The sequence below is a fragment of the Atractosteus spatula genome, chromosome 28 (genome assembly GCF_055471065.1).
Source record: "Atractosteus spatula isolate fAtrSpa1 chromosome 28, fAtrSpa1.hap1, whole genome shotgun sequence".
In the NCBI taxonomy this organism is placed as follows: Eukaryota; Metazoa; Chordata; class Actinopteri; order Semionotiformes; family Lepisosteidae; genus Atractosteus; species Atractosteus spatula.
The window spans coordinates 639,698-711,786 of record NC_142733.1 but is presented as its reverse complement, the minus strand read 5'-3'; the positions used below and the strand labels follow the sequence as shown (position 1 = coordinate 711,786).

Genomic DNA, 72,089 nt, shown 5'->3' with positions numbered 1-72,089 from the left:
ATTATACATTCGCTGTTATAGCGCTCAAGCTTTTTTTAATACATTACAGCCAAGCCATTTTCTTACAAACATTTTTAACTATATTGCGTATGCTTTTTAATATACATTTCAAGTCATTTATCACAAACACACATACCCAGAGAAAAAATGTTACAAAGACAACCATGTGGGTCTAGGTATTAATGATCGTCTCCTTTCAGCGGTTATCTTAGAGACCAGGTCGACCGTCGACAACTCTACCGGTTGTTTTAAAGTTTTGACCGACGCTGCACACCCCAACGAGGCAGCCTTGAGTTTTCAAGTAGCTCTCGGTTACCAGCGTTGGCTAGCAAGGTGCCCGGCACGTTGATTTCTGCCATAGCCTCCATGAACACATCCCAACCTTTTGGCTTCTTACCGACCGCAACTGCTTGCTGCTGCGTGAGAGCCCTGACTGGATCAATCATGTGAGAGCCCTCAACGGGTGCCCCCTTGTAAACAAATTCCCCTTTTTCATTCCAGGCTATTAATGGTTCATTGCGGGCCATGGTCTTTAACAATATCTTGGCATTTCTCCGGAACCGTTGAGACACGCTGTCCAAAATATACCCAAAGTCAGCGTCGCTCGATGACGGAGGTTGTGCTAACGTGCGTGATAGTTCGGTGGGTGCATTTTCCGGTAGTACAACAGTTAAAGTCCCCTTTTCGGAAGTCTCCTGGCGTACTAATGTCAAATACCGAAGTAACACCTGGCTGTACAATTTCACTTTTTCATATTCGGCCAGATGCGAGTTCTGAAGAATGTCACGCATTTCATCATCCAACCGACGGGCTGTTATTTTTCTTACATCGCTTTCGAACCCAGACCGCTCTCGGAGTCGATCGAGCTGTTTCTGAGGTACCAGGTACATTTTTTCAGCGTGCTCCATTATTGACGTTGTAGAAGCCCCGTAATCAGTGGTACTGCAATACTCAACAGGGTCCCGATAAAACCACCGGACTGGTTCACCAAGAGTCTCTTTTTTTTAAGAGAAAGACCCATTCGACTTAAAGTCTTTATAAGCTTACGCTTTCTCTTTAGGGTCCCAAACTGCTTAGCAGATAACGGTATGTTCCCTTTCAAGGTATTCAAGGCGATTTCAGCTATGGCCTGTACAAGATCATTTGTAGCCCCACAGAGAATAGCTTTCCGCTGCTTGGGGGCGGCTTTTACCAGAAAATGTAAGAGAGTCAGGTTTCTCCGAACGCGTGAAGACATGACCCACGCAGACTCCATCAAATCATCAACTATAATCAAATTTACTCTACCCGGCGGCAGTAGCTGGTCGTCGGAAAACGACGTCGGTAGTCCTTCTATAAACTGAACGTATGGAAATTTCACAAGCAACTCAGCGTATAGAGGTTGCCCGCAGCTGTAACACCAGACTATGTTTTCGGGTTTACGAGTCATAACGGTATCACCGTTCTCCAAGAGCTGTTTTATAAAATAACTTTTACCGCAATTCGAGGGTCCAGACAAAATGCATGAAAACGGGTGTTTTAACCTGACATCCATCGTGTTAATATCCGTAGGGCAACGATGTCAAATTTTCTTGCAGCACCCGCTTGTCATACACCACCTTCTGGGTTTTCTTTAAGGTCCGGGTCTCAATGTGCCAATCCTTTTTAACACGCACAATCATCGGCTGTTGAATAGAAATGTGTTTATATTCCCGGCACTCTGCATAAGGGTTAACGCCATAGTCAAAAACCAAGTCCCGCAGACTCTCAAAGTTAACTTTTTCACAATTGTTCACATTGAGCGTAATGCCTTTTACCTTTAAACAGGCTTTCCCACCAGACAGCTTGTACCTGTACGACTTGGGTCCTGTTGATACAAACTCGGTGATGTGTTGTCCAGCAGCGATTTCGCTGGTCAGCTCACCCAAGTAGTCACCCAGTTCCGGATTCCACTCACCCTCCCGGCTCACAAAGATAACGGAATCTGTGTCGTGGTACAGACAGCGGCCTTGCAAAGCATTTAGCAGATTGTATAACTCCAAGCGGGCATAGATGATTGTAAAGCTAGCGATGAAAATGTTAGTGTTTGAATGGCCTGTATAGTGGTGTTTAGTGTGTTTCCACGTAACACAGGCTGTGTTTTCATTGATAAACTCGCAGGCTGACACCTCATGATATGGTGTAAATAAGTACCTGAACAATTCATCGGAGTTTCTCACAATGGTAGTCTGTGGTAAATTGTCTCTTTGTCCATACTTCCCCCACAAACTGTTCAAGGCAATTTTTGAAAGCTGTCTTTTGGCTGGATTCTTTTTAATGTTGCCGGGGTCCAGCCAGACACCCTCTTTTTCATAATATTCGCTGATATATCTTTGTTGTTTCGTGACATCTGTACACCACTCTGGAAACCCCGAAGCTTCCTGTTTCCCTTTCAGATGCAGTTTGATGTAGTCGGTAAAAAGATCATGTGAGGCCTTTTCGAAATGCCAAATTTCGTAAATTTTACACACTCTATACTCCAGATCTAAGGCCATCTGTAATTCAGGGGTGCACCAGACACCAGTCAAGGCGTGATCTTCATCACTGTGCTCACAGGGGGTGGTCTGTTTTGTTTCAGCACACGTATGACACAGTGTGAAAAACAGTTTTTTGTCAATTTTGGTTGGAAGAACTGGAAAGTACAAACGTCTGGGTGGGTAAACTTTCACCTTCGCTAAACCGAAATACCGTTTTAAATCTCCAAAGTTGTTATATATTATTCGGGGGTGCCCCAGGTGGGTATTTTTTAGTTTTGTTCACAAACAGATACAGACTGGTGAAATCATAGTAATGAATTTTTTCACCGGGCTCCGCTGTGTAATGCAAACAAATCGCATTTGTTGTCCCCCCAAAAAGCGACTCGTGCGGTTGCAGAGGCTCTGGTAACTGCGCAGCTGTTATAAATTTACCCAAGTCCCCATTTTCAACAAGCATGTCTCTGAACTCGTGCTCCCACAAAACACGCACGTTAAAACCTCTCATTTTGAGAAAATTAATTTTAACCATTGTCTTTCTGTACAACCAGCCAAAAGTAGTGTTTGTCAGCGGATTAAAATTGTTTTTACAATAACAAACGCTACAACCGTGAAAAAAGCAACCGTTGAACTCAAAGGCTGTCGGCACTCCGTCAATTACAGCATAACCATCCAGAAAATATAGGCCAACCTTGAACTCACCGGCCGTGGTTAACGCGTGTTGGATTTTAACGGGCTCTGTGTGTTCGATGTACATAAGCCATTGAATGCTGGGTGTAGAAAATCGTTTTTGCTGGCGGTGGTAATTGTCATGGGGTAGCAAAGCAATCGTCTCTTCCTGTAAAAACATAAGTCTGAACATGGCCATGCAGACACTAGCGATGGTCACAAACTGAAAGGGATCGATGCACACAACGCAGGCGGCCCCTGACTCAGTCACGCGTGTCTGTCTGGTCATATTCATGACCTCGTCCCGAAACCTGATACAGCCTTTTCTTAGAATTGCCACATCCAACTGGCAGTAACGTTTCAACTCTCTCTGGAAGTTAAACACACTTCCCCTGCATTCATCATACCAAACCAAAAACACGGCTTCTCGCTCGGCAGCATGTAGTTAACGCCGTAAAGTTCTGGTGGCGGCATCGGTCCGACATAATTTTGGTTTTCTGAAGTGTTCATCAAGTGTGGAAAATGACCCTTACCCCCGGGGAACTGCATGGCGGCCGGCAGTTTCCTTAATTTCATAGGTAGAAAGTTTAAAGAATCGATAAATCTGATGTTCAGAGCTTTTACGGTCATACACATTATCTTACCACCCTGATTAATTAGTTCAACGTCCATCTTTTCAGCTAACAATTGTCTGATCACTAGGTAATTGTCATATCCCTTGCCATTGTGCGATATGAACGCATGGTTTTTGAAACGTCTATCGATAAATTTACACACAAAATCCTTTAGACAAGTTTCACCATAAAATTCCCAGCTTCGTTTATTGTCAATGGCGTGGACGTAATTTGGTATGTGTGTCCCCGTTTCTTGCATGCATTCAAAGTCGAAAAAAATGTACTTGTTTGAAATTTTGGGGTTGTCCAAAGGCGGTATGTAGCACAAATGCGTGTCAGGGGTGTCGATCACGTTGTTACAACGCGAGCACAGTTTCTCTTTACATTTGTGACTTGCGAGGCTATAAACCCCACATTTCTCACAAAAGACCCTGCACTCACACTTACTAACACCCGTGGCCGCATTCCGAAAGTGTCTCGCCAAACACTGAGAGCTACGACAAAAGATCTTACAGGCTGGGCAATTTTGAATTTCTGCATCAATTTCGCAACACTGGGGATCTAAACAGGTTTTACAAGCTTTAACACAGGCGTGTGCGTTCTTGTGGCTATACGCCGCATGGCAGTTAGTGCAAAAATACGCCGCCCCCACAAAAGCTTTAATATTTAAAACCCCATAAAAATGCTCTTCATACAGTAGAACAGAAAGTATTTTAGAATTTGGTGGTGTGGGCCCCGTTGTAAAATATTTCCAATCACCCTGGTCGTGGTACAAAATTTTAATGACCACCTTTAAATGTTTTTCAAAAGCGGTAATATCTGACAAACTAATTTTCCAATTCTCTGGAAAACCCAACTCTTTGTGCATTCGGTGAGCGGTACAGACACGTACCGGAGGTAATTGGAGGTAATTGGCAACGGTGTCGCGCATTGTGATGCACGATGACGCGCGGTACGTGATTGGTTGACCGACAGGGGCACTCGTGGTCCATTGGTCTGTCGTAGAAAGATTTACAGTAAACGTCTTTACTGTGCCCGTTGTAGTATTGAATATTTATATGGAATTTTACCACTGAAGGGAAATCTTAGTAACTGAGCATAAAAAGAATAGGAACATACTGTAACGCATGTGAAGGCCATAAACGATATTAATTTTGGAACATAAACATACAGTATTTGGCTGGTCTCGATACTTTAAAGAAAACATACACGAAACATGGTTTCATTATGACCAGAATCGGTCTTTTAGATATTTTTAACTTGATTTACAGTATTTGAGAGGTATGTCTTGACTCCGATACTACGTAAATACTGCTCACGTATATGTTTCTAGGTTTATATTATGCATTTCATACGGTCAAATTACTTTTGAGCAACTGATAAGAAGCGTGAAACGGTATGCTCAGGGCGTTTTAGTTTTCGTTTTGTTTTAATGCAGTGCGGGGACTCTGCTTTAACTATATCGCCGTGGATTGATTAGAGATATCAATACATACTGTCCAAGTCATTTTTTAAATGTTGTAGTTCGTCTTGTAAAAATGTTACGAGTACATCATCTGTCAACAATTACACAGGTTCTGTTTCCATATTGCGGATTTTGGTTACGTAATATTATTTTCTAATTTCACGTTGTGAATATATGATTTGGGCAAACAGAGCCGCAAAGAAGTACATTATGGGTTGTTGTTTTTTTTTTGCAGTTTTATCTAGAACAAGCGATGCTTAAACCTTTGTCTGATTCTTGTGAAACTATCCACACGACAGTTACCTAGGAGTTGACTTCAGTGATGTCGCTGATGGGATGTTTCTAAAAATCCATCCACTGTAAAACGTCTTCTCCAGCTGTCCTGCATATGTATTCGCTAATGAAGCTGTTTGTTCTGAGCTTGGTTCTCTACATTTCTGTATGAACCAGCTTAGAGTGCTAAAGACAGCTTGTGTTTAAATTGAGTGTAAGGTAATTTATGCTTCTGTGTATAATGTTTCTGTAGTGCTTTTTCAGCACTTTGCATCTGACTGTGCCAGTGGCGCTGTGGGTAAGGTTCCTGACTCCCATGTCACATGGTCTGTGATCAAATCCCACTGGAACTATGACTTCTTTTTTTAAAAAAAATTTCTTTGAAAAAATGAAACGTTTCCCTTGGTTGGAGATTAAATAAAACCTCACTCGCACCAAACAAATTTATATTTCTAAATATCACAACATGATCAAATTTAAGTCTTTTTAATAACAATGAATAGTCACCTATGCGTTACAAAATAAACATTTATATTGATTTGAATAGCGTTTTGATTTAAATCGTAAACGCGTGTTTAAATATGTGTTTAAAGGCGATATATAAAAGGGCTGATTCTTATGGAATGTGTTCCGCCGGGGATTCAAAATTTTTTTTTTAATCGCGTATCTAAGGAAATCTCACTATAACTTTGTTCATGCACAAACAGTGGCATGTTACATTATTAATTTGGGTGTCTCCTCTTGCCAGAAAGCTATAAATTGGATTTTGAGTGCGGTTTTTGACTTTGAAACTGCGACACTTTAAACTGCGACACTTATCATTCAACCAGAGCTCGAAATATCACAAGGACCCTCAAGAGCACAGCAAAGACTGTATTAAAAGAATCGCGGATCTAAAGAAATTAATAAGATATAATTATATTGTATGTTACACCTACAGTAGTTCACTGCTTTAAATACATCGAATTAAGAAAGTTAGGTGTAGCACTTTAGATCTTTTTTTCTGAACCAGGGAAAATCTGATCATGTTTCTCTATAACAATAATAAAAAACTTTATTTTACATATCACCTTTAAAAGTGGCATCTCAAAGCAATACAGTAGATGGAAAACAGTTAAAAGGGACCAAAGTAAATACCAGACAAACGCAAATGCGTTTTTAATAAAATGCTTTTATTCATTCAACAGAGAGTGAGAGGGACATCCAGCAGAGAGAGACACACACACCAGTTTCCATTGACAAAAGTAATTGTTTTTATTCAATTCCTCTTGTCTAACAGGAATGTTTTGTTTGTGGACAGACTGTTAGACTAGAGGAAAAGAGCGCCTCCTTCTATGAAGCATTTCGTTGATACGATCACGAATTCTTTTCCAGTCGCACGAAGTAAGGGTTGAGAATCTCCGATTCACAATGCTACTAATGGTTTCCCGGAGATTGCAAGGCAAGGCACTTTTGCCTCTGGACCCATCAAAATTTACAGACGTGGTCCACCCCCAGTAAATTTCAAAAGTCACAAGATTTCGAAACACGAGGGCGGCGTAGCGGTCGGTTCTTGCTTTCCCGTCTATGCCGATGCACTGCAAGTACAACCCCCCCTCCATCTCCTGAGTGATGGGTAACAGTTGGATATCTGGGAGAATTATTCGTCCCACTGGTGTCTGTGAATTCCGCTCTGTAAACGGTGCTTCCTGGGGGGAGATAGACGGCGGGGACAGCATCAACAAATTCCTGCGCTGTGGTGAGCGGAGAGGCCAGGATGGAGTGTCCTGAGGCGGTGTGTGCTCTGCGGGGGGCAGAGCTTCCGCCAGGCATTGCAACCTGCGCTGCGGGGAGAGGCACTTATCGGGAGACAGCTGCTCAACTGTTTGACTGCTGGAACATACTGTCTCCTTCCTTATTTCTGCTGAAAAACACGTTTTGACAACTTCTGCACACTGGGGTTAAGGGCTGACTCAGTGGGCTCTTCTGAGCCAGGCAGTTACACTGGGATTCCAAAGGCTGAGAAAACGCGTTTATTTCGGGCTGAAAAACACGTTATGAAACGTGTGCTGTTCCTGCCCCATAAGTTACATGGGGGTGACCAAAGTTGCCAAAACGTGTTTATTTCTGCTGAAAAACACGTTTTGACAACTTCTGCACACTGGGGTTAAGGGATTTCTAATTCATTGCACTCTGTACCACGCAATGATCCCCCCAGAGTCTCTGCCCCGGGTTATTTGGGTTTTTTGACAGAGGGTAAAAAACTCTCTCTCTCACTTGACCTCCCCCTCCCTGTGTATTGTCTGTTTTTTTGTGCTGTCCATTGACAAAACAAGGCTCGCCAGCTAATGTGAATCGAAACCTGTCTTTCTAGCTTTTAAAGTCGTGCGATGTGTAAGCCACAATTCAAATATAAATGTTTATATTGTAACGCATACTGTCCAGCCTCCATTTCTCTATAAAAAATTACTCTATTACAAATTTACAATTTGTTGATAATAGAAATGTAAGGTTCTCTAAAGCTTTGTGATAGCTGACCCACCCAGGCAGCAAAAGATCAGCTACACTGGTAAGATGCGACACCGAAGATATGATTAATAACCTTTTAAATCTGAAGGGATATCTGAAGGGATCCCCCCCGCCCCACACACACACACAATAGAAGCAGGGACCGTTGTCAGAAGGGAAGAAGGTGACTATTCATTGTTATCAAAAATGACTTAGAATCGATCATGTTGTGATATTTTGAAATATAAAAGTCAATTGATTGTCCATAATATTGCTATTCTATTTTTTCAAAGAAATGTTAGTTAAAAGAAAAGTCCAGCATCAGCTGGATTTGAACACACAACCCGTAAGTTGGTAATTGGGCACGTAGACCAGTGGGCTACAAGGGAAGTCGCATGAAGAGAGAGGCGAAACAGCCCTACACAGCCCTGTCGCAGTACACGAATATAATCATATCGTTATTAAATTCTTTAGATACGCGATTCCATATTATATTAGCAGAAAAGCTTAAAACTACCACTTTTTCACACGCTATTTCACATGTTAGTTAAATACTTCGATGCTTAAAATGTTTAGGGAGAAATGGAATACCGGTGTGTATTTTTCCTTTAAAGTACCGATTCCTGGAATCTGACTGGCTGACACCCTTCTGAAGTGGTTCCATAATATCTGGTATACGGAAAAGAAAGTGTTGATAAAAAAGCCTGGATTCTCATGTATCTCATACAAGTATCTTTTAATACAGTCTTTGCTGTGCTCTTGAGGATCCTTGTGATATTTTGAGCTCTAGTTGAATGATAAGTGTCGCATTTTAAATCATTTTCGTAGTTAGAAATCATGAAACGCCCTGTTAAAAGCAAGGGAGTTTTTATGCCCGTTGAAGTAAAACAAAATGCCTGACAAAGTAGGGCTTGGACAGATTCCAAGTGCTTGTACAAATGTGCTAAAGAAATTATACTTTGAGTATACAGCTTGTCCAAAGTCATTCATTATTAATACTAATAGTAATATCTTCGGTAAAGGCTTTGATGCATAAATATTTCTGATAAAGGTAGGTTTTGTACTTTTGTCCAACTGAGCAATCTTGCTTTCATAAAATATACCAACATTTTAATGACTGATGATTAACATGCTGTAATACACAGTTCAAATTTAAAAGCTCAAATGCTCTACATGAGAGGTTAAGCTCCCCCTCGCGGTTTTACAAGGTGATGCCGGATACTTTCCGGCATGACGTCAAATGACGCGATTAACCGCGTGATACTGCATGATACCGCGACACGCCCACCGGGGTATGCCGCGAAATACCCCACGCATTTTGAATGGCTGCGTCTGTAAGTCGATAAGGTGCGCTTTTTTCTGAGCAATTACCCGGCTGTACAGAACGGATTTAAATCTTCGGCGGGCACCCCCCTGCATATTTCTAACTATCGTCACCACTAATCGGAGGCTGTCATCGTTGAGAACCTCTGTGTGGCTCTGTAAGAGGTCTGAGATGTGGCTTAAAAAATCGGCGCATTTAATTCTCCGGGGTGTCTCCTGCGTGAGAACAAGGGTTTGTTAAAACCACCCGCAGTCAAACGCAGCTGTACAAAATCATTCGCCCCGATGTTTGGAGAAAGTTCATCCAATATTCTCTGGACTGCACCATATGCAGTGTCTATAGCCTGTACATACGAGGCTATTCTGTCGAGATTAACAAAACGAAATTCTTCATGGTGCTCTGTTGCTCTAAAATTATTATAAGACCTGTTATAACTACGTATACGCTCCAGGTAAACTAAGGGGTCTCTATTCACCCCTGCACCGCCACCAACCTGATTCAGATCGTTCAGTACAACCAGTTCTCGGTTACCGCCATCCTGTTCTGCTACAGCACCCTCGGGCATTAAGTTATTTTCTACCACTGCATTTTCATTGCGTGGTTCGGGCGACCCTTGGGAAATCTGATGCCTCTCTCTGAATCTTATACGACGCAACAAACATGCTTTTGCCAGTTTAATTCTTTTATGTATGTACAAACGTTTGATGTTGGCAAGCGGTCGGTCTTTTAAACACTTTTTAGACCACATGTTTAGTCATTTATCCCAGTGCGTCTTCACCAATGCTCCCTGAAATAGCATTACGAGGTAGTGAAATCCAGAGGTTAGGTCGACATCCTCTTTAGAAAAAACGTCTAAGAGGTTAGCGGCGTAAACCTGGATCGGTTTTGGAAACACTGCATGTGCACTTGCTAAAGCGGCTCTTAGATTCTCTAAATACCGGTTTTTATCCACCTCATTAGTGCCTACCTTTGATACTAAGTCTGCAATATACCGCACTGAGTATCCCAAATCACCAAGCACCAAGTCTTTAGGCGCGTTATTATTTCACTCCGAAGGCTTGACACATTTGGTTTTGGTCCGCGTCTTAACAGCCATCTCCGATGCAGTCACCACCTTTGGGTCCGACGTTTCCGCCACATTTGTTTCGCCGCTCATCGATACAGCTGCTGTGTGAATAAATAAAAGACTTTTTAATACCACGCCAATGCTTCACATCTCAAAATCAGAAAACTACACTGTGATAAAAATCGAAGACTTTTCAACACAACAATCAATGAAATCTAAACTGTCAAAATCAGAAAACTACGATAACTATGATAAAAACGCCACACATGTGGCGCATCCTTACACAAAGGGCTGCGGGTGAATGGAACAAGTTACCCGGACATGTTGTTACACCGGTTTCCTTTACGACTGTGGTGGCGCTACTGGGTCAAGCGGCGTGGTTAACGGCCTATAGACCCCTCGCACAGACCAGTCGCTTTTAACTTTAAAAGCTGAGCAGTTTTAAAATAAGGCTTTTTAACACTCCCAAACAGAAAACTACGCGAACTAGGATCTTTCAGCTAATTAACATCCTAACAAAAGAAGTAACGTTTGCCGTAAGTGGATCATAACACATCCTGACCCCCCTTAAATTATATTAACCTTTGATTGTTGATTTCAGACGTTTTGAGCTCGTTCACCCAGTTAACGTGTTGGCGCGTCGCAGTTTATTTTTTGAAGGTCCGGGGTCTGCACGGATAGGGAAAATACCATTAGTGAAAGAACTCAACACTGCAAATTACCAAAAAAATAGAAAAACGGTGGGGATTTTTATTACAGACACGTTTAAATGGCCATGCTAAAAGAATGTTTTATATAATACCGACCCCTTCTCCCAGGCGCTCTGATAATATGCCCCGCACCCTCTGGTATGACGTGAACATCTGCATGTGTCTCCACAAGGTTTTGCGGTGGTATTGTAAACCCCAAACGAGGTTTTTTAAATGTGTAGCTACTTGTCCCTTCGCCCGCGTCTGCGGAATAGACACATACGAGTATCGGTGTGGAGTATGTACCCCTGTGTCTTTAAGACTCACATGGTCGTAAAGTGTTATTCAAAACATTGTCGTAATTACTCACCAGTGTTGGGCTGCGCTGTAACTGGTCTTTTTACAGCTGTGGTTTTCGGGGCTAATGGAAATGAATGGATACACACAGTCACGGCCACATTACGGAACAACTCCCTGATAATTCCATTATAATAATTCAAAATTGCCTAGTATACAAATATTATACAACGTTTTGTAACTATAGCTAACATGAGACATGCACCATGACGTTGTAATTGTCTCACAATAAGCAAGATATACATTCCGCTGAAATTCGTGGAGTCCTCGTCTTCGTCTATCAAGTCGAACAGTGTTAAGTCTGTAAATAGACTATCTTCAGACTGTTGTAATTGATCGGCGTGATCCATTCTGACGAGTTAGGTGATAACGTGAGACTGTAAGAATTGGAATCCAGCCAAATATTCGCCTGTTAAACCGCTGGTACTTATACCCAAACCGATAAACATTCTCTTCTAAGAAACACACATGGCCCCCCATAAAACCATTTATCTTAGGTATCGTTGGGGGTGCACGTACTGGTGTGTAGAAATTATTTTAAGAAACATTTTAGAAAACGTTTTAGACCGTTATAATGTTAAAATCTATATTATTTTAAGACATACAACGGTGTCTAAATTTCATAGCTGTTAAAACGTGGTGAAAATCTGCCGTGGTGTCTGTGTTTGATTCACCAACAGACCGCTAAGAATATTATCAAGCAAAATGTTTTTTATTAACGCTATAAGAAAATGTATCTGTTCTTTATAGGGACGTGTTCACAAACCAAGCTTGACGTTTTGAGGTTTTATTTTTTCGCGATGCGATGTTAAGAACATTTTTGCGTGAAATACATGTGGTGCTTGTAAATTAGAAAACTTTACATGAATTTAAAATGTTTGTAAACTTTCCCTGGGGTCAATTTTAGCCCCCCTCCCCCACTCTGCATTCCAGAGCCTTTAACTAAACGCCACACCGCAAAACATCTCAAATTATCTCTACTACGTGATTTTAAAACTTTAAGACCAATCCGTTAAAGTATGAAGAACAACACCCCATCATTTGTTGCCTGTTAATACCTTAAAGACTTTTACGCTTGCGCTGTGTGGAAATTTATCTCAAACTTTCGAAAAAGCTGTCGCGAATGTGTTATTAAAAATAAACTGTGTCTTATTACATTATTTTAAAAACTTTAAGACCAACCCCACGTGTTTAAAATTTATTTTCTGGGCAAACACATCATTTGTGTTTGCATTGTGTGTTAATACTTTTAAAGTTTAAAACTTATAAACTGATAAGTGAATATAGACCATTATAATGTTAAAATCTATATTATTTTAAGACATACAACGGTATCTAAATTTCATAGCTGTTAAAACGTGGTGAAAATCTGCTTCGGTGTCTGTGTTTGATTCACCAACAGACCACTAAGAATATTATCAAGCAAAATGTTTTTTATTAACGCTATAAGAAAATGTATCTGTTCTTTATAGGGACGTGTTCACAAACCAAGCTTGACGTTTTGAGGTTTTATTTTTTCGCGATGCGATGTTAAGAACATTTTTGCGTGAAATACATGTGGTGCTTGTAAATTAGAAAACTTTACATGAATTTAAAATGTTTGTAAACTTTCCCTGGGGTCAATTTTAGCCCCCCTCCCCCACTCTGCATTCCAGAGCCTTTAACTAAACGCCACACCGCAAAATATCTCAAATTATCTCTACTATGTGATTTTAAAACTTTAAGACAAATCCGTTAAAGTATGAAGAACAACACCCCATCATTTGTTACCTGTTAATACCTTAAAGACTTTTATGCTTGCGTTGTGTGGAAATTGTTCTCAAACTTTCAAAAAAGCTGTCGCGAATGTGTTATTAAAAATAAACTGTGTCTTATTACATTATTTTAAAAACTTTAAGACCAACCCCACGTGTTTTAAATTTATTTTCTGGGGAAACACATCATTTGTGTTTGCGTTGTGTGTTAATACTTTTAAAGTTTAAAACTTATAAACTGTTAAGTGAATACTTTTCGCTCTCGATAAAACAATGGGGGGGGTCATTTTAAAGCATCACAACCAATTGAAAAATGTCTTGTTATGTAGGCGTGGTTACACCATTGGCGCATATTCTTAAACGCTCCGGCCTGACAGGGTCGCAGCGCGTCCCTAGAGCTGTCAGATACCGCCCCTTGTTGGGAGCTGCGAAGATGGCTTCTTTGTGTGGAGAAACAACGGGGTCCGCTACTCTATAAAGTGAAGAGGTAGGCGGCTAAAATATTTTTTCTGATCGTGGAATTGTTGTATCGGTGCTTAGCGTATGTCATTTTAATACATGGTCTTCTTTTTAGCAAAACCCGACCCCACCCTCTGCACCCTGTAACAGCGGCGGGGGTGTGAGTTCAGCTGGGGTACCAGATGTTGAAGAACTGCCGGGTGCTAGCGATGATACCACGCTACAAATGGTAAATATTAACGAAAAACCTTAGCTCAAAAGTGCGTTAAATGCTCGATATTTTAGGTACAAAGCATGTCTATTTTGTTAAGCCTTCCTTTTCTTTTTCTTTAATAGAATAAAGAGGATGTGGATGGGTCAATCTTCAGCCTACCGGCACAACTGAATGTTTCGTGTCTATGCTTGTGTGTTCGGCCAAATGTTAATAAAGCTGATGCCCAACCAGGTTTAGCTAACGATGTCCCTAATGAGCCCGATGTTATGCCCCAGATTGTGAAAGCAGTAGTTTATTGCATCTTCAAACACTGTTTAAAGGGGGTCCTGGTTGATGACTGCCCGGCCTGTTTGATTGACCATCCAGGGCAGCGGGGTCACACATGCCTGTCTGTCGGCTACACAGATGGGTTTGAAGATTTGACGTTTGCAGCTTTAGAAATTTATAAGTCTCTCAGTTTAGCCCGAATTTTATCGGCTGATCTGTACACCGCCAGGTGTCTGAGTTCGTACACCATTACAAATGACACTGAGCAGGGCATAAAACAGTTGCTGAAAAATATAATTGAGGACCGCTCCCCATACGAGCATGTATACACCACTCTTGAACAGCTGGATGAAAAATTAGTAGACGTGACTTTTGATGCGTTGCAAAAGAAACACTATTCTTATTTTTACAGACGCAAAAAAAAAGATCTATGTAAAATGTGAATACAGATTTCACTCTGTTTTACAGACCCAGGTGTGCCATCGTCCGTAGAATGAAGAATTTCGAATGTATACGTCTGAATTCTGTATGTGTATGTCAAGAACTTGAGTGAAATTATTGCAGATCTGATGTTTACAGATCAGAAACGGAAGCCTGGGGGGTTCTACAGTGTGTATTCCAAAATACAGCGTGTTTTGCACAGACCCTGTGGTAACACCATCCCGCTGATTACGCAGGCAAATTTTTTTGCTCTGCTAGATCGGATCGCCCAGTGTGGTTCGCATGGCTTTAGGCATGGGGAGCGGAAGGGGGTTATGAATGCTTTTTCAGATGCCTCAAAGTTTCTCAGCAATGTTGGGGTGGTGGTTACGCGTACCGAACTAATTTTCCGCACCAACATTTAATTACTGAATGCAAACAGGAGCCGGTAACGCGTGTGTGCTGCGCTGTTTCTGTGTTTGAAAACCCCCTGTTGAAATAAAGCGGTTCACATTTCACATACTTGCAAACTGGAGTCTGTAACTTGTGTAAAAAGTGATGCTGTGCTGTTTCTGTGTTTGAAAACCCACTGTTGAAATAAAGAGGTTCACATTTCAAGTGGTGTTTGTCCTGCGAGTTCTTTCAGTGAGACTTTACGCAGTCAGTGTGTGTGTGTGTGTGTGCTTACAACCCTGCTGCTTTTGAGACACGGCTTGTGCAGTGTATAAGCAGCCTGGCCGGACAACCACTCGGCCACCCGGCCGCGGCTGGCGCCGCTCAAACCCCGGGATCTCGCGGCCCGCACCAGACTCCCAGCACCGCCGTAACTATCCGATTTCCTAGGGTTATAATAGAGCGCACTCAACCCCGCTACAGACATGGTCCCCTTCCAAACCAATACACACTTTCACACACCTAAAGCGCCACCTCGCCACCTCGGGACTTTGGGACCCTGAGGCGGGACAGCCAACCACCGCTGACTCCCATTGGCTGGAAAAGGGGGCGTGGTACCTGTCAAAAGTTTGACGAAAGGTGTCGCTTTATACTACTCGTGTTTTTCTTCTGTGATAAATGCGTTTTTGCAGACTTGGACATACCAATTTAACTGCTGGGGCTAGAAGAACACACTGAGACAGATCTTAGCCCCACTGTGCTGAAGTTCTCAAAACGTGTTTTTCAGCTGAGATAAACGCGTTTTTGCAGACTTGGGCACCACAATGTAACAACTGCGGCCAGAAGAGCACACTGAGTTAGCTCTTAGCCCCACTGTGCAGAAGTTGTCAAAATGTGTTTTCAGCCGAGATAAATGCGTTTTTGCAGACTTGGACATACCAATTTAACTGCTGGGGCCAGAAGAGCACACTGAGTCGGCTTTTAGCCCCACTGTGCAGAAGTTGTCAAAACGTGTTTTTCAGCCGAGATAAACGCTGTTTTGCAGACTTTAGCATCCCAATGCATCTGCGGGTGCCAGAAAAGCACACTGAGTCAGCTCCTGGCCCCACTGTGCAGAAGTTGTCAAAATGTGTTTTTCAGCTGGGATAAACAAGTTTTTGCAGATTTGGCATCCCAATCTAACTGCTGGGGCCAGAATAGCACACTGAGTCAGATCTTAGCCCCAGTGTTCAGAGTTTCTCAAAACGTCGTTTTCAGCTAAAACAAATGCGTTTGTGCAAACTTTTGCATCCCACAGTGACTGCTTTGGCCAGAAGTGCATACCGAATCTGATATTAGCAATATTGTACAGAATTTGACAAAGCTTCATTTTCAGCTCAAACAAACGCGTTTGTGAAACCTACTAGTGTAACTATGGTGTCCATAACAGCGCATATTATCAACAATGTTCAGAATCGCATAAAATGTCTTTTTCACCTCAAATAGATGAGACTGTGCACCGTTTGACATCCCACTGTAACTAGGGTGTCAAGAACAGCACACAGAGTCAGATATTATCAACAATGTTTAGAAAGGCACAAAATGTAATTTTCAGCTCAAATAAATGCCATTACAAATGACACTGAGCAGGGCATAAAACAGTTGCTGAAAAATATAATTGAGGACCGCTCCCCATACGAGCATGTATACACCACACTTGAACAGCTGGATGAAAAATTAGTAGACGTGACTTTTGATGCGTTGCAAAAGAAACACTATTCTTATTTTTACAGACGCAAAAAAAAAGATCTATGTAAAATGTGAATACAGATTTCACTCTGTTTTACAGACCCAGGTGTGCCATCGTCCGAAGAATGAAGAATTTCGAATGTATATGTCTGAATTCTGTATGTGTATGTCAAGAACTTGAGTGAAATTATTGCAGATCTGATGTTTACAGATCAGAAACGGAAGCCTGGGGGGTTCTACAGTGTGTATTCCAAAATACAGCGTGTTTTGCACAGAACCTGTGGTAACACCATCCCGCTGATTACGCAGGCAAAGTTTTTTGCTCTGCTAGATCGGATCGCCCAGTGTGGTTCGCATGGCTTTAGGCATGGGGAGCGGAAGGGGGTTATGAATGCTTTTTCAGATGCCTCAAAGTTTCTCAGCAATGTTGGGGTGGTGGTTACGCGTACCGAACTAATTTTCCGCACCAACATTTAATTATTGAATGCAAACAGGAGCCGGTAACGCGTGTGTGCTGCGTTGTTTCTTTGTTTGAAACACCCACTGTTAAAATAAAGCGGTTCACGTTTCACATACTTGCAAACTGGAGTCTGTAACTTGTGTAAAAAGTGATGCTGCGCTGTTTCTGTGTTTAAAAACCCCCTGTTGAAATAACGCGGTTCACATTTCACATACTTGCAAACTGGAGTCTGTAACTTGTGTAAAAAGTGATGCTGTGCTGTTTCTGTTTGAAAACCCACTGTTGAAATAAAGAGGTTTACATTTCACGTGGTGTTTGTCCTGCGAGTTCTTTCAGTGAGACTTTACGCAGTCAGTGTGTTTGTGTGCTTACAACCCTGCTGCTTTTGAGACACGGCTTGTGCAGCCTATAAGCAGCCTGGCCGGACAACCACTCGGCCACCCGGCCGCGGCTGGCGCCGCTCACACCCGGGATCTCGCAGCCCGCACCAGACTCCCCGCGCCGCCGTAACTACCCGATTTCCTAGGGTTATAATAGAGCGCACTCAACCCCGCTGCAGACATGGTCCCCTTCCAAACCAATACACACTTTCACACACCTAAAGCGAGGGATGCGCCACCTTGGGGCTTTGGGACCCTGAGGCGGGACAGCCAACCACCGCTGACTCCCATTGGCTGGAAAAGGGGGCGTGGTACCTGTCAAAAGTTTGACGAAAGGTGTCGCTTTATACTACTCGTGTTTTTCTTCTGTGATAAATGCGTTTTTGCAGACTTGGACATACCAATTTAACTGCTGAGGCCAGAAGAGCACACTGAGTCAGCTCTTAGCCCCACTGTGCAGAAGTTGTCAAAACGTGTTTTTCTTATGTGATAAATGCGTTTTTGCAGACTTGGACATACCAATTTAACTGCTGGGGCCAGAAGAGCACACTGAGTCAGCTCTTAGCCCCACTGTGCAGAAGTTGTCAAAACGTGTTTTTCTTCCGTGATAAATGCGTTTTTGCAGACTTGGACATACCAATTTAACTGCTGGGGCCAGAAGAGCACACTGAGTCGGCTCTTAGCCCCACTGTGCAGAAGTTGTCAAAACGTGTTTTTCTTCTGTGATAAATGCGTTTTTGCAGACTTGGACATACCAATTTAACTGCTGAGGCCAGAAGAGCATACTGAGTCAGCTCTTAGCCCCACTGGGCAGAAGTTGACAAAAAGTGTTTTTCAGCCGAGATAAACGCTGTTTTGCAGACTTTAGCATCCCAATGCATCTGCGGGTGCCAGAAAAGCACACTGAGTCAGCTCCTGGCCCCACTGTGCAGAAGTTGTCAAAATGTGTTTTTCAGCTGAGATAAACACGTTTTTGCAGATTTGGCATCCCAATCTAACTGCTGGGGCCAGAAGAGCACACTGAGTCAGATCTTAGCCCCAGTGTTCAGAGTTTCTCAAAATGTCGTTTTCAGCTAAAACAAATGCGTTTGTGCAAACTTTTGCATCCCACAGTGACTGCTTTGGCCAGAAGTGCATACCGAATCTGATATTAGCAATATTGTACAGAATTTGACAAAGCTTCATTTTCAGCTCAAACAAACGCGTTTGTGAAACCTACTAGTGTAACTAGGGTGTCCATAACAGCGCATATTATCAACAATGTTCAGAATCGCATAAAATGTCTTTTTCACCTCAAATAGATGAGACTGTGCACCGTTTGACATCCCACTGTAACTAGGGTGTCAAGAACAGCACACAGAGTCAGATATTATCAACAATGTTTAGAAAGGCACAAAATGTAATTTTCAGCTCAAATAAATGCTCCTGTTCACCGTTTTACATGCCACTGTAACTGGTGTGGCCAGAACTTCATGCAGAGACATATATTATCAACACTGTTCAGAATCGCTCAGAACGTCATTTACAGCTCAATTAAATGTGTTTGTGCAACCTTTTACATCCTATTGTAACTACTGTGGATACTGCATACTCAGATATTATCAATGTTCAAAATCACACAAAACGTCATTTTCAGCTCAAATAAACGTGACGGTGCACCGTTTGACAACCCAGTGTAACTTGGGTGTCCAGAACAGCACACAGAGTCACATAGTATCAACAATGTTTAGAAACTCTCAAAACATAATTTTCAACTCATATAAATGCTCTGTTTTACATGCCACTGTAACTGGTGTGGCCAGAACTTCATACTGAGTCAGATATTATCAGAAACGCTCAGAATGCCACAAAACATCATTTGCAGCTCAAATAAATACTCTGTGCACTGTTTTACATGCCACTGTTACTGGTGTAGGGGTTTTGTGCATTTACTGTGACAATTATCAATTGTAGCAGTAAGTCACAAAATGATTCTTTGATGGCTATTAGAAAACCGACCTTGCGGGATGACTCGGCAACGCACACACACGGATACTAATACACGAGAATACATTTATTAATATATAAAATATGCATATAAACATAGATCTTATAGTGAGGGTTAGCAGAATACAAAAGGTTATTCTATATATTATATATATATTATATATTCAATAATGAAGAGTTACAAACCAAGAGGGACATACATTCAGTAGACCATTAATTTATACCATTTCGTAAATGAACTTTGATTACAACTTCTACACTAGATACTCAAAGGCAAGTACATCACTCATAGGAATTAAACTGATATCAACTGGGGTCGAGGTAACAATTGAATTTTTGAGCTGTAATGCAGAATGTTGAGTACTCATCCAATCTCTGTGGATTCAGATCTTCCGCGGACACAAAGGAATTGCGGCAGGCTGTTGTTGAGTCCAACCGGCATCCTCTGGCCCGGTGCCAGGCAGTCCTGGTTCGGCGTGAGGTGGGGGATAAAGAATGAGAGATTCCTGCTGCAGCACGCTGGTAGTTAGTCTCTAAAGACCTGCTAGTCAGTTCTGGCTGAACTAGCACAGTCTGTGCACATGAAAAGTGACTGCAGGTCCAAGCAAGTCACACTCTTTAGACGGGAAGAAAACCAGTTCATTCCCAATGTAGCGCTAGTCCTGAATACTGAGATTCAGCTGTTGACGGTTCCGACCTCAGTTCACTTGTTCAACAGGCGAGCGTTCGCAGTGGGGTACTGGCGGTTCACTAGGCTTGCTGCTGGGTTAACCTTGGGCGGATCCTTTAGTTAAGCGCGGGTGACCTCTGGTCTCGACTCTTAGAACAAAGTAAAGTCTTGGCACTCGGACACACTGGCCATCATGCGATTGTCCAAGATGAGTCTGAGAATGTCCTGGAGGGGCCCCTTCTGGGCCCTGTGCTGCGTTTTATATCTGGAGGAACTACCGTTGTTCATTGGTTGAATGTTCTGTGGGCATTCGATACCCACGTGGGGTTACCCTGCCCTACCAGTTCCTGATTGGTTGATCGAGGTGGAGGATGAGGAACAATGCTCTCTGACATTAGGGTTGTAAACAACCTGGGATGAGACTCCCCCTTGGAGTCTCCCACACAATAAGGTGCCATAGACAACCATTTATTAGGGTGGCTGGAGAACCTCAGCCTTGGGAGTTGTTCTTATCAGGACACTCTATCAGATAGAAAAAACACCTTCAATCTCAACCAAATAGAATGGCCATTTTAAGCACCACTGAGATGAGGGAGAGAGGGACTGGCAAGGAAGCAGCAAACTTAATACCTGTATAATTAATAAGCCTTGCCGTTACGCTGGTGTGGCCAGAACTTCATACAGAGTCAGATATTATTGTAGTGCCAGAAAAAACGGCATCAGCTGAGCATTTGTGTGTTGAAAGTCGTCTTTATTCATATGCATATGGAAGTCTATGTCCAACCTCACCCAAGGAGAAATTCAGGTGCTCCAGTCTTTCTGTAACAGAGATGATATCGTCTTCGAACCAGTGGACAAAGGAGGTGCTGTTGTGGTGTGGCATAAGGACCTATATATCTTTGAAGCCTCTAGACAACTAACCGACACTTCTGCCTACCTCCCTCTCCAACAAGACCCTACCACTGACTACCAAATGGAAGTGGTATCCACCATCCATCTCCCTTCTTATCAGCAGTAAGGAGCTCCCCCAGGAGGCAAACCGGCTCATCATTGAACATACACAGGTATCTCAACTTTACCTCCTCCCCAAAATCCACAAACCAGACACCCCTGAACACCCCATCGTATCAGCATGTAACTGATACAATGGGGCGTCCAGGGGTGTCTGCTTTGTGGATTTTGGGGAGGAGGTAAAGTTGAGATAACTGCGTATGTTCAATGATGAGCCGGTCCAACTACTTACATCTCAGCCTTTCTTGACAGCCTCATGAAACTGCTGATTGAAGGTCTTCCCTCACACATCAAGGACACCAACCACGCACTCCAACTTTTTAATGATTTCCAATTTCAGGGCCCCGAATGATACATTTTTACCATGGACATCACATCTCTCTACACTGTCATTCTCCATAATGACGGCCTTACAGCCCTCAAGCACACACTGGACAAACACACAGTGCTTGATCCACCCACCCACACCCTGGTACGCCTTGCAGAATTGGTTCTCACACTGAATGCATTCTCATTCAATAACCTTTTTTACCAACAGGTGAACCATGGGCACCAGAATGGGACCCAGCTATGCCAATATTTTTGTCTGGTGGGTAGAAGAATGTTTCTTCGCTTCTTACACTGGCTATGTCCCTGACCTCTACAAGCGATACATTGATTACTGCATCGGTGCCACCACGTGCTCTAATGACCAGCTTGAGCACTTTCTGTATTATGACACCAACTTCCACCCGTCCCTCAAATATACAGTTAACATATCTTCCACTACTCTTCCGTTTCTAGACATCAACCTCTCCATCAACTACCCCCGACTCTCTACTTCGGTCTATTACAAACCCATGGATTCACACAGCTATCTCCTGTATAGCTCATTTCAACCCAAACACACTAAAAACTCTTTTCACAGTTCCTTTGGCTATGACGATTATGCAGAGACGACATCGATTTCCAAAACCAAGCACTCAAAATGTACACCTTTTTCATCAACAGAGGATACCCTAGCTGTATTAGTTACAGGGCCCTTGCCCGAGCCAATAACATCCCTCAGACCATCAATTCAATCAGGAACTCCAACTGTAACAGCTTCATTCCTTTGGTGCTTCTCTACCACTGCAACACACTTCCTATCCCCAGGACTATTAACGACAACTTTTCCATCATACAGAATGATCCCTCTATCAGGGCCCTCTTTTCTGACCACCCCATCATCTCATATCGCTGATCACCTAATCTGCGTAACCTTCTTGTTCACAGCTCCCTCGACTGCCCTCAGCAGCCATCCTCACCAGGCACTTTCCCTTGCAACAGAGCTTGCTGTATCACCTGCAAGTACATATCTAACACCACACTCATTCAAGGCATCTCAGGACAATTCCAGATCACCCAGATGTCATCTTGTACCTCCAGGAACCTTATTTACTGTATCTCTTGCAGTAAATGCCCAGCCATCTACATTGGAGAAACAGGAAGGAGACTCAGAGACCGCTTCAGAGAACACGTTAGGGCTGTGAAGATTAAGGATCTCTCAGAGCCCATTGTTTCTAATTTCACCTCTGACAGCCATGATCACACTAATCTCTCTGTCTGTGTTCTCAAAGACGGTTTTCCAATCTTTTACATCAGATAGATTACAGAAACTAAAATTATCCTTCAGCTAGGATAACATCTTCCCCCTTCTCTTAATGACAGAATACTTTTCTTCTAAATTCTCTCTATTCATTGTAGGTTTCATTTCACACCTCTCTTCACCTATACTGACTTCACACCTCCTGATTGGTGTCTCTTTCTGTCGCCACCCCTCGCTCCTCCTCTCTTCCAGCTTTTGTTCTCCTGCAACATTACCTTTGCTTACTGCCCTGTCTTTCTCACACCTGAAGAAGGCTCCACAGCCAAAACGTTGTTTTTTCTTTTTTCTCTTTTAAGCATGGAATAAACCAATTACCTGTTCCATTATCAACAATGTGCATTGTAGCGGCAATGCTTGTTAATAAGACAGAATTAAGTGTTGCTGTGCTTTCCCAAATGAGGTCCCATCTCTCTCTTCATCTCTGTGGTGCAGCCACAGAGAAGCTATTCATGCAGGCTGATTTAAAGATGTTTTCTTTTGATAAGGGACAGCTCCCAAATGGGAATGCACTTAGCTAAGCCTGGCTATCATGATCAATGGTCATCCATTGGCGCCTATCTGTCTAGGGAGTGCCAGATGGACATCTGGACTGCATTCCTAAGTGTCAGGAGTAAGTGACTCATATCTCACCTTGATCAACCAATCAGGGACTGGTAGGGCCGAGTAACCCACGTGGGTCTCTGATGCCCATGAAACTTTCAGCCAATGAACAAGCTGAAGTTCCTCCAGGTAAAAACAGGCAACACAGAGAGCCTGAGGAGGCTATTCTAAAGAGAATTCTAAGGAGAATTCCAGGGGTGCGAGACAATTCCAGGGCAGGACAACCCAGGAGCAGAAAGGCTCCCAAGAGCAGGACATTCTCGCAGCATGCCTCCTGACCATCCTGAGACTCAGCCCGGACAACCATGGAACGGCCAGTGTGTCTGAGTGCCAGAACTTTGCTTTGTTCTAAGAGTCGAGAGCGGAGGTTGCCAGAGAGTAACCAGAGGATCCACCCAAGGTTAGCATCAGCAGCAAGCCTCGTGAACAGGTCGGAACTGTGGACAGCTGAATCACTATTCAGAACTAGCGCTTCATCAGGAACGAACCGGTCCTCTTCCTGACTTGCTGGGACCCACAGTCATCTTTTCTCCTGTGCACAAACTTTGCTAGTTAAAGCCAACACTAACTACCCGGTCAGTGAGCATCAGCAGCACACCATTGCAAGCCGCACAGCACAGCCTGGCCTGGAGCCAGAGAGCCCGCAGGAGATCTGAATCCCCAGAGATTGGATGAGTATTCAACTTCAATGCATTACAGCTCATTAATTCAATTGTTATCCCAACCGGTTGATATCAATTTAATTCATAAGAGTTATGTACTTGTTTTGAGTATCCAATGTAGAAGTTATAACCAAGTTCATTTACGAAACGGTCTAAATGAATGATATACTGAATGTATGTCCTCTTGATATATGTAACTCTTCGTAACTGATTGAATATATATCTTTTGTATTCTGATAACCCTCACGATAAGATCTGTTAGGTTTACATGCATATTCTATGTATTAATAAATGTATCCTCGTGTATTAGTACCTGTGTGTGTGTGTTGTTTGAGTTATATCGCAAGGTTGGATTCTAAAGCCATTAAAAGAATCATTTTGTGATTTACGGCTACAATTAATAATTGTCCCCGTAAATGCCCAAACCCTACAGAACTGGTGCCTCGTGAGAGCACACTACAGCATAATGCCACAAAACTCAAATAAATGCAGCTCAAATAAATGCTACTGTGCACTGTTTTAAATCCAACTATAACAAATGTGACCAGAACTTCATACAGAGTCAGATAGTATTGTAGCACTCTCGGGTTCATGTGGGTATGCACCCTCGCCGCTGCAGTCCCTGCTATTCACAGGGAAGGGCAGTGACGTCACCGCGCTGGTAAGCGGGCTTGCAACACCTCTAATGGCAGCAGTATTCGTCATCCTCGGTGAAGGGCTATCCCACCCCACACCTAACATCAATGTAGCGCTCTCAGGTTCATGTGGGTATGCGCCCTCGCCGCTGCTGCCTCAGGTCAGCCCCCCACCACTGGGGACTCGAACCCGGGCCACCGGCATCACTCAACAGGGACCCACCCGGAGACAAGTCAGCACCTCCAGCTGGACCAGACTAAGGGGGACCTGCGGCAGCAGATGCGGCAAGTGCACCGCTTTGCCCAGACCCACCTGACTCAGGCGGGAGTCCGGCAGAAGCGGCACAACAACCTGCGCTGCAGGGGGTCTGCCTTCCAGCCCGGGACTTGGTTTGGGTGTACAGCCCGCGCCACTGCAAAAGCCCTTGTGGGAGGGGCCTGCTGAGGTCCTCGGGGAAGTGGGCAAGGTCTGCTACCGGGTCTGGTTGCGAACACGGGGGAGAGTGGCGGTCCTGCACCGAGACTGCCTGGCACCATACCAGATCCGGGAGGAGGAGCCCCGTGGGGAGGCTCCAGAGGAGCAGCCGGCCAACAATGGGGCGTCCGCGGGTCGCAAGCCACCACCATGGCGCAGCGGCCGCTCATGCAGGGTTCAGCAGCCATTAGCCGATTATGAGTACAGCCTGAGAGGGGTGTTCAATGTCGGCGTGACACCAGATGCTTCAGATGGGGGCAGTGTAGCGCCCTTGCCTGGTGGTATGGTGGATGCAGCCATTCAAAGTTTGCGGTACAATCCCGTACCACGGTACGTGATTGACTGGCCAAAATGACCGAGAAGGGCACTTGTGGTGCATTGGTCGGTAGTGGAAAGATTTAATCATTTAATCTCTTTACTGTTCACGTTTTAATCCGCTTAGTATTGAATGTATGTAGTATGGAATTTACATGGAATTTTACAACTAAAGGAAATTTTAGTAGCTGAGCATAAAAAGAAGAGGAGCATAACGCTTCTGAAGGTCATAAACTATATTAATTTAGGAACATAAACATATTTTGTAAACTGTATATTGCTGGTCATGGTAGTTTAAAGAAAAAAATACACACCAGTATTCCATTTCTCCCTAAACATACTTTTAGAATTTGATTAATAGGAAATATAATATGGGATCGCGTATTTAAAGAAATTAATAACAATATAATTATATTCTTGCACTGTAACACAAACAGTAGTATATGTGTACGGCTGTTCCAGTAGTTGTCATGTGACTGTGTCAGTGGCGTGATGGTTTAAGTGACTAACTTATAACCGAGAGGTCAGGTGTTTAAATCCAGCTATCACCATGAGTTTTATTTTAACAAACATTTCTTTGAAAAACTAAAATAGCAATATTATGGGCACTCTATTGACGTTTTTATATTTCTAAATATCACAACATGTTCGAATCTAAGTCATTTATTAATAACAACGAATAGTTTCAAACTGCTACTGATATCATTATCATCGATATATGAAAAAAGTGAATCCTGTTTTATAATGGTCTGTAGCTCAAATCCTGCTTAACTAAAAATTAGACACAAGAAGAGTATTATTGGACAATGTTGTGAGGCTAAAGAAATCAATAATGATATTAATTCAAAGATCTAAATATATTTAACGCACACGCCTGACATTAGAGAGTGTGTCTGCTCACCTGTGCGGTGACGTCACCACCTTTCCCTTTGAAAAGCTTCAGTAGCAGGAACCTGTACCGTGTGGATCCCTTTAGATCTCCCTTCAGATTTAAAAGGTTATTAATAATATCTTCAGTGTCACATTAATATTCAGTGTGACATTATTATATAGGATGGACACAGTGACTCAAGGTGCTTTATTTTTCAGTACAGCTGAGTACAGAGAGACACACACACACACTTTTTCATTGACAAAAAGTAACACTACACTCTCTTGTTTAAAGCACCACATCTCTTCCCGTTAAAAGGAGGAGACATTTTACACTTTAACTCTTCAGTTCACAGAGAAATTTAGCCAGAGCCTCTTTTCTCTTCTTGTGTCTAATTTTTAGTTTAGCAGGATTCAAGCAGGATTTCAGATGAAAGGCAGTGACCTCAAGATAGCCCAAATCATAGTTTAACCCGTTCAGAGCCTACATTACATTTTGGCGTTTCATTTTGAGCTGAAGACCCTCATACCTGAAGAAGGCTTCACAGCCGAAATGTTGCGTTTTCTCTTTTCTCTTTGTACGATGCTGTAATATAGTTTATAATAATTAAAAGTCTAAACAGTATCAACTTGAATTCTTATCTCTATTAATATAAGTATCAAGTGGTATTAAATAAATACGGCTTTTTAGTATAGATTACACCTTTCTAAAATGTATTTAAAAAATAAAAACTATTACAATCTAATCTTCCAACGTTTGATCCCAAGATCCCCAAAAAATAAATCTAAACGAGGAGAAAGCTATACTGAAAGTTTATTAAGATACTTAGAAGACAAAGATAACGATTTACATTGCATTTGTCAGATTGTGAATCAATAAAGACATTTAATTAAAAACACATTTGCGATTTAAATCAAAATGGGGGCAACGGGGACTCTCTCTCTTATTATCAACACTTGTTCAATTGTGGTTCTTTTGGTTTCACGGACGGCTTCTCAGATAGTTGGGCATTCAGGTAGATTGCCAGGCGAAAGGATTAGTAAATATATTTTGTTGAAGCAAGTCACTTTTTTGCAACACATATAAGACATATTGTGGCATTATTATATAGGACGGACACAGTGACTCAGACACTCGTTGAATGAAAAAGGGCACTTTATTTTACGGTACAGCTGGTACAGCACCCAAACAAACGCAAACGCCTTTTTAATAAAATGCTTTTATTCATTCATAATCTGACTCACATAACTCACATTCTTTAAAATACCAATACCAGCCGTATACAGTTTACATAATATGTTTATGTTCCTCAATTAATATCATTTATGAGCATGTGAAAGGCACAGTGAATTGGAGATTCTCAAAACTTACTTTGTATGATTGGAAACGAATACGTGATCAACGAAAAGCTGTGCTGTTACTTTTTGTCTATGAAAAAGTAGTCTTTTTGTTTACAAAGACGGTTACAAAGAATGTGGACCAGGGTAATACTTTGAGTTTACAGCTTGTCCAAGGTCATTCATTATTAATACTATTAGTAATATCTTCGGTAAACACTTTGATGCATAAAATATTTATACATAATTAAAATATTTATGATTAAGGTAGGTTGTGTACTTTTGCCCAACTGAGCAATCTTGCTTTCATAAAATATACCAACTTTTGAATGTATGATGATTAACATGCTGTAATACACAGTTTAAATTTAAAAGCTCAAATGTACATGAGCTAAAAGCTGTACATGAGAGGTTAAGCTTTATTAGCTCCTCCTGGTGGTTTTACAAGGTGATTCTGGATACTATTAACATAATTTAATGTGCATAAGGTAATTTGCGGTATGATGCGAAAAGATGCGTTTTACCACGTTTGGACACGACACGTGACACGTTATACCACAGGGTACCCCGCTTGTTTTGAATGGCTGCATCTGTAGGCACTCAGGGTACTGCTGGGAGTTGTAGGCGGGGGGAGTCTGAGGGTCAGCAGGATGTGTAGAATTGTGTAGTGTTCTGTCAATGAGTTACCACCCTAAACCTGTGTACCTAAAAGGTTGCAGCTTTTTGGGAGGCAGCAGCCACTAAATGTGTAGGGGATACCAGATTCCACACTCGCACATTGTGGAGATGCATATCCCTGGGTTATCACATGAGTTAGTATGGCTCCTGGGGAGACAGACGTATGAAAGGGGATACTATTGTGTGTACTGTAGGTAACATGGCTAAGGTGAATTTTTCTGCCTACCGAAAAACTATTTCAGGCAAAGAAAAAAACAAAGCAAACTGTCTTTTCATGTTTACTTAGGTTCCTCTCCATGAGTTAGTTTGTGTGATGCACATTAAGACAAAATTCATAGGTAGACGTAATTGCTGATTATCACCTCATTTCTTATAATTGTAATACTTAAGTAAACCTGACATTCAGAATTGCGTGTTTACGAGGCGCAAATGTAATCGGTTGTAATGGATGCTGTTATTACTTATCGTTTTCACTGAGATGTTATTTTGTTCAATCTGTTTATATGTTATCTATCCGTAGAGTCTACATTCACTTTTAATAGGTAATTTACTGTTTATTGCTTTGAAACTCAGTAAGAGGGAGCTCCCATTGTCTTTCCTAATTCGCACTAAAAGCCACTGATGAGGAAAGAATGAGTTGAGTGATTGATTATTTAATCATTCAGATTCAAATATTGAGGTAAAAAGTGTATAAAAAACTATTGTTATTTGCAGAAAACAGTTATCCATTATTTATTATGACAAAAGTATTTTCTGATCAGATATGAGTGTATTTAAGTTATATCGAGTTATAAGAACAAAGTTAGGAGCGCGAATAAAGCATAAAGGCCATGTATTTGGTACTTTAAATGTGAATGTTTGTGTGATTAGCAATTTAGTTAATGTTCGGTAATAGTTTTAGCTTTATGTCACTGTTCGTGGTTTTCTATATTAGTTGTTATATTAATATTCAAAGTGCTATCGCATTTATACTGCCAGTGAACATTACGTTTTTTTTTAAATACTAACATATCGATATCACCGATTTGACTGTTGTAGTGTTTCGTATTTTTTACTGAAATGTGTAATGTATTAAGGAGAAGACTGAATAAGACATAATGCAGAATATTTTCTTAGTATGTAATTGAAAACATTAAGAAGCATTTTTGTAACTTTCAACTTATTTTCTTTGTTTACAATGTATTACTGTAAACTGTTTATTGTAACGCAACGGGGGCTCAGGCGGGCGCCCTTGCCGCATCTGGTCGGCCCCACACTGTCCGGGGCTCGAACCCGAGACTTCCGCGTCTCTCTGCAGCGACCTAGCCCCGTGAGCTAAAGAGAGATCTCTCCACAGCCCAGTAGCTGTAGTCCTGCTATCACAGGGAAGGGCGGTGACGTCACCTGCTCTGGTACGCCGGCTCTTACACAGTACACAGTACACAGTACCTGTAAGCGTTACACTCTCCCCCGCTTAAATCGCCGTCCCTGGCGAAGGGCTATCCCAACCCCGCTTCTGACACCAATGTAACGCAACGGGGGCTCAGGCGGGCGCCCTTGCCGCATCTGGTCGGCCCCACGCTGTCTGGGGCTCGAACCCGAGACTTCTGCGTCTCTCTGCAGCGACCTAGCCCCGTGAGCTAAAGAGAGATCTCTCCACAGCCCAGTAGCTGTAGTCCTGCTATCACAGGGAAGGGCGGTGACGTCACCTGCTCTGGTACGCCGGCTCTTACACAGTACCTGTCGGACGTAAGCGTTACATTATTCTATATAGATTCGCACTAAAAGCCACTGATGAAAAAACAGCGGGTTGAGTAACTGATTTAATCATTTCTCTCTTCAGGGGCGCTACACAAACAATGCTTTTGTGAGTTTTTTGTTTTTGTTCGGGGCATGCAAATAATTGTAATACTTACATAAACCTAAAATTTAGAATTGCGTTTCCTACAGACTCCTGTAGACTCCTACAGGATCTGTGCACGAGCAGGAAGACAAATTATACATCTGATTTCCACTGCACGCACATGTATGGAAGCCCGTTTCCGCCAGGGAGTAAAAAGAAAACCCGCTATGGTATCTCAGAATTGCGACTTAGTAACTCTGAATTCCAACTTAATATCTCAGAATTACGGCTTCGAAATAGCCCACATTTCATTATCTATCCTTTTGTTATTGCAACGGATTCGGGTTCTAGGGCTTGTCCCTCGCCGCTCCTACCCTACTTCGTGCCTCACTGCATTGGCTCGAACCCAGGTCTTGCCAGCTGAGCTAAAGAACAGTTTCTTTAGCCCCGGCAGCCAGGATCCCTGTTATGCGCAGGGGAGGGCGGTGCTGTCACCACACTGCAACCAGATCGTACAAGCTGTATGTCGGCCGTTCCGTTGCACTGTATTCATGAATCGTACAGGATCATAGGATCTATAGGCCTGAAGACTTGTCTTGTACAGTGCCCTGATAAAAATCAAATTAATTACACTAATTTTTATAGAATCCCAATTCCGCCAGTGAGGCTTCCAAAGTACCCGGATGGAACAGTGCACGGTGGGCTTTTTTAAAAAAAATTAAACACCAGAAATACAAAAACGGAGACAGAGTATGAAATACGATACAGAAATAGACGCTTCACATCCAGAGGAATTCACAATTATAAAAGCTGAAACTTATGCTTTTTACATATTTCCATTGTATGTCATTTTTTACCGAAAAAAGAAGGTCTTCTTTAGCTCAGCTGGCAAGACCTGGGTTCGAGCCAATGCAGTAAGTCAGAAACTGGGAGCGGAGAGGGCACAAGCCCTAGAACCCGAATCTATTGCAATAACAAAAGGACAGTGAAATGTGGGTTATTTCGAAGTCGCAAATGTGAGATATGAAATCGCAATTCTGAGTTACTAAGTCGCAATTCTGAGATATAAAGTCGGAATTCTGAGATACCATAGCGCGTGTTTTTTCCCTGGTGGAAACGGGCTTCCATACCCACATGCGCACTTTGAAAGGGGATAGTGATTTTCACAACATACTGAATTCGATACGACACCAGCTCCACATGGTTCTAATTTCAGTGTCTTCTCTGACCACGAACTGCGCACAGCAGCGTTTATTCAAGAGATTGTATTTGACGTTTTATATCACAAAATTGAGGGGAGCAGATAATGAGAGATGCGTGCTTCGACTTAAGAATAGTTTTACATGAACTCTTGCATTAATCAGTTATAATGTCCTGTAAGCTAAACGTGGAAATTAATTTTCAGCTGCACGGAACTCACACACACGATCAACGTAACTCGCAGGTAATTCAGAAACGCTCTTTTTCAGCTCCTTTCCTCGGTTGTTTTGAAGCCTCGGCAGCACTAACGAATTACGTCATCATGCTGCGCGGTTATTTTACCCATGGGGTAGTAATTGAATCGGTTCCTTTAGCCATATCACAAAGAAGAAGGTAATTCTGGTTTATAAAGAAATATTTTTTCCTCGTGAACCTGACCTAATGACGTCTTGCCTGTTGTGTTGATAAAAAAGAAGAAGGTTCTTGTGTTTAACCTCTGCAAGCGTTTGCTTCTGACCGACTCTGAAGATGGATTGTGGAGTGTTTGTTAAATCTGCAAACCCATCTTCATTCTTTCATAGAGATTTTACTCAAATCGATCGTGTATGAAGTTTCAGAAATTTTCCGAAACAAAAGTCACACAGAGTCACACAGACTCTGAGGACGTGTTTCAAGTCAAACTCTGCAGCACCTCCCATATCCTGGTGAGACGGGCCGTGTTTAAAATCACTTAGTGTGTGGACAGTTTCGGGAGTGAAATGGCGCTTCTGAAGAAAGAAAACGAGAGCCTGAAGTGGAGATTACATTTGTTGGAGAAGGAGTCGGGAGCAGGAGGAGATCAGGGACAGACAGAGCATGTTGGACACACGCTTCCCCGTGAAGTCCTTGCAGAAATAAAAGAAGAAACGGACACGAAACGGAAGCTCTCAGGTCAGTGCAATGACTTATGCGAAGTCAGTGTGTGTGTGTTTAAAAACAGCGTCTTTACCTTCCTCAATGGTGAGAATAGTGGAGAGATGCAGAGTGAAGTGAGAAAGACTTGTGTGATGTAGCAACGGAATTACTTACTGGAAACTGAACTGTTGTTGTCCGGTTATGGTGCTAAAAACAACTCGTTCAGATTCAACAGTTGTTATGCAGAATCGGTGTATAGTCCGACTTCATTAGGGAATATATATATTATATGGTATTTACGTTATATGTGTTTATATTTTTATATTTTTACTTGTGATTATGCATATAACATTTATATAAATAGGTTTAAATATTACAGCCCATTTAACCCCTTTCTCTCTGTGTAGTGTTAATATACTGTAGTGTCCAGTCAGTGTGTCTGTATTAACCCCCTTCTCTCAGTGCAATGTTAATAATAATAATAAAAAAATAATTGCTTACACTTATATAGTGCTTTTCTGGACATTCCACTCAAAGCGCTTTACAGGTAATGGGGACTCAGCTCCACCAGCACCAATATGCAGCATCCACCTGGATGATGCGACGGCAGCCATAGTGTGCCAGAACGCTCACCACACATCAGCTATCAATGGGGAGGAGAGCAGAGTAATGAAGCCAATTCATAGATGGGGATTATTTGGAGGCCATGATTGGTAAGGGCCAATGGGAAATTTGGCCAGTACATTGGGGATATACCCCTACACTTTTTGAGAAACGCCCTGGGATTTTTAATGACAACAGAGAGTCAGGACCTTCGTTTTATGTCTCATCCGAAGGACGGGGCCAGTTTACAGTATAGTGTCCCCATTACTATACTGGGGCATTAGGACCCACATGGACCACAGGGTGAGCGCCCCCTACTGGCCCCACTAACACCTCTTCCAGCAGCAACCTCAGTTTTTCCCAGGTCTCTCATCCAGGTACTGACCAGGCTCGCTCCTGCTTAGCTTCAGTGGGTTTTAGTATATTTAATGTATTGTAGTGTCCAGTAAGTGTGTCTGTATTGTTACGAAAATGGTGAAAATCAGGAATTGACCGAGAGGTTGTCAATAAATGTTCAAAACCCTCAACTAGTAAGTATTTTCTGGCAATATATCTGAGCAGCTGGTATGATTAGAGGCATGTGAATATTTTCTCTGGCACAGCTTTGGTGAGAGGACCACACGTGTATTTAAACAAATATTTGTTACAGTGACAAGCCACAAACTACACTACACACAACAAAACATGCAACACAGAAGTTACTTTATGTACAGTATTTACAAACAAGGCGTTTCAGAAGCCTAACATTCTGGTCACACATTCTGGAAAACTCCTGACTGCAACTAAGCATTAAACTCTTAAGTAGTACAGGTAGGTAGCTGCGTCCACATGCGTAGGCTACAAAGGAACAAGTAAAAGGTTTATTCCATGCTGAAAAGAGAAGAAAGAAAACGCAACGTTTTGGCCATGGAGCCTTCTTCGGGTGTGAGCCCTCACGCCTCAAGAAGGCACCACGGCCAAAATGTTGTGTTTTCTTTCTTCTCTTTTCAGCATGGAATAAACCTATTACTTGTTCCTATTAAACTCTTAATATGCCTACAGAGGCCACACAAAAGAGGAGCTGCCTTCTAACTAAATGCAGTGCAACCTGCAGTTAAATCTCTCTCTGCACCCTGGATGCCACAAAATAAATGGGAGCCTATATCCCTTTCCATAAAAATGCACCCTAAAGAGGAAAGATCTTTCTAACTGTGGTATCCTTTACCCAGAAACCTGAAGTTTCCTAAACCACAGAATAGCATGCTCTCTCTAAGGAGATTCAGATACTTAGCTCTAGTCAGGTTTGTTTTGGATGATCATGAAGTAGGAGTTCTCGCTTGGCGCAAACTTCCCAACTCCTTCTGACTCCTCTCTCTTCTCTCTGCTTCTCCTTGTTTTTTCCTCCTTTCTTTCCCCTTTGTGCTCTTAATGTGATCGGATGTTGTGTGTTTAACCTCTCTCTCAGTGCAGTGTTAATGTAATGTAGTGTCTAGTCAGTGTGTTTGTATTAACCCCCCCTCTCTCTATTAGATCTATTGGACTCAGAACTTACCAGGACAGAGACTTGGATGAAATCTTTTTTTTTATTTTATTATTATGACTTTCAGTTCCTTTCACATTACCTGTGTTCAGGCAGCTTACGTTTGTTTGATTTTGTGGTATTGTGGTGTCGCCGGGGGAAACGCAGGTGTAAAAGGGATGTTACTCACACTACACTGATCTTCCGTTTCTCCGTCTGTATGTGTTTTAATTCCGATCTGTAATCCGTTTCCAGTATCTTTAAACAATCCAAGTTCCAAAGTCCGTATGTCCACACAAATCCGTACCTTAACCAAATCGTAATCCGTAATCCGTAAACCATAAACCGTAGTCCGTTATTCCTTAATCCTTTCAACCACAATCCTAATCCTCTTTTTCCTCCAAAACACATTCACCTTATCAGCTTCCGCCCTGGCTCACCACTTCTGGGGCATTTATATTCTGTTTCCTGATATAGCTCAGCTGTGTCTCATTGTTTCGCTGCATAGGCCTTTTCCAACAGCGGGTCAGCTGGTTCTCCTTGGCGGCCATCTTGCTCAGGTCTATATCAAGTATATTAAGTGTTTTGTTCTGGAAATACCGGTTATAAATGACCCTTCTCCTGGTCCTCTTACAGTACATATCACATTTGAAAATTAGCTTTGATTTCTTTGCTCTGTCTCAAATTTAAATTTTAATCTTCTTTTGTGTGAGTATTATTTCCTTCTGAGCACTACTCTAAGCCCATGTTAAAAGTCATGTTCTCTTGTCCTGTGTTTGCAGGGTCAGAGACCAGTGATCTCCCTGATGCTTGGGAAAAGGCTCCTCTTGAACAGCAGCACAGTGAGGAGCAGTGGGGGTCCATTCTGACAGAGCTCACTGCTGTAGAAAGGAAAGAGAAACTCAGTGAACAGCACACGGAGAGCAGACAGAGTGTTGAGGATCTGGACTCTGTGCACATGCTGAAGACAGAGCCTGAGAGTGAGACACTTGAGCTCTTAGTGTCTGATGATTTTACGGAGAAGATTAATCTGGTCTCTAACAACCTTACTGAAAGTTGTGATAAACTGGAGTTTGTGTCTGTACAAGAGCTTAAAGCAAAACTGAATGACATTAATCTTACAGAGCAGAATATGAAGCTCCAGTTGGTATATACAGAAGAGCAGCAGACTGGTGAAGAGAACATCACTGAGCAGCACACAGAGAAGAGTAAGTACAGGGAGGAAAAGCAGCGACAACTCCAGGGTTTGATAATATTAAGGCCTTGTTCTGTTAAAGTGAAGAGACTGTCATCGCAGAAGTGGTTAAAACAATTGAATATTCCCTTAGTATCTAAGAAATTTACAGAGAAGATTGATAATCTGGACTCTGTAAATATTACTGAAAATTGTAATGAACTGAATTCTGTCTCTGCACAAGAGATCAAAGAAGAAGTGAATGAGTTTAAAGTAACAGAGCAGAACATGAAGCTCCAGTTGATTGAGCCTGCAGAGAAGGATACTGATGTACCTGGTGAAGACAACAGTATTCAGTTACAGCACACAAAGAAAGGTCAGTACTGGTAGGACCTGGTAAAGGAAAGACAACAGCAAAGATTACAACCCTGTAGTGATAATGCTTAGACCATATTCTGTGAAAATGCAGAAACTGTTTTTCAGTGTTAATCTAGTCAGCAGTTTTTGATTTAGTCATAGTCTTAGTCAATTATAGAGATTTATTAATCAAAGTCACTTTCTAATCACCCTCATTTAATCAAAAATGTTCCTTTGCAGCCTACGCATACTGACACAGCTACCTTCTTGAACACATTTAATGTATTCTAGTTGACCGAATTTTGACTATAATTAGTCTTACTTTCAGTCGACTGAAATAAAATTAGGTCTTGTCACATTTTAGTCAAGAAGTTGCTGCGAGCAGGGCCAAAATTGTTGTGCCAAAAAAAGGGCATCACCGTTGGCATTGGGACACAAGACTTCCATATGCATATGAAATAAAGACGACTTTCAACACACAAACTCTCAGCTGATGCCCTTTTTTTGGCACATCAGCCGTATGAAAACAAAGGAAACAACCCTGGTGCTTTTGAACTTTGTGGACAGTCTAACAAGAATGAATATTGGATTGTGTATTATATTTTGGTCGCTCGAGATCATCATTTGGAGATTATAACAGTAAGCTTTAGAGTAACAAATGGGAATATTTTTGGTTAGTTAAATGACTAAAGAAGGAGCTCAGGTACTGGTGTGGTGTTGGTACTAAAATTTGCTAGCTTGTTTTCTCTATCTTTTGAGAACTCTGTTTTATTGTTTACATCTTTTCTATATGTCATTATTGACTTGACCTTCCCCTGGTGACATCATACAGGTAAAGCCCAGAAGGGGCAGAAGAGAAAAATGTTTAGTGTTCCTGAAGTCCTAGAAGGAATTTCTCAAGGCGAATCAGGAGCAGAGTCAGATGACGGGCTCTCAGGACTGGAGAGTACAGATTCATTCTCGGAAGACATATTCAATGATGAACTGGACCCACTGCTGGATTTGTAAGCATACAGTTTAGAAAAAAGGTTTTTGAACCCTTTGGAATTATCTGGATTTCTGCATGAATGGCTCCTAAAATGTGATCTCATTTTCATCTTAACCATAATGATAAATTCAGTTTTATTTAACAAACAACATTTTACATTGCCATATCTTTATTAAAAAAACTCTTAGTGCGACCACGCACCTACCAGCCTTAAGTTCATGTTTACGTAAGATAAACAACATTGTTTTTAAATCGTCCACAAAGTTTCTCACATGCAAGTATTTTCCAATATCATCACAACAAAACCATAAAGTTTGATTCCACAGCTGTGACACTATTGTGCAATAAACCAAAAAATTAATGAACTAGCACGAACCCCAGTGAAAACACCCAGCCAGCACAGCATGTCAGTATCATACATTTTTACCAGCAAAATCAAAACAAAACTCTACAAATCTTATAGCATATGAAAAGACAATCTAAAATTCAAATTTCAAATGTATTTCAAATCCAAATGTGACAGTGGAATAGGTACATAAAGAAAAATTTTCCCCGATGACGCACCATACAAAATGCACTCAAATAAGCTTGTTGTGCATTCTACGTTTTTACAATGAAAACATAATTAGAAAGCTGAATCTTGCCAAAATATCAAAAACCATTATTCTTACTGTTCAAGAGCAAAGGATTCCACGACCTTGACTGTCCAGCCATAAAGTTTTTGTAAAAGATACATCCCTCAAGAGCCGCCAAATCTTGTAGCTTCTTCCAAATAAGAAGACAGTTTTTTCTGTCATTTTGCTGCTTTGATTTGTGGAAAAGGTTGTCAATCAGTGAATTTTGACCACTAGAAATTTAGGGTGGGTCTAAAGCTGCCCAATGATAACTTGGAGCTTTCTGAAACCAAACCAAAAGGAACTTATCTTCCCTTTTCTTTTTTGGGTTTAGCCCCAAAAAAATAAAAATGGCAAGCAGCGCACCGAAAAAAGCAAAAAAGACGACGACTGCTCAGGGACTTGAAGAGATATATCAGGACGATTCGGGAGAAGAGTCAGATGTGCAGTCAGGTCTGGACAGTGCAGATTCCTTTTCTGAAGACGCTTTTGATGATGGACTGGATCCACTGCTGGATCTGTGAGTATTTTTGTTTTATTTATACAATGTTTTATTTTGCTATTATTAGTTCTAAAGTTGTTATTGATGTTTTTATCAAACGTTATCTGTATAGGAACAAGTAATAGGTTTATTCGTTGCTGAAAAGAGAAGAAAGAAAACACAACATTTTGGCCGTGGAGCTTTCTTCAGGTGTGAGGTGTGAGGTTATCTGTACATTTGAGTATGAGAAATATATATTGCAAATATGAGAAAATGGTCTTTTTGAGTCTCATTGGAAACAAATATAAGATTTGCAAATATTGTTGTCTGCAAGGAAAAAAGTGTTTGCATGTTTTTTTTTTACTGCAAATATTGGAAGGTGATCCTTCTGAGTCTCTTGGACAACACAAACAAGACATAAAGTTTGGCTATTATAGTTTTGACTAAAAAGCTTTTATGTTCAGTTTTTGGCTATTTGCAAACATCTGAAATTGCTGCTTCTTGGAGATATGATTTTAGAAATCACTATTGTCTGTGAGATTTTATATTTCTGTAGTGGTTTTATGGCTTTACTGAGACAATTATCAATTGTAGCAGTAATCACGAGGTGGTTCGTTGTGGCTTTTAGAAAATCAATCGTCAGAACAACTAACAACGCACACACACGGATTCAATACACGTGATACATTTATTAACATAAATTGTGCACCAAACATATACCAGTCTGCCTGGATACAAGCGGCACACCTTACTGTGAGGGTTATCAATATACAAGGTATATAATCTCGAAGAGATGCAAACTCAAAGAGATACACAACAGAGAATATATTTCAATATATCGTTCGGCTACACCAAATCGCTAATCAGTGTTATTACCCACTGTTACTCTAAACTCGGAAGTAAGTACACTACTCATGAATTAAACTGATAACAACTTGTGTTGAAGTACAATTGAATTCTCGTGACGCAATGTAGAACATGGGGTTTACTTATCCACTGTGTATGGATTTGGAATTTCACGGCACGAACACCAAACCAGCTGACAGGCTCTGTTGCAGCCTCTGTTCCAGCGGTTGTCCAATGGGCGTTGTCCCGGCGTCCTCTGGCTACCGTCCAACCAGTCGAGGTGCAGCTCGGAGTAGGATGGGCAGAGGAATCTAACTGCGGCGCACAGGGCAGTCGTTGCTCCGAGGGGATCTACCAGCAGTCCGGCTGGCTAGTAGAAAGTCTCTATGCACAGAGTGTGACCGCAGGTCCTTGCAAGTCACTCTTTTGCCCGGGAAGAAGTTGGTTCGTTCCCGGTCCATCGCTGCTTCTGAATAAGCTATTCAGGTTGTCGACGAGGGTCCAACTGTAGGCTGCCGTTGATCAAGCGGAGCATTCACGTTGGTAGAATTCTAAGTACGTACGGGATCCTCGTCTCGCGCTTAGAACAAAGTCCAAGTCCCAGTGCAGACAACAGCAGTTGTCACGTGATTGTCTCTGAGGATGCGCGAAAATGGCCAAGGAGAGCCCCGACCTGAGCTTGCGCTACCTTTTTGACCAAGACACAGATGTGTGCTGAATGGTTGAGAGTTTGGCGGGCATTGGAGACCCACGTGGTGTTACCACGCCCTACCAGTCCCTGATTGGTTGATCAAGGTGAGATAAGAGTTAGTTGCTCCTGACACTTAGGAATGCAGTCCAGATGTCCATCTGGCACTCCCTAGACAGATAGGCGCCAATGGATGACCATTGATCATGATAGCAAGGCTTAGCTAACTGCATCCCCATTTGGGAGCTGTCCCTTATCAAAAGAAAACATCTTAAATCAGCCTGCATGAATACCTTCTCTGTGGCTGCACCACAGAGATGAAGAGTGAGATGGGGCCTCATTTAGAAAAGCACAGCAATGCTTAATTCTGTCTTATCAACAAGCATTGCCGCTACATTTCTATGCATATTTGAGATTTTTTTAGAAGATTGAAGGGGTTCCTTGGTCACCTGGCACTAAAGTGTGAATAAACGGACTCGTCTGCAATTAAAGCCAGGCAAAATTTGCTCATTCTCCAAGGCCTTGGTCTCCAGCTCCATCATTACACATGTGGAGTGCTATCCTATTGCCTTAACTTTGTCACCTAACAACAAAGGCTGTTGGTCAGTAATAAAATAATGGAACTCATTCCTAGTTATTAAATAAATCAGTATTTATTTCTTATTTCCTTTTTTTTCAGTGAGGACATCGAAGAACCACCTGCCCCCTCCACCCCCTCAACAAGTGCTGAGGTTCCTCAGCCAAAGAGAGGGCGCAAGATTCCCACCCCTCCTTCCAGAAGCACTACACCCCAGTCCACAAGACCTGTTCGAGGGAGGAAGAGTAGGAGCCTCCACCCCCCAGCTGAAGAGCCAGAGGACAGGTGGAAGACGGAAGCTGAACAGGATGTGAGACCTGAAAAGTTTCGATTCAGTCCAGCACGGACACCAGGTGCCCAGCTGGACACTTCCAAGACATACTCCCCACTAGATTTATTCCAGCTGTTTTTTGGCATGGCGGTTATGCGGACACTGTGTAATAACACAAATAAAAATGCAATCAAACGAAAGGCCCGGGGTATAAAATCAGAGTGGCAGCCGGTGTCCATAGTGGACTTGTATAATTATATAGGGATTTTGATTTTTATGGGGCTCCTCACTTCTCATAATGTGAGAGATTATTGGACTCCTCGGGTGCCCTATGATGTTCCTTTCTGCCGGTCTATTATGACCCGAACAAGATTTGAGGCCATTTCCTGGACACTTCACCTTAGTGATCCAGAGGAGGACAGGGAAAATGACCTAAAAAAAGGGACCCCAGACTATGATCCCCTTTTCCACCTTAGACCTCTGTTTGACTCCATCTTAACTGCCTGTCGATCGTTTTATCAGCCACGACAGAATCTGTTTGTTGATGAAAGAATGGTGGCCTCAAAGACGAGCTTTAGGCAGTATATGAAGGGGAAGCCCACTAAGTGGGGCTTCAAGCTGTTTGTGCTTGCTGATGCTTCCACAGGTTACACCTGTGATTTCTCAGTCTACACAGGAAAATCACCCTCTGCCACAGGAAAAGGGCTGAGCTATGACTCAGTTATGAACCTCATGAGAGTTTCATACCTGGGTACAGGTTATAATGTTTATGTTGACAATTACTACACCAGCTCAGCCCTTTTCCGAGACCTCTTCAAAATGAAATTTGGTGCCTGTGGCACTATAAGAGAGAACCGCGTGGGTTTCCCCCGCACAAAACAAAACGCCCTACCTAAAAAGGCTGAAAGGGGCTCCTTGCGCTGGATAAGGTCTGGCGAACTATTGTTCACCAAGTGGATGGACACATGTGAGGTGACCATGTGTAGTACCATCCACAAGGCGTACAGTGGAGAGACAGTCCAGCGCAAGGTAAAAAAACCCGACGGGTCTTCGCGGGTTCAGGCCATTCCTATCCCTGACACCGTCAAGGACTACAGTCAGCACATGGGGGGGGTGGATTTGTCTGATGCTCTCATAAAATACTATAATCTGGCCCACAAAACTAGAAAATGGTATAAAAAACTGTTCTTCCATTTCATTGACATTGCGGTGGTGAACAGTTTTTTGCTACACAAAGAATTGGCAGAGAGTCAGAGCTCTCAGGCTCTGACTCATAAAAAATTCAGAGAGGAGCTGTGCAAACAGCTTGGTAGTGTGGGGGTTGAGGAGCAACAGGAGGCATCAACAAGCACAGCTGCAGCCTGTTTTCCTATCGCAATCTCCCAAGGGCAGGTGGTGGACCCTTCAAGGAAGACAACAATAGGGCGGAAGATATGTGTTGTCTGTGCAAAAAAAAAACATAAGATAAAAACTCCATGGAAATGTGAAAGGTGTGATGTGGCATTGTGTCTAATTGTTGATAGGAATTGCTTCAGGGAGTGGCACCAGAAAAAGAGGAAATAGGACACCTTTTTTCATTGTATTTGTATGTAAATGTTTTTCATTTTTTACATTTCTTATTTTTTTTACACTTTTTGTTTTGAAAACATAGTAAAAACCACATATAAAAAGGTCTCCATGTCTTTCTTTTTTATATGTTTTCACTTTCAAGCAAATTAGGATACATTTGCTGTTGGCTACTTGTGGATTCGAATAATCTAATTAGTGGGCTGTGTTTGTCTTCCTGCCTGTCTGATGTTTTCAATGGAGTGAGAAAAAGGGTGAGGACTTTTTTGTCAACCTCCTTGATTCTCTTGTGAACAAAAGAAGTGAGAATGGCTGAGGATATGGTAGCCAGTTCAACTTTAAATGATCAATAGAAGTTACCTTCACAGGGAAAAAAGGCTTACTTTGAAACACTGAGAAAATATTTTAAAGGGTAAAACAAAAAAAACTTGTCAGGTACACCAGAACTTGTACTAATTATTGCACATAAAAAGTCTGCTAGTTTAAAGAATGAGTGGAAGTGTCTTGACAGGTGTGGCATTAGAAATGAGAGTATTGTTCATACATACGCCTTATGGAAACCCTTGGGATACCCAAATCTCTCCAAAATGGCCACCTTTTGGATAGAATATTGGATTGTAAAGGGAAATAAGGGGTGTAAGATGACCAGAGGAAGGGTCATCCAGGACAGGTATTTCAGGAACGATCTGCTCAATATACTTGACTTAGACCTGACCAAGATGGCTGCTAAGAGAAACCACCTGACCCGCAGATGGAAAGGGCTCAGTCCCGATCAGCAGGTTTCCCGCATCCTCCACCAATTGTAGTGCCTCCGGGGGAAAGGTTTATGTAAACAGACAAAAGTACTCCCACCACACTTCTCTACTGTGGAGTTTTTCTCACGAAACAGGTTTTCAAATAAATTGCAAGATCTATAGGAGTGCCTGCTTCCAGGTGGAAATTAACCTTGTAGAGCCTGTAACAGTACAATCAAGGTCATTGATGGAAAAAGTATGTGAACCCTTAAGTTTAGTAACTAGTGGGACCAGTTTTATTGGCAATAACCTCAACCAAATGCTTTCTGTAGCTACTGATCAGACCTGCGCAACAGTTAGGAGGTATTTTGGCCCATTTCTCTATACAAAACTGTTTCAGTTCATTTATATTTTTGGGACGTCTAGCCTGAATGGCCTGCTTCAGATCACACCACAGCATCTCAATGGGATTGAGGTCAGGACTCTGACTGTCCATTCTAAAATACAGAATTTCGTCTGTTTGAGCCGCTCTTTTGTTGATTTTCTCCTGTGTTTTAGATCACAGACAGATGTGCTCATAGAGCTGTTTAATCTCGGTGAGACCACAGCCGATGATCTTCTGGGCCATATTGACCATTCTCTGCAGTGCCTTTCTTTCTCGAGAAGAGGTGTTGCAGTACCAGATGGTGATCCTGCTGGTACTGGCATCCCCCATCGCTTGAGGCACCTCAAGAAATAAAGGCGCTGCTGAGCCTTCTTCAAGATAGAGTCAGTGTTCACAGCCCAGGTTAGATCTTTAGAAATGTGAATTCCCAAAAACCTAAAGCTGGTGACTGTTTCCACTTCCGTTCCATCAATAGCGAGTGGGCGGTGAGTCTGTGGACTGTGTCTCCGAACATCCACTATAAGCTCTTTCGTTTTATTTACGTTCAAGTCGAGGTTGTTGCTATGACACCACCTAATCAGCTGTACGACTTCATCCCTGTAAATGGACTCGTCATCATCACTGATCAGGCCTATTATAGTGGTGTCATCCGCAAATTTAATGATGCGGCTGTCGCTGGTGAACAGGGAGTACAACCTTGGACTCAGCAGCCTTGTGGGGTTCCAGTGCTCAGGATGAGTGGTGTTGATGTTTTATTACCTATCCGCACCACCTTTGGTCCTCGATTAGAAAGTCCAGCAGCCAGTTGCAGACAGAGTTGTACAGACCTAATCCTCTGAGCTTTGTCACCAGTTGACTGGGTATGATGGAATTGAATGCTGAATTGTAGTCCACAAACAGCATTCTCACATACGAGTTCTTAGTGTCCAGGTGTTCCAAGGGTGTATGTAGAGCCAGGGAGACAGCATCATCAACTGATCTGTTGTTCTGGTAGGCGAACTGCAAGGCGGTTCAGGCACGTCACTTTTGCCTTTTTGGGGAGTGGAACAATAGTGTTTTTTTTGGGGGGGGGGGTTTGAAGCAGGTGGGGACAATGGACTGTGACAGGGAGGAGTTAGAGATGTTCGTAAACACTGTGGTTAGCTGGGCTGCACATGTCCTCAGGACGTGGGGTGCTATCCCATCAGGCCCTGCAGCTTTAAGGATTTTTCACCCTGCTCAGAGTCTTTGCACCTCCTGCTTTGAGAGTTTCAGAACAAACGCACCCTGCACACTTGGGGTCTTCTCAGCAATGCTGTGTTCAGAGCATCAAAGCGGGCATAGATATGGTTCAGCTCACCCGGCAAGGATGTGTTGTTCGTGTCAATCTCCTGGCTGCAGCCCTCGTAGCCTGTGATTAACTATAATCCCCGCCACAGCCTCCGGGTGTCAGCGCACTGCGTTTCAAACCATACTCTGCAGCTCCGTTTAGCGCGTTTTAGGGCTTTCTCTAATGCATACCGTGATTCCCTGTACAGCTCTTTGTCCCCCGATTTGAACGCGGTGGATCAATCTTTTATGTTATTGCGGATGTCATTGTTGAATCACGGTTCCTGATTGGGAAATGCCCTAATTTTCTTTTCTGGTACACAAATGTCGGTGCAGTATTTAATATAGCTGGTGACCGCGTCCATATACTCATTTAAATCTGTGTCGGGAGCTCTGACACATTCAACGTTCGTCGGATGAATCAGATTTTATACTAAATAACTGTTTTGCTATCACTGACTGGCAGATCTTCCGTGAAGCTGCCGAAAATAATATCAATCTGTATACGGACTATGTTACTGACTACATCAGTAAATGTATTGAAGACGTGGTTCCCAGGATTACTGTTCGCACATATCCAAATCAGAAACCGTGGGTAAATGGTGAGATATGCGCCAAACTGAAAGCTAGGACAGCTGCTTTCAATTCTGGCGATATGGATCAATACAAAAAAATCCAGATACGACCTCAGGAAAGCTATCAAAATTTCTAATTACAACTACAGAGTTAAATTAGAGTCATATTATCACGGCTGCAACACACGGACCATGTGGAGTGGTATACGCACCATTACAGACTACAAAACGCAACCCAGCTATATCACACAACAGTCTGCCTCTCTTCCTGATGAGCTAAATTCATTCTATGCTTGGTTTGAGGTCAGCAACGCAGATCCAGTCAGGAAGATTCCAGAAATCCAAGACGGAAACCCACTGATCATATCCAGAGCGGATGTGTGTAAAGTTTTTAAAAAGAGCAAGACTCCTGGCCCTGATGCCATCCCCGGCCGCGTTCTGAAGGCATGTGCAGACCAGCTGGCAGATGTCTTCTCGGACATATTCAATCTCTCTCTAGCTCAGTCTATAGTTCCTTCCTGTTTTAAGAAAACCACCATTGTCCCTGTTCCTAAGAAACCCAGAGTCAGCTGCCTGAATGACTACTGCCCTGTTGTTATCATGAAGTGCTTCGAGAGGCTGGTCAAAGCATACATCACCTCCTCACTGCCTGACACCCTAGACCCACTGCAATTTGCGTATCGCCAGAACAGATCAACAGAAGATGCTATTGCCACTGCCCTCCATACTGCCCTCTCACACCTGGAAAAGAAAGAAACATATGTGAGAATGCTGTTTGTTGATTACAGCTCAGCATTCAATACCATAGTGCCCTCAAAGCTTGTCATCAAGCTCCAGGACCTGGGATTGAACACCTCCCTCTGTAATTGGATCCTGGACTTCTTGACAGAACGTCCTCAGGTGGTGAGGGTGGGCACCCTGACTCTAAACACTGGAGCCCCCCAAGGCTGCGTGCTTAGCCCTGTCCTCTACTCCTTATTTACCCATGACTGTGTCACCAGGCATAACTCAAACTCCATCATTAAGTTTGCGGACGATACAACAGTCATTGGCCTGATCACATATGGTGAGGAGGGAGGAGGTTGAAACCCTGACAGCATGGTGCCAAGAGAACAACTTCTCTCTTAACATCAGTAAGACAAAGGAGATGATTGTGGACTATAGGAAACATCAGGAAGGAGACCACACACCTATTTACATCCATGGGACTGCAGTGGAGAGGGTCAGCAGTTTTAAGTTCCTGGGAGTTAACATCTCAGAGGACTTAACCTGGACCCACCATACCAACAGCACGGTAGCGCCTGTTCTTTCTCCGCAGGCTAAAGAAGTTCGGCATGCCGTCACATATCCAGGCCAACTTCTACAGGTGCACTATTGAGAGCATCCTGACTGGTTGCATCACTGCCTGGTATGGGAACTGCTCCGCACGGGATCGCAAAGTACTGCAGAGGGTGGTGAAGTCAGCGCAGCTTATCACCAGCTGTGAGCTACCAAGCATCCAGGATATCTACTCAGCTAGATGTCTGAAGAAGGCCAGGTCCATTCTCAAGGACCCCAGTCATCCCAGTCACAAACTGTTTTCCCTCCTACCGTCCGGTAAACGGTACCAAAGCATTCAGTCCAAGTCCAACAGACTACGGAACAGCTTCTACCTCCAGGCAGTAAGACTGCTAAATAGCCAACCTGCAGGTCCATTAGCAAATCACCTGTAATGGCTACATGGACACACAGTTTTCACTGTATTCAGCATAACTGCACTACATGTTTATATTGCACACACCATGGACACATAACAGCTCTACTCATATTGAGTTTTATTCAATTTCAAAAATGTAACCTCAGTTTTATGATTTTTGTGTTTTTGTGAATTTTGTGATTTTTGTGATTCTTGTGATTTTTGTGAGCTCGCAGAAAAAGACATTTCATTGCCAGCAACTACTGCTGCACGCCGTATTGTTGTGCATTTGATAAATAAACTTTGACTTGACTGAATGGGAAAAGCTCTCAATGGTCTGCCCACAGAACATTCTTCCAGTATAGCTGTGGAACATCCAAGTGGTCTTAGCAGACTTAAGATGGGCAGCAATGTTTTTTTTTGAAGAGCAGTGGTTTCCTCCATGGTAACCTCCCATGAACACCACTCTTGTTCAGTGTTTTTCTTATGGTAGACTCATGAACACAAATGCAAGAGATTCCTGCAAATCCTTAGCTATCACCCTAGGGTTCTTTGTCACTTGTTTTAGGATTGTACGGTGTGCCCTTGCACTGATCTTTGTAGGATGCCCTCTCCTCAGGAGGGTAGCAACAGTGCTGTATTTCTTCCATTTGTAAACTATCTGCCTAGCTGTGGAATGATGGAGGCCCAAGTCTTTAGAAATCCTTTTGTAACCCTTTCCAGTCTTATGAGCTTTAACAACTCTTCTTCTGAGGTCCTCTGAAATCTCTTTTGATCGAGCCATATTGCACTTCAACAGAATTCTGTTATGAAGAGCAGGTAACCAAAAATGTGTGTTTTTGTTTTGTGGCAGGGCAGGTCAAACCAACACCTGAATTGATTGGAATACCTGACTCCAATTACCCTCTTTTCAAGAGGTTATTATCCTAGAGGTTCACATACTTTTTCATCAATGACCTTAATTGTTTCAACCATTTGTTCAATAAAGATATAACATTGTAAAATGTTGTATTAAATATTGCTTGTTAAATAAGATATGTCTTTATTATTATGACTTAGTTGAAGATCACATCACATTTTAGGAGCCATTAATGCAGAAATCCAGATAATTTTAAAGGGTTCACAGTCTTTTTCTCATAACTAATTGTGTCATCTACACCATCAATTTCTTTATTATTGTTTAAAAGTTTATTGTTTTTATTGCAACATGTCTGCATAGAGCAGGACTTGCTTTTTATCTCGCCCGATCGGTATGTATCTGTATTGATTGAGGTAGCCGGCTAAACCTAATCAGGAGCAACTACTAGGTATATTGAAAGTCTGGAGAACTATATCTATAAGTATTCAAATATGAGTAAATCTGAGTGTGAAAATAACCGATCATATCGAGAGATTCTAAGCTCAAGTGAAGCCGAGGAAGTTAAAACGGTGTCTGAACGTGATGTGAGCTTTCTTCTTGAAAAAGTTGCCTCAATTTCTAAAAAGCTTCAGAAATTGGATCTGCTACAAAAGTTAGTCATTGATATTAACGACTTGAAGGAAGCGGTAACTTTAAGTAATACATTGATTGAGGAACTTCGAAATGAAAACTCTAAACTTCAAAAGAAAGTGGTTGCACTCACAGAGACAACGAAAAAATTGCAAAATGAAAATACACGTCTAAAGGAATCGGTATTAGATTTACAGTGTCGGAGCATGAGGAAAAATATAATAATGGGGTTGAGAGAGGAAAAGAAGAATGAATCATATCGGAAAACAGAAGAGCTCGTGAAAATTCATGTGGGAAGAGCTGAAAATAACGAATCAACAGGTGGAAGGAGTGAGCTTTGAAAGGGTGCATCGTGTCGGCAGGAGGAAACCGGGAAGAAGCTCCCGGTAGTGGCTCGGTTCTTGTGCTACAAAATGAAAATGATGGTAATGGAAAGAGGAAGTGAATTAAAAGGAAAGACTGTTTCGATTAACCATCAATTCCCACTGGAAATTGTGGCCAGAAGGAAAAGGCTGTATCCCATTATGAAAAATAAGTGGGAATGAGGTGTTAAAGTCTGTCTCGTTCTAGATAAATTATATCTAGATGACAAGCTTTTTAAAGATCCAAAAATTACTACATGCTGTAGTAGTAAAAGACCATAATCAACGTTTTTCTTTTTTTTTTGGATACACGGACTCTTGTAAACGTCGGCATGGTTATGTTAATTTATATTCTCTGGCTATCTCATTTTGTCTTAAAATCAATTGGGACTGAAATTTGGGAATATAGCCTTGCCCTCAGATTATATGTTTCAAGATATGAAATGCAATAATTTTTAGCACTCTTGGGTGCTTTTTTTATGTACATTATTTTGTGAAGTTGTATACTAATAATGGATAGATTTAGATACTATCATAATGATTGACTTGGGTGAGTAAAAAGCAAGTTTTTTTCTCATCTTCATGATCATTAAGAGAAAGGTGGTTGGGGGGGAGGGAAGGTTGAAGGAAGGGGAATGGAGGGAGGGGGGTGGGAACTTGAGACAACATTGTGGAGACAACATTTTGGAGGTCTGTATATAAACATTTTAACATACTCTCTCACTCTTTCACTCTCTCACACTGTACTTTTTATGCTTAATAGATAATTGTCTTAACATTGTGACATGGAATGTTAAAGGTGCCAATAGTATAACCAAATGCTATAAGATATTGAATAGTTTGAAGAGGGTAAAAACACAAGTCGCATTCCTGCAAGAAACTCATTTGAAAATTGAGGATATGCATCACATCTGTAGAAATTGGGTTGGACAGGCTTATGGATCTGGAGTTTCATAAAAAAAGGGTGGGGTTGCCATTCTTATTCATAAACTTGCTCCCTTTTCACTCAAAAGTAAAACAGAGGATCAAGATGGTAGATATATTTGTTTAACTGGTAAATGGAACTCCAAGTTAGTGACTTTTGTTAATGTATATGATCCTTATTTAGAGGGACCAACATTTATTACAAAGATAGAAGCTGAATTGTTAAGGTTTGCAAACATATAAAACATATATTATTCTTGGAGGAGACTTCAATATAGTAATGAATCCTAGTGTAGACAAAACTGGGAAACACGTGAAAAAACCTTCCAAAGCGGCTCTAGCACTTCACAAATTGGTCAGATGTATGGAGAGTCCTCCATCCCTCAGAAAGAGACTATACTTTCTTCTCTGATAGACACAAATCCTTTTCCAGAATTGATTATTTATTTCTCAAAATATCATACAACACACTAGGGATGCAGTTATTCAACCTAGAACCATCTCTGATCATAGTCCTATACAATACTTTCACTCCCTGCCATAATAACACCTTTAGGAATATGGACATTTAATAACTCTCTACTACAAGAGGCTGATATTAAAAGGCAAGTAGAGCAGTTTACTCAAAATTTTATGGAAACCATAAAAACTAAATTCTGTCTCTGACCCCAATATTATTTGGGAATCACTTAAGTGTTGTTTATGGGGAGAACTTTTCATAAAAAGCAAAGGGAGTCAAAAGAAGATTGCCTACTCACCAGAATAAAGGCTATACAGCTCAAAATTATCAAAAAAAATTAACGAACAAGACTGGGCTAATTTGATGCAAGTACAGCTACAATATAATGAGTTATTAAAGGTAAAAAAAGAGTTTGCATTAAGTAAAGCAAATGCAATCAAGCAAATGGATGAGTCAAATACCCAAGGTTAGAAAGAAATAAGTTCAACCTTTGTTACTTTCTTTGAAAATTCTAATCATCTGAAGCCTCTAGCACATTAGAAGATATGCAGTGCTTTCCTGAAGATACAGAGTTCCCAAAACTTAGTACAGAAGATAGAAACATTCTTGAGTCATCGCTCACTCCATCAGAATGTCATACAGCGTTTTTCAGGACCCTATGCAGACAGCAGAATCCGGAAGGGAGTTAAACAGACACGGGGAGGAGACGACGAGGAACTGGGCTGGTAGACGAACAGGGGGGCGTGACGAGTGTGCACTGGTGCTCGGGGGGTTGTGGTCCAGGCAAACAAATCCGAGGGAGTCCAGGGGTCGTAAAACTGAGGAATCAAGACGAGACGAAAACAAAACACAGTTAAAAACCGGAAAGGAATCAGGTGCAGGGAGAGGGAATAAAAATGGGGGTGACGAGGCCAGGCGCTCTGAACCCCGGACTCAGGTCAGGACGCCGATAGGAGGCCTATGCCCTCAAGCTGCAGGCATAGGGCGACTTGGTGGTAGGAGGGCTTCCAGACGACCGTCTTCCAATGCAGAGCCCGGAACAGAGTGAGCATCTGACTTTTAAGGGGGGGCTGGATATGTGGAAGAGCGCCCTTAAGGGGGAGGGATTACATTCATGACACAGAAGTTAAATAGGCCATTGCTTCGTTTTTTCACAATAAATCACCTGGACCCGATGGATTTACAGCTGAGTTCAACCAGACCTTTCAGTCCATACTTAGTCCAATCTTGCTGCAAACATTTAATAATATGTGGTTAACAGACACGGCTTCACTATCATTTAGGGAGACTTAATAACCCTTGTATATAAGGTGTAAGATGCATCATTGTGCAGTAGTTACCGCCCAATAAGCTTAATGAACTCGGACAATAAGATTCTAGCTAAAGCACTTGCTAATCGGTTATATAAGGTACTACCAAAAATCATACATCCAGATCAAATCAAATTTATGATTTATCATGCTAAACTCAGTAAATCAATATCAACTATATGCACACTGGGTGCTGAGAAGGCCTTTGACAGAGTTGAATGGAAGTACTTATTTAATGTGCTAAAATTGTTTGGTTTAAGCCCATATTTTATTAAATGGGTTGGAATCTTATATTGCAGTCCACAGGCATCTATAGTGACTAAAAGCTGTATCCAAACCTTTTTGTTTATATAGAGGCACCACACAAGGGTGTCCTCTTTCACCTTTACTATTTAATTTAGCACTTGAACCTTTAGCCTGCAAAATAAGAGCATGAATCCAGATAAAAGGTATAGGTGTTCATAAAAATGTCTATAAGATTGGTCTATATGCTGATGATGTTATACAGTTTTTAACAGATGTGCACAAATCAATCTCAGCAGCAGTAGATGTCATTGAAAGTTTTGGTAAGATGTCAGGTTATAAGGTAAACTGGAGCAAAACAAAGCTAATATATCTCAATTCATTATCATTGAATCAAAAGATTGCTCACCCAGTACGAGTTACAACAGAGATAGGGTATATGGGCCTGTGAATAAAGTCTAGCTATAAAGCTACTAGAGACTTGTTAAATAAAATAAATGGGGACATACTCAGATGGAGATGTTTACCTATTTCCATGTGGGGTAGAATTAATATAGTCAAGATGTCAATACTGCCTAAAGTAAATTATACACTGAGAATGCTACCTGTAGAGATTGACAAGAAATGGTTTGAGGTGCTGCATAAAACGATTACATATTTGGTCTGGAAAGGGAAAAAAAAGCTCGTTGTTCTTTTGAAAGACGTAGTACAACAAAAAATATTTTATAATTATTGCTTGGCATTTGGCTCAGTTCAAGCAAAGGAGTGGTTAAAATTAGAAATAGAAAAGGTTTGGGTACAAATTGAGCATGATACAGCTTCGGAGATAGGTATCTCCTTAGAAAGTTTGTATTATAGCAAGGCATGTACTAAATGTTTAATTGAAACACCAATTGATTCTTCTTTTAAAATATTAAAAAGCTGCAATAAACTTTTATCTTATGACGCTTCACTATCTGTACATCAACCATTGTTTAGATCACCAAGACTAACTATACTGTCAAGACCATTTAATTGGTCAGTATGGATTCAAGTAGGTGTTAGTAAATTGGCTCATATGATTAGAGGCACCAAATTGTTGTCCTTTTCTGAATTATCTCATCAAACATCTTTCAGCAAAATAATTTTTAAATTACTCAAAACTTAAAAAGTTTACTGTCTAAAACCTTTCCGTTAAGTGAATTAAAACAAGGACTGGATAATTACAGCAATAAACTATTGCAAACTAATATACAAGTGAAGGGTCGAACATTTTACAACCTTCTTAATGCAAGGTCAGACAAGTCTTTTGATAGGTGTGCACCTCAGTGGACAGCTGATCTCTGTGTAGGGTCAGAGGACATAGACTGGGATACTGTGTGGCATAATGTTAGTTATCCATTTAGAGCTATACATAACAAACTGCTTCAGTACAAAATTTCAAATAGACTCTATTATACCCCATAAAAATTGAAAAAAAAAATGAAGTGGCATAATACAGGAATGTGTTCCAAATGTAACACAAATAAAAGATCGTTATTGCACTTATTATGGTATTGTCAGCACATACAGTCATTCTGGACATCCACAGTGGGGAAAGCTCTCAGGCACCTTAATATCTCAATTCCACTTACTCCCATTACATGTATCCTTGGTGATTTATCAAAGGTTAAAGTAGCAATTCAATATAAAAATACTTTTTGACTCTCTATATTATTGCTAAAAAATAATATTGCGAAAATGCATGGATTAAAGAGGTTGTATCACAAGTTAAATTTGAAAATATTTCATATAATTTACAGGGGAAACAATGAGTACAGGAATGTTTGGGGCTCATTAGAGACATACTTTAATGGCACTGGATGTTTAGAATATTAGTAGGAAGTTTTTTAATTAATTTTTTTTGTGAATGTATTTTTTTTTGTAATTGTCTAATAAGAACAAAAATAAGAGAGTGAAACAAATTAAAGATGTCCTCCAAAGTTGGGGGGGTGGAGGTGGGTTAAAAAAAAAGAAGAAAAAAAGTTTTATTGTTGTAGCGGCAAGGCTTATTAAAATACAGGAATTAAGTTTTCTGCTCCCTTGCTAGTCTCTCTCTCCTTCATCTCAGTGGCGCTTGATACAGAGAGGTCATTCCATTTGGTTCACATCTAAGGTGTTTTTCTAGCTGATAGAGTGTCCTGATAAGGAACAACTCCCAAGGCTAAGACACATCAACCACCCTAACAAATGGTCATCTCTGGCACCTCACTGTCTGGGAGATTCCAAGGGAAAGTCTTATTCAAAGTTGGTTTACAACTCTAAGGTCAGAGTGCATTGTTACTCATCATCAGCCAATCAGGAACTGGTAGGGCAAGTTAACCCCACGTGGGTCTCTGATGTCCATGAAACTTTCAACCAATGAACGATTGTAGTCCCTCCAGGTGAAACAGGCAGCACAGAGTGACTCAGCGCGCCTCCTGGACATTTCTCGACCCAGCGCCTCCTGGACATCCTCAGACTCAGCTTGGACCACCACGTAATGGCCAGTGTGTCCGAGTGCCAGGACTTTCCTTTGTTCTAAGAGTCGAGAATGGAGGTTGCCAGCACGTAACCAAAGGATCCACCCGAGGTTAGCATCAGCAGCAAGCCTTGTGAACAGGTCAGAACTGTGACAGCTGAATCAGTATTCAGAACTAACGCTTAATCAGGAACAAACCGGTCTTCTTGCTGACCTGCTGGGACCCACAGTCACTTTTCTCCTGTGCACAAACTTTGCTAGTTTCAGCCAACTCTAACTAGCTGGTCTTCAGAGAGCATCAGCAGCGCATCACAGCCGGAATCTCTCCCACCATGTCACACGCCGCAGCAGCACTGCCTGGCACAGAACCAGAGAGCGCCGATTGGACAGCAAGAAGCCTGCCACTGCTTCTTTGTCCGCCGGAGATCTGAATCCACACAGCTTGGATGAGTATTCAACATTCTGCATTACAGCTCGAGAATACAATTGTTACCTCAACCCCAGTTGATATCAATATAATTCCTATGAGTGATGTACTTGCTTTTGGGTATCTAGTGTAGAAGTTGCAATCCAAGTTCATTTACGAAACGGTCTAAATGAATAATATTCTGAACGTATGTCCCTATTGGTATTTGTAACTCTGACTGAATATATGCCTTTTGTAATCTGCTAGCCCTTATGATAAGATCTGTTATGTTTATATGCACGTTATGTATTAATAAATATATTCCCGTGTATTAGTATCCGTGTGTGTGCATTGTCTGAGTTATCCCGCAAGGTTGTGAAGCGGCAATGCTTGTTAATAAGACAGAATTAAGCATTGCTGTGCTTTCCTGAATGAGGCCCCATCTCTCTTTTCATCTCTGTGGTGAAGCCACAGAGAAGCTATTCATGCAGGCTGAATTAAGGTGTTTTCTTTTGATAAGAAACAGCTCCCAATTGGGGATGCACTTAGCTAAGCCTGGCTATCATGATCAATGGTCATCCCTGGTGCCTATTTGTCTAGGGAGTGCCAGATGGACATCTGGACTGCATTCCTAAGTGTCGTGAGTAAGTGACTCATCTCTCACCTTGATCAACCAATCAGGGACTGGCAGGGCGTGGTAACACTATGTGGGTCTCCTATGCACACCAAACTCTCAACCAATCAGCACACATCTGTGTCTTGGTCAAAAAGGTAGCACAAGCTCAGGTCGGGGCTCTCCTTGGCCATTTTCACGCACCCTCAGAAACAATCTCATGACAACCGGTGTTGTCTGCACTGGGACTTGGATTTTGTTCTAAGCGCAAGGCCAAGGATCCCGTACGTACTCAGAATTCTGACACAACCAATGTGAATGCTCCTCTTGATCAATGACAGCCTACAGCTGGACCCTTGTCGACAACCTGAATAGCTTATTCAGAAGCAGCGCTGGACCGGGAACGAACCAGTTTCTTCTCGTGCAAAAGAGTGACTTGCGAGGACCCGCAGTCACACTCTGTGCATAGAGACTTTCTACTAGTCAGCTGAACTGCTGGTAGACCCCTCTGGAGCAACGACTGCCCTGCGCGCTGCAGTTAGATTCCTCCTCCCGTCCTACTCCGAGCTGCACCTCGATTGGTTGGCTGGTAGCCAGAGGACGCCGGGACAACGCCTATTGGACAACCACTGGAACAGAGGTTGCAACAGAACCTGTCAGCTGGTTTGGTGTTTGTGCCGGGAAATCCGAATCCATACAGTGGATAAGTAAACCCCATGTTCTACCTTGTGTCTCAAGAATTTAATTATTACCTTAACAAGTTGTTATCAATTTAATTCATGAGTAATGTATTTACCTCTGAGTCTAGTGTAACAGTGGGTAATAACACTGATTAGCGATTTAGTATAGCCAAACTATATATTGAAATATATTCTCTGTTGTGTATCTCTTTGAGATTATATACCTTGTATATTGATAACCGTTACAGTAAGGTCTGCTGCCTGTATCCTGGCAGACTGATATATGTTTGGTGCACAATTTATGTTTAATAAATGTATTTTTGTGTATTGAATCCATGTGTGTGCGTTGTTGTTCTGACGATTGATTTTCTAAAAGCCATAACGAACTACCGCGTGATTACTGCTACAATTAATCTCAGCAAAATCACGAAACCTGTACGGTCTAGAACCAGACAATATAAGACCAAACATGAGGTCGTGAATGCCTTCAGGGGCCACACAAATGAATTGGATAGTAATCCAATAAACAGTAAGCCCTGAAGAGGTGCTGGTAGTTTAGGTTGCTTTTAATAGAACAAACCTCCAAACCACCCTGGTAGGTACCAAACACAGTGTTGTGGTTCATCAGGGGGGCGGGGAACACTGCTGCTGGGTAGCTGGATCATGACTGGCAAGGTGTACTCTGGATGTTATACTCTCACATCAAGATGTACTCTGGGTAGCATGAATGAGTCAAAGGTAGCATGTCAAAGAAAGGAAGTGACTTTTTCTCAAATAGCTGCCTACTACAGAGGTATCAGATATTAACAGTGAACTTCCTGATGTGTAAAGCCTAGACTGAGATAATGTCTCCTACCTTGCTTATACACACTCCAGATGTTATTTATCATGTTTGTTTCCAAAGCTGGTTCCTGTATGAATTCTCGAGGAGTAATGTGGAGATTTAAGGTTAATGTTCTAATGATACAAGGGACATCACTTAACCCTGTTTTGGTTTGAAGACAACAACGTCTAAGGACCTCGTGACCTTCAAAAGAGAGCACCAATTGGACAGCAACAAGCCTGCCACTGCTTCTTTGTCCGTGGAAGATCTAAATCCAAACAGATTGGATGAGTATTCAACATTCTGCATTACAGCTCGAGAATTCAATTGTTACCTCAACCCCAGTTGATATCAATTTAATTCCTATGAGTGATGTACTTGCTTTTGAGTATACAGTGTAAAAGTTTTAATCCAAGTTCATTTACGAAACAGTCTAAATGAATGATATACTGAACGTATGTCCCTCTTGGTATTTGTAACTCTTCTTGACTGGATATATGCCTTTTGTAATCTGCTAGCCCTCACGATAAGATCTGTTATGTTTATATGCACATTTTATGTATTAATAAATGTTTTCCCATGTATTAGCAGTGTGTTCAGCAAGGTTGATTCTAATACCATCAAAAGAATCATTTTGTGACTTACTGCTACAATTAATAATTGTCCCAGTAAATTCACAAAACCCTTACATTTACTGGTGCCTCGTGAGAGGATGCCTACAACGGATATGCAAGGATTTGAGAGAAGACCTATGGCACATACATGTGGTTGTTATTTGAGAGTGTCTATTCATTATGATAGCTATCCTGACTTCAGGTGTGAAATTAACAAAATTTTGGAAAGTAATATTTCAGTGTTTGACTAGTTTGGCTATTTGGGGATTTTGGGATTTTGTCAGATTCTTTTTTTTATGAAACATCATGATTGCAGATGAGTTCCAATTCAATGAGTTCAAATACCTTGCGATTAGTGAATATAATCTGTGCTCTATTTTCATTGCATTTGGTGAAAGGAAATGAGAGAGGTGGGGTAATGTTATCGTCAAACATTTCATATAATGTTAGATAATGTTACTGTCAAATTGAAGTTCGGTTGGTTTTATGTGTGAACATTATCTATAGTCCATTAAAGATTGTTTACATTTACTTTCATTTGTTCCTTGTTTCATCCTATTTCACACTCAATGTTAAATCGGATCTAAAGACAACACATTAAAAGTGGTAACATCTGCTGTGGCATTTGAAAAAAACAAAACATCGTTGTACCCAGATCCCACATTTATAAGCATCTTATCTTATCCAGAGAGTGCAAAGTCCGCTATTCTCCTATTCCTATTTAAGACCCAGCCCATTGAGGACCATTTCACGTAGTCTTAAGTAAAGGTCAGTGATTTCAAACACATCGTCTGGCATTGCAAGGTTCTGTTCAGCCATCAGTTCAACACAAAGATGGAAGACATCCTCTTCACAGGGGTAGTCCTTTACACAACGGTCTTCTCGACAGATATCAACTTTAATTTGGTCAACTGCCTGCAAGTAGTTCTGTGCACCATATAGACTGGGGACAGCATGCATTACTGAAGGTCGTCCACTGGGAGCGCGAGGGTTGTGGGTCAGCCTTATTGTGTGATTATTCCAGTAATTCCAGTAACAGCATCTATAAAATAACCTGCAAGAATTCGTGGGTCATTATTGGTTTTTGTATGCTTCTAACCAGATCATTTTTCTCGAGAAGCCATATACAGTTTTAATTTGTCATACCTATCAATATGCCACACATAGTTTGGTCTGTGGCTGTAATACTGCCAGTGTCTCAGGAAATTTTGCGCATGCAGATCTACTCCTCGCCCATCCATAAGGCGCGGTAACTGATGGACAGTTTCTCTATCCGTTATTTTGCCAGCCATCCAGCATGTCTGGGGCATCCGATGAATGAGGCGACCTCTGCTTTATCTGACTCAGGTTTACATTGTGTGATTCCTCCAATAACACCAAAACTTCATGGTTTGTATAGCCACGACAAAATAAGTCCTCTATAATGGTGTCCATCTTGCAAAACGTGTAGAAATTATAATGAGCAAAAGTATTGTAGACCTACATTAATTTGATTTTTATCAGGTCACTTGACAATACAAGTGTTCAGGCCTATGGATCCCTGTACGATTTATGAATATAACAAAAGACCAGACAAAGAAATCTATTTCTATGAAAGGCTATTTCGAAGTCACAAAAGTGAGATAAAAGGTCGTAATTCTGAGAACAAGTCGTAATTCTGAGATAAAAAAGACACAATTGCGAGATATGAAGTCGTAATTCTGAGATTTTAAGTCACAATTGTGAGATACCATAGCACATTTGTTTTTACTCCCTGGCGGAAATGGGCTTCCATACAGTAGCTTTTGTCCTTCTGAATCTAAGCAAAAACTTTTTAAGAGCTATTAGAGATGTGTATCACAGAATTGTTACAGCAAAAGCAGAAAGTTAGAAAATGAAAGCAAAAAAAAACGCTTTTGGAACATTTACTTCTAATTTGCCGTTGTTACATTCTTCGATTAATTACGGCAGAACTACGGGAATGAACTGGCAGTTTGAAAGTAAACAGGGGGGACAAAATAGAACGTTAACCTTAACTGAGTTGTCCCGTTCTAAGTAAATTGAGTGATACCTCCGTGCTAGTCTCAATCATTCGAAATTGAAATAAAATGTAATGGCTTGTTCGGGACCTTGCACTTAAAAAATGCCAGTTATGGATTTTTGTTGTATAAGGGTGCACGAACGACAGTTTGCGTTTATATACAGTACCACTCAGTAGGAAAGGATGCCGAGATGTTAAAAACAATCTTAGATTAAGCAGTGTAAGCGTGTATGAGCTACCTGAAGCAATGATACCCACTGAGGACTGGATCAGGGCGAGAACAGCTAGGAGACTGGTGTTCAAAACAGACATGAACTTTTACTGCTACTCCATCATAACACAACCACTTGAACTACTATTTTCATAATAGTAGCATAAGGCTACAGTTACCACAGAAACAGCAGATGCTCATTTTCCCTTACAGTTACGGTCTTACATACTTACCCTTAGCAAAACAAACTGCTCGTTTCACGAAACCAAAAATAAACAATAAACGACGATGAACAAAAAAGTCAATTTCCTGTGAACACAGCATAACAGTACACAGACTCATCAGTAGAAACATGTACAGTAATTCTCATTGCGTTGTTTTAGACTCATAGAACATAAAAAGAACATTATTAACAAAGTCACATTAAGTTATATACTGTAGGATGACCATATTTTTATTTTCAAAAAGAGGATGGGGGGATAATCGACAAATGCCTCCAAAGTAATGAATCTTTATTACTATTTCTAATTAAAAAATCAATTTAAATTCTTTACTTTTTATTAGACTTCTTAGCAAACGTTTAAACAGTTGCAGGGCTGCTATTTCTCTTCCATAATGGCAAACAAAGAAAAAACAAAAATATAGCCCTATTTTAACCTATAACTTAAAAGTCTTAACAGCTGAGGAAAAAATGAAGATATCATAACTTAGGAGAAGTCCTCATTGGTTCCAAAAACGATCAATTTTAATGAAACATTTTTAAATATAATGAAAAGTTAAACAGTGTTATTTCTCATGGGCATAAAAATAGCCCCACACACACACAAAAACCTTTTCGATCCACACGCTTTTTTCATTCCTGCTGATGTTCCCTGGCATACATGCTTGAAGTTCGCATCTTTGCCAGCAGGGATTGATCGGTCGTCATGTAAGTATGAAACTCCTTGCAAGAAATTGTATTCCACACATAGAATTCCCTTTAGTGACTCAACAGACAGTTGATTCTTTCTTTTGTCCACTGGCATCAGGGAGAAAACTCTCTCTACATTTGCATTGTGGGAGGAAATGACGATAAAAGAACTGCAATTTTTGGCAGCTCTGAATAACACTCAAAGCTTTTAGACCTCTCAAAATATTGGGTCCACTTCTGGTGTGCTTGCAGATCTTTGCATTCTTCATTATTGTTACAGTTTTCTACGAATTTCCTTAGATTGCTGATCTGATCAAAGCCCATCATCAATTGGCACACCCTTGATACAGGCTTCCATGTCGTTCTAATCTGGTACCTGACACAGATCCATCCACATTAAAGAAGAAAAATCCTCCATGGGGCTCCTCCACTTTTCCAGATATTCCAGGTGTGAACTACTGTATACAGACATTGAACCTGATCACAGAAATGGTCACATATGTTATCATGTCCATCCTTGTGCATTTGTGCCAGTTATCCCTTCACTTTAAGAGATATGAAATCGTGTTTCTTGCGTTCAAGAATCGTGTTGTGCACTTGGTTCAAGTTTTTTTTCTGTTCCACAACTGAATTGCCATCTCTTTCCATCTCTTGAATGTGTGATTGGAATACATGCGTGAATGAATGCATGTGCCAGAGGTAAATGTCACCGAAGTCATTTTCAAAACAAATCCTGATCACATATGGTGCTTTTTCTTGTAACAGAAAAAAATGCCTTTAGTGCTGGAAACATTTGTGGCAGCCTCTCAATATCTGAGAACAATGACAGCCATCGCGTCTTGCTGTGAGAGAGGAGCCTTCTGTATTCAATATTACCAAAGGCACAGGACTCCTTGAGATTCTCTGTGCACACAGTATTGGTAAATTTTGAAGATGGTGCTCTCAATGTCGACATCCAATGTGTCTACTCCATGATGAACACATGTTAGCTGGGCAACCCATACCAATCAAAGTTTTGTTCTGCAACAAATTCTTTATATTTGCAAATACATTGCTTCCTCCTTCATCACGCCTGACCCCTCCAAACACCGTATTGTAGTTGCCGCCAGTAAATGCAATACATTGCCTTGACTGCCCTGTCTTGAGCAATCGACTCAGCTGTCTCATTGGGTGTGTTTTTGAATTAGACTAATTTAGTTTGAGCACCATTTCTTTCTTCCAATCAAAATACTGAACTATAACTGGGAATATTTTGACTGCTCTGTGATTGCTGCCATCAGTTGCAATGCCACAATAAGGTATACAGATACAGCCATTCAAAACAAGCGGGTGATACAGCGTTAAAACGCGGTGCGCTTGTCGCAGTATAACAAGGGTTACCGTATAATCCCGCATAATGCTGCATGATACCACAAGTAAAATAATAGTATCCAGAATTTCCGCCAGTTGGAGCTAATAAAGCTCAACCTCTCCTGTACAGCGTTTGAGCTGTCGCCATCAAAGTCTTTACTGAAGATATTACTAATAGTATTAATAATGAATGACCCTGGACAAGCTGTAAACTCAAAGTATTACCCTGGTCCACATTCTTTGTAACCGTCTTTGTAAACGAAAATACTTTAATTTTTCATTAACAAAATGTAACACCACAGCATTTCATTGATCCAATCATGCATTGGTTTCCAATCATTCAAAGTAATTCTTGAGAATCTCTGATTCACCATGCCTTTCACATGCTCATAAAAGATATTAATTTAGGAACATAAACATATTACTGTATGCAAACTGTACTGAATATGGCTGGTCTTGGTATTTTTAAGAAAAAGTAAACACCAGTATTCCATTTCTCCCTAAACATTTTAAGCATCAAAGTCTTACATGTGGTTATTTCGGAAACGTTTTTACGTGCTCCTTGCTCCTTCTGACCATGTCACTGTACGTTTGAAAGCATACTTTTAGAATTTGATTAATAGGTAATATAATATGGAATTGCATATCTAAAGAAATAACATTATAACTATATTCATGTACTGGTGCACAAACAGTAGTACTGTATAAGACTTTCCATTGAGATGTGCTTGTCACATGACTGTCTCGGTAGCGTGATCGCTTAAGTAACTGACATGTAATCCTGGGGTTGAGTATTCAAACCCCGCTGTTGCCATCAGTTTTCTTTTAACAAATAAAAATTTCTTTGAAAAACTAAAATAGCTAATATTATTGCCATTATATTGACATTTTTTATATTTCTAAATATCACATGTTCGTACTGTATGTACACAGTGGTAGGGCGCAAATTCACGTGACCCTATTAGTAAAGGGTATTAAGGGTATTAAGAGCCCTTTAGATCTCCCTTCAGATTTAAAAGGTTATTAATAATATCTTCGGTGTTGCATCTTCCCAGTTTAGCTGATCTTTTGCTGCCTACGCATGCTTACACAGCTCCCTGAGTAAACTATCGTACTTGACTGAGAAAGCTTTAGAGAGCTTAACATTTTTATTATCAACAAATTGTAAATACGACGTTTACATTGGCGTTATTAATTTTTCACTTGAGTGTATGGAGGAGTGTCAGCTGTCAATGAGAGCAAACCCCCCCTCTTAGGCTGGGCAAACGATTTTTTTAATTTTTAAAAAGAAATAAAAAACAGATATAATGATATAAACATTTACTGCAATACAATACTGCTATGTTTCGGCTGTGAATCCTTCTTCACGTGTGAGGGTGAAACGCTTGGAGTTTGTAATGTAGGGCGCTCTGGACGGATTAAACTTTAATGCAGGAAAAGTGTATTTCCCAGAAGCTACAGTAAACTGAATCCTGTTAAATGTGTTTTCTTTCTCCTTTTTTTCAGCATGGAATAAGCCTATTACTTGATTCTTATGGAAGCCCATTTCCTCCAGGGAGTAAAAAAACACACACAATTTTTAAATTGACAAAAAGAAATGCCACACTCTCTTGTTTAAAGCACCATGTCTCTTCCCGTTAAAAAGAGGAGACACTTTAACTCTTCAGTTCATAGAGAAATTTCACCAGAGCCTCTTACTAATAGTTTATGCTAACACTTTCTTAAAGCGAGAAGTACTACTGTAAGCAAAAAAAAAAAGGGTTTTTGGAGTGGGGGCAGTATTTCTTGCATTGTGAACATGTGTACACAGCGGTCCCCCCGGGTTCCAGTTAGTGCGTAATTACGCATCAATGAAAAAACGGATGTTTAAAAAAAGAGAATTAGCTCACTGATAGTTTTATGTGGAGGCTGTGAACACTTTCACATGTCGTGGTCTTTAAAATGCATTTGATTTGAAGGCTTTCTGTGTTTCCCTTCCAAAGATATGGACAGAAGAATATTCGAGCGTGGTCAAAAAGCATGGTTTTTATGGTCTGTAGCTCAAATCCTGCTTAATTAAAAATTAGACACAAGAAGAGTATTATTGGACAATGGAACAAGTAATAGGTTTATTCCATGCTGAAAAAAAGAAGAAAGAGAACACAACGTTTCGGCCGTGGAGCCTTCTTCAGGTGCCACACCTGAAGAAGGCTCCACGGCTGAAACGTTGTGTTCTCTTTCTTCTTTTTTTTCAGCATGGAATAAACCTATTACTTGTTCCTTTGCAGCCTACGCATGCTGACGCAGCTACCCACCTGAACTATTATTGGACAATGTTGTGATGCTAAAGAAATCAATAACGATATTAATTCAAAGATCTAAATATATTTAACACTTACTCCTGACATTAGAGGTGCCCACCTGCGCGGTGACCAATTGACGGCCGGCAGGCTGTGCCGAAAAATAGATAAAAACCAGTTTAACAACTCTTAAGCATACTTAAGCAAACTGTAGTTTTTGTTACCACATTTTTATCAGTGAAAAGACCACGGGCATTCTCAGAGTAGAATAGGCGTACCTTCCAATCAAAGACAGTCCCCCTTCCCCCCACGGAAAGACAGACAAATGTTTTCACTGCCTATTTAGTAGCTATTCAGAGGGAAAATCACCGCGCAGGCAAGCACCTCTAATGTCAGGCGTAAGCATTAAATATATTTACTGAAAAGCTGTACAACGCAAGAAATACTGCCCCCCCTCCAAAAACCCTTTTTTTTTGCTTACAGTAGTACTTCTCGCATTAACTAGGTGTTAGCATAAACTATTAGTAAGAGGCTCTGGTGAAAGCTGCAAGACATTGGGGGAGGGTCACCACTTTAAAAAAACAATACTTTTTATGTCAGCAGGCTCAGGTGTTATTTCCTGCCTAAAGATGAGTGCCCTGTTGGAAAGCAATGGAAATGAGGTTAGAAATGGCTGCCTTTTTAAATCATTGGGTGTTAAAAGTTCTGTCAAATCATATAATCTTCAGCTGGCATGCTGACACAAAGGGGAGTTGGCAGTCTTTTTCCCGAGGGATGACACACTTGCATTTGAGATAATTGGGAGGTTTTCCAAAAGATGGCAATATGGAATTTCACAGTCTCCTGTTGCTATTTGCATGTCATGTGAATGGATGAAAGGCATTCTGTCTTTCTCTGTGATGATGAAATATTACACATACAGTATATATAGAATGAAAGGAAGAAAAGGAAAAAATGTGAAAAGGGATATAACTCATAAGACACATAAGCACGCCTGATATCCATGTTATTGTAACCAAATGATTCATATGCATAAGCATAGACAAACCCCAAAAAAAGACTTATTACTGTATCAAGTAAAGAATTTTAAATATGAGGTATTGTGAATGGCTTGTATTTAAGGCAACAAGAATATGGTAATTTTGCATTTCTTTAGTCAGTGTCTATACAAAAGCTTCACAGTAAGGTTTGCTTTAAAAAATCATTGCTATTGTGCTTTATCCCACAGTTTTGTTGTACAGTCTATTTAATCAAAGAATACATTTCATTTAGACCATATTAAGCCAATGTGAGTATTGGTATAACAAGCAAATTTGTCAAGAGTGAATTAAATCAGTGAGTCTAAAAATGTTTTTTTTTTGGATATGGTATGTAGTATGTTAAGGGCACTAGAAATGTATGAGAATCTTGTATTTTAAGTAACTACTAACTACCAAGTGAGCCAAATAGCCGCCTCTTATTTACCACCTCTTATGTACATAAAAATTTAGAATAAAAGATACTGATGAGCCACTGCAACGTGAGAATACAGAACAGTGTTCACCTTTCATCTATTCCATTATTTATTTCACAAGACTGAAATTAATTTAGCCAAAGTTGATAACACTGACAAATCATCTAGTTTCTTACAAAATTATTCAGACCTTGTTTTCACATTATGGTACTTTAAAGCTTGCAATCATTGCTTTGAAGTAGCAATTAATATTTTTACATACACAACTCACTCCACACAAGCAAATAAATAAAAAGATAGATGTAAACAGGTAATTAACAGAAAAGAAAAAATGGGAAAGTCAAGATTGCATAAGTATTCCAAGCCTTTTGCTTGTCAAAACTAATTTAATTCAGGTGCACAAAAATACCGATTAGTTTAGTGGCTTCTGTCTGTGTGTAACAATATTGGTTTACATGATTTCAGAATAAATGTACCCATCTCCGTAAGGTCCCTCAGTCAGGCAGTGAATTTCATTGAAAGTTGGAAACACAGCTTTTGTTTTTGTATTTCATCTGCTAATGAAGCTTGCTTTATGTTTAAAAGTATGGTAATTAAAAATCATTAATACTTTCGTTGAAGTTTGAATAAAGTTGATGTTTCGTCTTTTGGCTAGACTTGACTATTTAGCCATGAGATATACAATAGATTGTCATTAAACAACTTTATGTTTATTAATCTTCCTTGTTATGCACAGTGAGAATGATAATGTAATGAGAATTAATTTAATCACAGAGTGCTCATAAATTGTGCTAGGAAGAAAACAGCCAAGTGTTCTGAATGGTCACATAAACAGGTTTTCGATGGACAGAATGATAGATTAACATACAGTACTGTAGAGGAAAACAGTATAGGCATCTTTGATATGAGGACTTTTGAAACCAAATTTCCCAAATTTAATATGTGCTTTTCTATAATGGTACAGTAGGACGAATAGGTTCTAGTAAAAATGTACAGTATTCAAAATTGGTAATAGTTAGAAATCCCATTTTATGATAAGGGACTCTGGTCGTTATCCTAAACGGAAAGCAACTCAGTTTATACTACAGTATATTTCGCTTTGCTTGGTAAAATTTGCATGGTCACTTGTTCTCAATATTTATAGATATCCATCAATACCACATCAATCAACGCTATTATCAGTTCAGGAAAAGATATTCTGCTTGCAATATGCATGAAGGTGTGGCTTTTAACAGCAATTGTAACAGCTCTTATCTGTTACTAAAGGGTGGAAATATTCCATTGTAATAAGAAAAGGAAGTAGATAGATTACATAGGTTTTAATATAATACATGCACTGAATTAACTATCCTCAGGTGGCTGTTTATTCTCATTATGAGAGCTTGCTTTGTTGGAATTAGCTGAACTGAATAAATTATTTTTTCCTCAAATATAACAAAGAGAATTCCATATAGTATAAATGCAAGCAGTTGTCATGGCCAGATTCAAATTTTTTATCTTAATTTTTATGGGTATGTGGACACCTTTTCAAGGGCATTTTGTGAAATAAAAAAATAAATTTGTAGTCAGTGTTCAATAAATGTAATGTTACGATTGAGAGTTTTTGTGAAATCCCTCTGGGACAGGACAGTGTCTTTCTGGGATATTGATTAGGCAGAGCTGCAGCAGGAGATGTTTGTCAGCTCTCCTTAACTCAGTAACGCTGCACCTCCATCTGTATTATTCTTTATCTTTTTCTACCAACCTCTTCAAGAACACTCCATCATGTTAAGTGAAAAAAAACAATAACAGAGAGAACCACACTGCCTTGAACATTCCCTAGAAAATGACAAGTTTTAATTCTAGTGTTTAGTTTATAAGCTTGTTATTTTAGTTGGTTTTGTTACATTATTAATTTGGGTGTCTCCTCTTGCCAGAAAGCGCTTAAGGCACTCTTGCATTCTGAGTGCAGTTTTGGACTTTTTTTAAATTGCAACCCATAAATAAAGCCATATGGATGTTTTTAGGTCACATATCCACAACTGGCAACTTTTTCATGAATGTTCAAAAACATGATGACATGAGAAAGGGTTACCTGTAGGTTACCTGATAACTCTTGGGGTGCGACACTGGAAGTGAATTGCAGAATGCTGGAAATACACAACTCAGTAGAAATGGCAAGCAGCTTGAGTGTGGGAGCAGGGCATAAGCAGGATTGATCATCTCCCATCTCCTAGTGGATCTAGAAGACTTCCCTGAAGCATTTCTCTTGATCTGTGAATCTCTTTGGGCAAGACCCCACCTCACAGGGGAATCTCAGGTGGTTGTCTCTACCTTAAGCCCTGACGATGCTTAACATTTCAAGAAGCCACTGTCTTCCAAAGTTCAAAAAGGACATTGAGGGTTTCCTGGAGTTCACTGGTGTTGTAACAGAAAGAATAAGTTCTGAATCCCGAGATGAAGTTAAACAGATGAGTTTATTGCATGCAAGGAACAATAAAGCCGAAGTCTTGTTTCCCGCAAGAGACAACAAAACCGAAGTCTTGTTCAAACTTTCAGTTTATATAGGGTTTTCCTGCCGCGTCTGACGTCGCTCCTTATTATGGTAAAGGGCGGGGGGGGGGGGTCATGGTGTTTGGACAGTTTACGGATTCTGGCCAAATGGTGAGTTAGATTACCTTCCCTGGGGGTTCCCTAGCTGCATCTGGAATCCTTATCAGTTATCCCTTTCTTGCCATAAACTCCAGCCTTAGAAGTCTAATCTTCATGCAGAAAGGACTTAATTAACCCCTTCTTTATATCTTGTATCTTTCTTCACTGGTTATTAAAGATTTATTAATTACATCACCACCACTGGGCCACTGTCATTGAACTCGCTACAAAAGGTAACCCAGACACAGATTAGAAGATGGATCAGTACCCTCCTGCTTTCCAGACTATTACAGATCAATTCTGCCAAGTCCCAGTGTTGCACTGCCCTGACCTTTCTCACCTCTTGAAGATGATGTATAGCTATAATGGTTATAGGCATAGAGTAATATCTGTATATATAGTACTGTAGCTGGCAAGCATTGTGGTGCAGTGCCTTTTTTCATTTCCTTTTTTTCCTTCAGTTGATTTAATTCAGGTTCAGTATATACAGTATAGTGCACCACACCTTTAAAGACCTTACACTCCATACCTATTGCTACAATTAACATCTCAGGAACAGCAACAGCATGTTGTTGATTCCATGTGAATATCGTTATCAGATGTAATAGCAGTTAGTGTGGCCCAAACTTAAAAAGGAGGTAGATTTTCTTTTCAAGCCTAAGGAGTCTTGAGAGAGAGCACATTTTGTGTGATTGGTTTTCACCTGTGAAAATAATTGACAGCTGAGTAGCATTTGGAAAACCAATAACATGTTTATCTTTTTAGTGACTGCTTTGGGTTGTGTGGGTAAACCTGGTTGTTGTTTACTTCTAGAATGATCTGCAAAGCACTTTTATGTGAGCAATCCTGCTAACAAGACCTTTAGTTTTTACACGTACAGTATTTAGATCTCAAACAGTTTTCTGTTGGAATTAATTCTATTTAAATATAGTGAACACCTTCTTAGAAGCTTGCATTTTTCATTGGGCTGTTCTGAAACAGAAGTAATTTAAAAAATACTTAGTGTTATTTATCTCTGTGAAAACTGCTATGAATCACATGCAGGAAAAGGTTGGATAATTAGACAGTAATAGATTAGGGGTAACATGGTGGTGCAGTGGTTAGTATTGCTGCCTTGTTGCAATAGGGCCCTGTGTTCGATTCTGCACCTGGGGGTCTCTCTGCATACAGTTTGGATGTTCTCCCCATGTTTGTGTAAGTTTCCTCCCACACACTAAATACATACTGGTATTGCCAAAAACACACTGGAATGTTGTCCAATATGAGAATGTGTATGTCTATGAGTGCCCTTGGATGGACTGGTATACTCTCCAGGTTAAACCCTGCCTTGTGTCTGTTGAATTGGGTTGATGGAGGGATACTACTGGATTATGTAGTCTTTACTTTAGTAGAGTGCAGAGATATGTACAGATGCAGCCATTCAAAATGCGCAGGCAATACCGCATTATTTTGCGGTACGCTGTATGCAGTCTACCGCAAGCTACCGGTAAATACCGCGAGTTACCGTAAATTCTCCTATAATACGACAAGCAAAATAATAGTATCCGGAATTTCCGCAAGGTGGAGCTAATAAAGCTCAACCTCTCATGTTTGAGCTGTGGCCATCAAAGTCTTTAACGAAGATATTACTAATAGTATTAATAATGAATGACCTTGGACAAGCTGTAAGTGTAAACTCAAAGTATTGCCCTGGTCAACATTCTTTTTTTCATTGACCGTCTTTGTAAAAGTAACACCACAGCATTTCACAATCACGCATTTGTTTCAAATCATGCAAAGTACAGTAATTTTTGAGAATCGATTCACCATGTCTTTCACATTCTCATAAAAAAGATTGATTTAGGAACATAAACATATTACCGTATGCAAACTGTACTGTATACAGTATGTATATGTATATTTAATGTCTTAACTGTGCCCGTTTAAGTATTGAATATTCATATCTAATTTTATCACTGAAGGGAAATCTTAGTAGCTGAGCATAAAAAGAATAGGAGCATACTGCAACGCGTGTGAAGGCCATAAACGATATTAATTTTGGAACATAAACATACAATATATGGCTGGTCTCGGTACTTTAAAGAAAACATACACGAAACATGGTTTCATTATGACCAGAATCTGTCTTGAGATATTTTTAACTTGATTTACAGTATTTGAGAGGTATGTCTTAACACCGATACTACAGTGCTTAAGTACTGCTCACGTATATGTTTCTAGGTTTATATTATGCATTTCATACGGCCAAATTACTTTTGAGCAACTAATAAGAAGCGCGAAACGGTATGCGTTTTAGTTTCGTTTTGTGCTGGGACCCGTGGATTGATTAGAGATATCAAGTACATACAAGTCATTTTTTAAATGTTGTAGTTCGTCTTGAAAAAATGTTACGAGTACATCATCTATCAACAATTACGCAGGTTCTGTTTCCATATTGCCGATTTTGGTTACGTAATATTATTTTCTAGATTTCACGTTGTGAATATATGATTTGGGCAAACAGAGCCGCAAAGAAGTACATTATGGGTTGTTGTTTTTTTTTTTGCAGTTTTATCTAGAACAAGCGATGCTTTAACCTTTGTCTGATTCTTGTGAAACTATCCACACGACAGTTACAGTACCTAGGAGTTGACTTCAGTGATGTCACTGATGGGATGTTTCTAAAAATCCATCCTCTGTAAAACGTCTTCTCTAGTTGTCCTGCATATGTATTCGCTAATGAAGCTGTGTGTTCTGAGCCTGGATCTCTACATTTCTGTATGAACCAGCTTAGAGGGCTAAAGACAGCTTGTGTTTAAATTGAGTGTAAGGCAATTTATGCTTCTAAAGTCATGGTCAGCATTTATTATTGTACTGTGCTGTAAACTTGTTCTGTGCCAAGTCACATTATTTTATAGCGTTTTTATAGCGTTATCAAATCCGGTGGCGCTGTGTGTTAGTTTCCTGACTCCCATGTCACATGGTCTGTGATTGAAACCTGTAATACCGGTTTAATTCGTCACAGCCAGCACTCCGGTTGTAAAGTAGAAGCAGGTGAGATTTCCAGCGAAAAACACCTCCCCCTTCTTCAGGTGTGAGGGTCTTCTGCTCAGAATGAAACGCTAAAATGTAATGTAGGCTCTGAATGGGTTCAATTGTGATTTGGGCTTGATTAAGGTCGCTGCCTTTCATCTAAAACCCTACTTGAATCCTTCTAAACTAAAAATCAGTGTTAGTGAGTTCTAAATAAAGAGGTATCCAGGTAACAGTGAAACGGGCGGACAGTCTGGGGAGATCGCCCGTTTTCCATGTAAATAGTTCCCTGGTTCCGCACCCCTTGGTGTTTCTCTCGCTCTCTCTCGGGTCACCTGATCATTAGCTCGAAAGATTTGAGTGCTTTGTGTATATTCTAATGGTAGTGGGGGCAGGGTGTGTGGGAACAGGTTTGGTTGAAATTGCATTGGAGATCTATGTTCTTCACACCTGAAACATTTTCTCTGAAAGCATTTTCTTTGCAGTTTAACCGATCTTGTTACAGCATGTTACAGTTTACTATTATTAACCATATTAATTTTAAGTGCTTAATGCCATTTTTTGACCAGGCACGAATATTCTTAAGTCCATATCTTCGCAAGGGAATCAGTGCGAATTGCAATACTAATTAAATTAAAACTACTAACTACTAACTAATACTAACTAATTAAAACAAACCAGAAACGTGTTGTTCTGTCTAATGACATTACAAGTGGAAAGATTACAGATTTTAATCGTCTTTAATTTTGTTACGTTATACATTTTAGAAACGTTTCATCCATACAAACACCACAAAACTATTTTCAATTGTATTTCTGAATAGTATGTTACACTTAGTTCACTGTTTTAAATACATTTAATTAAGAAAGTTAGGTGTTAGCATAAACTATTAGCAATCAATAATATTAAATTTAGCACTGTAATAAGCTGTTGCACTTTCCCCCGCATCTTGTAAAAATATATTTTCATTGTTCAAATATACATTAAGTCTGACTATCATATAATAAGTTAAATACAAAACTAAAGAAAAAATAGGGTTAAATATAATTCAAAATATTTTGCTAACAACGTTAACTGTTTATGAATAATAAAATGTATTAACTAAGGAGTAGGATGGCACAGTTGTTAGTATGTTTTTTGTTTTGTTTCTTTTTCATAAATACAACAGTAGTACCTGGTGTCTCAG

General features: G+C 40.8%; 1 protein-coding gene and 1 pseudogene across 1 annotated transcript; both read left to right on the top strand.

Moving 5' to 3' along the window:
* The first annotated feature begins 21,542 nt into the window (after positions 1–21,542).
* On the top strand, positions 21,543–22,883 carry LOC148813688 (uncharacterized; annotated as a pseudogene).
* An 8,451-nt stretch (positions 22,884–31,334) lies between these two features.
* On the top strand, positions 31,335–42,061 carry LOC148813687 (uncharacterized). The gene is made up of 5 exons (XM_088907587.1): positions 31,335–32,330; positions 35,178–35,945; positions 36,759–36,930; positions 37,863–38,048; positions 40,223–42,061. Exons 1-5 carry the CDS (start codon positions 32,159–32,161, stop codon positions 41,952–41,954), a joined length of 3,030 nt encoding a protein of 1,009 aa, XP_088763713.1. The 5' UTR covers positions 31,335–32,158; the 3' UTR covers positions 41,955–42,061.
* Positions 42,062–72,089: the final 30,028 nt, after the last annotated feature.

Excerpts from the sequence above, each read along its gene's own strand:
- LOC148813687 (XM_088907587.1), top strand. The coding sequence starts at position 32,159 with ATGGCGCTTCTGAAGAAAGAAAACGAGAGCCTGAAGTGGAGATTACAT. Across the intron at positions 36,931-37,862 it reads CTGGACCCACTGCTGGATTT|CCCCAAAAAAATAAAAATGG; the intron begins GTAAGCATACAG and ends TTTTGGGTTTAG. Across the intron at positions 38,049-40,222 it reads CTGGATCCACTGCTGGATCT|TGAGGACATCGAAGAACCAC; the intron begins GTGAGTATTTTT and ends CTTTTTTTTCAG.